This window comes from Pseudopodoces humilis, chromosome 6, assembly GCF_049639895.1.
Source record: "Pseudopodoces humilis isolate 2021_Gansu_Grassland_sample_001 chromosome 6, ASM4963989v1, whole genome shotgun sequence".
Lineage (NCBI taxonomy): Eukaryota > Metazoa > Chordata > Aves > Passeriformes > Paridae > Pseudopodoces > Pseudopodoces humilis.
Genome location: NC_142205.1, coordinates 66,614,074 through 66,686,162, shown reverse-complemented (window position 1 = coordinate 66,686,162; position 72,089 = coordinate 66,614,074).

The window sequence follows — 72,089 nt, the reverse complement described above, 5'->3', positions numbered from 1 at the left end:
TAGATGCCTTTAAGGAGAGTCAATAGCTAAATGTCTGTTTCCAAGGAATTTTAGACTTGTCTGTGTTTTCTCTTGCACTGTATTCACAGCATTAAATTCAGTGGAAGAGGATTAAGTATTTTACTACTAATTCAGCATCTTATTACTGGAGGTAATAGCATTCATGTGTATCAACAGCTTTATAATCCTATTGACATAAACCAAAGTCAGATGTGAGCAGTACACAGGGATGGAAGTTGTCCAAGCAAGGCTCCATCCTCCCATCAATATTTTCTTTCACTAGTTTCACACTTGCATTTTTCTCCTTGTTTGAGCCTGGGCTGATTATGTTCATCAGTGTTTTGCCTTCCCAGCAGAGGTTACCACCACTAAATCCCCGAGCAGCTCGTTAAGGAGCTTGCGTGATTCTTCCAAACCTTCCTCGAGATCCACCCACGCCATGAAAACTAATCCCCTCCCAGTGAAATCAAATTATACTTAATCTGGAAATTTAATTATGCCATGGCAATAGGTATTTCTTGAGTGCTATAGATTAGGCGGATTAATCAGATGTGTGGGAGGTAGGCGGTTGGTATTAATAAGGCAAAATTTGTTTGCACTATATGTAAAGACAGTTCTGAAACTGTCAGCCAAAGCAGAAAGAAAGGATTTGCCTTGGTGCTGTTAATGAGAAGTAGATTAGTCGAAGCCGTGGAGTTAAAACAAAACTAAACCAGCCACCACTTTAAGCCAAGCAGAGGAGTGCAGAAACAGTGTTCATTTTTAATAAATACACGTCACTGGCTGCTGACTGACAGCTTCAATGTTATCTCACTATAAATGTATAATAATTAGTTGGGTAATTTGGCTTTGTGAGGAACATTATTAACTCTATTAGAATTACAATCAACTCAGGAAATCAGATTCCTAAATACTCGGAATCCAATGCCTGCTTTTATACACAGCTTTTGGGCGGGAGTAGGGATGACGAGCACAAGCAGAGTTAGGAAAATGTAACACTAGTGTTTCAGAAACCCAGACTTTTCCTTAGCTTATGGCCGAACAGGAAGTGTTTCCAGCTCCAGGATGGGACAAAACCCCAGTATAAACTCATTCCCTGTCCGGGAAGCGGCATGAAGCGGGAGCTGGCTCCAGGCGCCGCAGGGAGAGCGCAGCGGCAGCAGCCCTCGTGGGTACGGAGTCAGAGCTGTGTGTGTGTGTATATAATTACATTCATGTTCTGATTATGGAGCCAGATGACTCCAACACGTGTTGCTGCTGTTCCTGGGAGCACAGAAAATTTGGACCACACCAGTTGCCACAAAAATATGTAGTGGCTGTCATCACGCTGGTTTGTAAGCAAGGCACATTGTCACCTCTAGGAAAACCTACTTCATTAATAATAACATCAATGTGACATTTCCATTTAATCCTAATGACTTCATAATTATTAATTACTGTCACTACAGAAGCAAAATCCCAGGGAAAGTGGGATCTCAGTCATATCATTCTTCACAGTTGCCAGGTATTTTTTGGATTACTTTATTCAGGAAGAAAAAAAAGAAAAAAGATTCAGTCATTTCTGCTGAGAAACAGTCATCATTAATATAGAAAAACTGAAGGAGTCACTGAAGATTCTTCTGCCAGCCTTAAAAAAATAGAATTATAAACACAATTTCCTTTAAAAAATGTTATGACTGTTCAGTTTGTTCAGATCACACCTTGAAGTTGTCAGTGTGTTGAGCACACACATCAGATAATGTTGTTCAACTTTGGACTAAATCCTGCTGAGATAATAATTAGGCATGATCCTCATTGTCAGTGATTTGCAAATTTATATTCTATTACTAATAGCATCTATGCTAATTTAAATCTGCGTTCTCCTATTTAGGCTTTTGGTACTTCAAATATTTCATTTAAATTAGTGAAATGAAACCAATTTTTTGTTTTAATCAAGTGTTTTTTCTCAGATTATTTGAACTGTGCTCGTTGCAATTAGGAAAAGTCCCATTTAGCAAGTCAAGGGAGAAAAATCCAAATAGTCTTCCACATAGTATAATTTTTTAGAGTTAGTTTTTCAAAATTATGGGATACCTTGAGAGGAAGGATTTCTGATGCATTTCAAATGTGTCAATATTTGCATCCATTATTGGCTTTGCTCTTTTTGCTGCATTAAACAGATTCTGTATTTAGAGGAGAAGGTGAAGCAGACTGACTCCCTGTATTTTTCCCCACACTGAAGAAATGAGCCAATTACAGAGGACAAAGATAAAAGTGGATGAAAAATGGATTAAACTACACATATTGTACTCAGTGAATGAACCTGGTGATATATAAATGCCATAAATGCTATTTTTTAATAAAGGTTTCATATTAAAATTGTTTTTTTTCAGACCTCTTTATGGAGGTGGCTTGGAAGAACAGCAACATTAGCCTGAGGTAACCTTCACCTAAGTCTCAAACTTCCACTGATGTATTTTAGATGTACCTTTGTGCCAGAGGAAGGCGTCTAAATACAGACATTTAGCACATGCTTATCTACCCCACAGAGGTCTGTCTGCCTCTGAGAACCCAAGTTTTTCAAGGAAGAATATCATGGATTACTTGGACACCTATTAAAAATTTGATCCTTAAAGCTGAATTGCTTTCCTTTAGGTATTCAGTGCGTGCAACCATTCAGATTTATACATAATAAATATATTCATGTGGAAAACCCACTTTAAGTCTTCATTGAAATGTAGAGCTCTTTAAAGCATCACTCAATATCAAATTTGTTTTGTCATGGTCTATTTATAACACAAATAGGTGAACTTTATAAACTGCTTGGTAAAGAAAAAAAGATTACTAACCAGCAAATCTTTGGATAAGAATGAGCACCCCTTCATATACCCACATCAGCTTTTTAAAATTGAGAAATGTTTCTGCAGCAGCACTCAGCAGCGAACCTTTGTTAAACAGGTGCTGATAAATGCATTTACCTGTGGAAAATGCTATGGGTATGCCCTGCAGCAAGGCAGGACACGGCAGTGCAGCGTTAAAAACAAGGACTTCTGCAAGAAACACGAGACTAGAAATGCTGTGACTGCTGTTGAGGGTCTAGAGAAGCGTTTTGAGGAGCTACAGAGACCCAGAAGCACAGGAACATCTGGAAAGATGGGGTTTATGGCCATAAAACCACAAGCATGTCACACACGTCCAGCCAAGAGCAGTGTGCCAAGGCTACAGATGTATTGAGGCTCTTCAGAGTCAGAAAATTGTCAGGGGAGAAAAGTTAGGAAGCCTTGATAGGGAAAGCTGAAGTCTATGCTCTAGGACATGAGCAGAATAGGAAAACTTTGCTCTAAAGGTGAAAACCCAGTGGTTAGTAGTAAAAAACCAAGTCCCAGAATGGAAGAATTTAATCACAATGCCAACTGTACGCTCTGTAGAGTTCTGGGAGGTGGAAGACAGTTTAGCAAAAAGGAGGGCAGTGTAGGCTTTAATTAAACACAGAACACAGAGCTGGCCCTCTAAATCAATCATTATTTCTTGGAGGTAAGGACAAGTGCAGAGCAGTGTAAACGTGTGAAGAGAATTTTGGGTAACAGCCCTGCAGATTTCTCAGAGGAAAATGCTCTGACAGATGCCGAGTGGGACTACTTCTCCTTATGCTGAACCCAAAGGCAACAAAAAAATTAAAATTACTTCATGGCATCCGAGGAAAGTGTAAAAGAAATCTTGATGTGTAAGGCTTGGAGTTTATTTTTGCCCCAGGTTTCGAGGTATTGGAAAGAAAACAGACTGATAAGTCTGATTCAGGTAAAATCGAAGACATCACTTTGCATGGAGAGGAAACCATTCTGAATTCCTCAAAGACTGATTCTCTTGGTCATCTTGCACAGCACTTAACCACAATTAAAACACTGGTCCAGCTCTTGATACGGTTCAACCATGCCAGCATCCATAAACATGAGCAGGAACATGCTTCCTGGACTTCAGGCAAGGATCTTAGTCCAGTGCCTTTAGAGGGAAGTGGTCTGGAACACTAATCTGCCAGAGGATGAGAAAGTCTGCTTACCATCCTTATGCAAGAATCATGTCTGAGCAGAGTTTCTGGTCATCAACCAGCACTGGGGCTTTGCAAGAGAGCTGACAGCAAGCATTTATTTTTATTTTTAAACTCTGAGACAGCAGGTTCTTGGCCATGACATCTGTAAATATCTGTCATTTAAATGGTGGGAAGGGGAGCACCATGAAGGCTTTTTACTTGCCAGTCAAGGCTTTTGCATCTCCCTGTCTTTTGGAGTTACATTTCCAGTCAGTGCTTGCGTGAACCTTGTCCTAGCATAATGTGACAACACCACAATCAGAAGCAGCCAGCGGCCCGGAACTTGAGGACACCAACCGTGACAGGAACAGGCTTTGGGTGGGGAGGCAGATGAGACTGAGACATGACAAAATAGTTCTGCTGATGACAGCAGGAGACTGGACGGATCCTGTGAGATAACCACACAGCTCTTAGATTTAGGATTTGTGAGAGGCTGTAGAAATGAGAATGACACTGACCTTCAGTGAATCCAACAGAAGTAGGCCAAAAACGTTCAAGATTTCAAATCCACTGTGACAGGAACACCATCTTTGTACCTCCTTCTAGGTCTTGTGAAGGAACAGCTCCACCTGTGAACACTTGCAGCATGAGCTCTCTCAGACAGTTCTCTCTGTCCCTCTAGCATTAAAGTTGACTGCTGCTTTCTGAACAGATCAGAGGAAATCAGAGGGACAAAACTGCTATTTATCCACACCCATATTTCAGTCAGGAAAGGTTACAAAAATGTGTCCATTTAAAATCTTGCCAGCTCTGCGCAAATTTATGGTCACTTGTGAACATGAAGTACTCTAAGCACGTAAAGTGCTCAGACACATTCTTAAAAAATGGATCTGTTTGTAGTAAAATGAGCCTTTTGTTTCTCACTGACATGAGTCCCATCCCATTCAAGTAGCTGTGTCCAAGAAAAAAAAGAGAAAATTTACCTTTTTATCTGTAGGTAAGAAGGTATCTTCTATATTTAGGGTTTTCTATGTACCATCTGACATGGGATAGTTGTATGGCAATATTTGATCACAATTTCTTTGGTGGCTTGTGTGTCTGCTTGGCTGCTCAGTGTTGATGTGCATATTTTGTTTTTGGAAAGAAGGAATTATTTGACTGGACATAGATCTAGGTTTGGAAGACTCCACATTTTCCAACAAAGCATTCTACAACCATTTAATGGAGGAAAAAAATATTTGGGAAACCAGTCAGCTACTTCTAGGACATGCTAAAGTCTTTTTACTGAGGGAAAAGACCTTGAGTCAAACATCTGGAAACAAATCACTGACAACATTCCTGCAGCTTTGAAGCAAAATGTGTGTTCAGGATGGAAGGCAGGGGAGAAAAACGAAACCTCAGGATGAGTTTCCCTCTTGCAGTCATCAAAACCTCGTGCATTTAATTTGTCCCAGTTGCTTTGGCCTGCCCCAGCAGTGAGAGAAGCCCACGCTGAGGAATCCCCCACGACTGGAGACAGCCCCAGATAACATCACATCTCAGTTACAATGACAGATCTGCCAGGTCTGCATTTCTACTCATCTGATGGCACAGATATTCTCTGCCACAAACATTTTCCGTTCTCTTGGATGAAGTATTCTCTTTCAAGCCTGTTTTCACTGTAGGGAACAGAGCTGGAATGCAAAGACACCACCTCTGGCTTTGAGCTGTAGCTGGGATGTGTTTGGTTGCTCTGAAGAAGCACAGACCTACTTGTCTTTAGCAAATGTGGAGTTTAAATACTTTTCTAAACACAGTTCTTTTCAAGACAAGTAGCAAACATGGACAGTCTCCAGTCCCAATGTAAATAAAAAGCAAAACATACTTCCCAGTTTCACTGTAAATAAAGTAACTGAAGCTAAAACTAAAGACAGAGAATTCTGGAATATCAAACCATCATCCATAGAAGACCAATAGAAATATTTAAAAGAGCATTAGTTCAGGAATTGCTTCTTTTTCTCCATTTGAAAATGAAAATGCAAGATAACCCATCTACTATGAAATAATGTGTTAATGTGACTTACTGCCTTATCAGGGCTTCTTAAGATAAATATCCTTAGATCTTGACCTTTCCACGATTTGAAGACCATACTTCTGATTACTTTTCTCCTCCAGAGGAACTGAATCCCCTTGCTATGGTGTAGCATGTGAATTAAGCCTCTCTTATAACTATTACATTTCTAAACCCATCATTAGACATGGCAGATTTTTTTTTCCAAATAAAATTGCAAAACTTTAATTCTAAGAAGTGTGTCATCATGTGAAATGCAGTGGTGAGATGAGCTTGCTAAATCATTTTATATATGTCAGCTGCCATAAATATGTCAGGCTTTACTGGTGTGGCCATACCCAGCAGTTTTTAAGGTGTAAAGGATGGGTAAAGACTAATTTCTGCCAAGGAAAAGCTCCTTTCTTCCTAAGGAAAAACCCTAACTGAGTAGGAATTCATAGAAACAATTACACCTGTCTGCTTTTACCCTCAAGTAACATGGGACAAAAGAGTATTTTACAGAAATTTTGTTACATTTAACTGTATAGTTTTAAATACCTTTCCTTTCCATTTATTTTAATGTCTACAACCTTCATTTTTAACAGCCTGGGTTTTATGAGTTAACGTGCAGGGACAGGTGATTTAATGCTATTATATGGTACAAATCCCTTTTCCAGGATGAAAGGAATCCCCAGAGAATAATGGAAAATTCCCTTCTTCCTTTCCATTTGTCCTGTCTGTCCCTGCAACAAGATAAAATTTCATTTTTCAAAAGCATCTCTGAGAATACCTATGAACACGCAAGAAATTAATTAGTATTGCACACTGATACATGCTTTAAGAATTAGATATTTTCAGTGTTGGACTGCTTTTATAGCTTCCTGTGGCATACTAGAAGGCCCACTGGAAAAGCAATTCAGGGAAAGTGTTTTGGGATTCAAAAAACCCCCCCAGAGAATGGATTTCCTTCTCTATCTACCAAAACAAGTCTGGAACATGACTAAGGCACTTAAAGTTTGATTTTTAATAATCTTTCTGGCAATAAATTGCATTATATTCTACAGGTGGTTCCATTAAAGTGCAGTAAGTATTTTATAGTCAGTTGTAAGAATGAGTTGTTAGGCCTTATCCCTACCTCAAACTTAAGAGTAAATGGAGAAAAAGGATATTAAATATGAGAATTTGAAGGGTCACAAGAAATACAAAAGTAACCAAAAAGTTTGGTTTTTTCACTGACACATATATAATAATAATTAATATAACAAAAATTAAGATATACCAGTTTGGATGGCTCACGTGAAAGGACCAAATTAAACATCTGTTACAATATACTTCTCACATTTGGTCAGTTAATATGCCAAACAAAATGTTCATATTTCTAAACTCAGAATTTTAAAGAAGTTCTTATTTTACCAGTTGAAATTTTGATGTCACTAATAAATTAAGAGCGACTCAATGTTTCAAGCTGTGCTGTGGTAATCTGCAGGAGCACATCAAAAGTGCAGTGAAGATACTTAAATGTTTCTTTTTAAACAACAGTACAAGGGAAAAAAACTAAAAAAACAAAACCCAAAATCCTCCCCCCAAAAAACCTCCAAAAACAAAAACATGCCAAAAAAAGAGAAAAAATCCAGAAAGAGCTAAATGGTTTGCATTTTTGCATCCTGTTGAGAAACTGCCTGACAAATCACATTCCCAATCCATTTTCAAATAATCCCTAGAAGGGTTAGAAGGGTTAATCCATAGAAGTTGTATCCTGTACATGATATAAACCAGATGCAGGTATATTACTGACTTATTTCAAAAGAATTGGCTTAGCTAACATTTTCTAAACATTAAATAGAATTTAAAAGATATGACTGAATCTGAAGTACAACTGGTAAAAATTCCTTTACTTTTTAATTACCTGCTTGGTCTGGTGTTTCTGTGAGTTCCAACAGATAATTTGTGCTCTTCCATTTTCAGAACTGCCTGGCTGAAATATCAATGATTAGGCTCTTTTTAAGCAAATATTTGCTCTGTAGCAAAGTTACTATCTTCAGAACACAAGGAATATTCCTCACTGAAATTACTACCTTTTGATTTAAAAAAAAATTTGCTCACGTACCTCCAAAAAACAAAACAAAACAAAGAAAAACAAAAACACCAAAACCAAATCCCCAAAACCCTCATGAAGAATTGTCACAGTAATTTTTCAAAAGCCTTCTTCGGAAGGTTGAAGGGTCCTTAAACCCCCGATGTGCTCTGCCAGATCCTGGGAAGGACAAGGAGCCCTTGGGCTGCTGCAGTTCCTCCTGCTCAAAGGAGAGCCAGCCCTTCCCTGAAAGCATCGAGTCCCCTCTTTCCTGACAGGAATATTCCCAGCAGGAAGCCATGCCATCAGCTGAAGACAGGCTGGTTTGGTAGGTCCTCCGTGTCCAAGCATCTCAGAGCTCGTTTCTCGCTCTCCCAGTTTCCCCCCTTCCCCTGGTCTCCCCTATCTTCCTGCAGCATTTTTTGGTGTTTTTTTGGGTGCGGAGGAGTGCAGGGACAGCTTTTGGGTGCCTGGGTGCTGGTGGGAGGCACAGCTGGCTCCATAACTGTGCCTACATCACAGGAGTCACCTCCTGTGTACTCTCTGCGCTTCCAGATTCCTTTGATTTGCTTTCCTCGGATTCAAATTGGAAGCAGCGTTCTGGCATACCAGGCAGGAGGGAAGATCTTCCCGGGTAAGGACTGGTGGCAAAGTGCAGTCATTCTATCCAAAACATGTGAGGAATGAGGTAATATGGGCTATTCCTCCCACTCCCCGCTGGATTTCAACAGAACTGCAGCCAGCTGAAGGCATTGATCTCAAGCTGCAGTCCTCTTGGAAGGTACTCCAAAGAGCGGGAAGTTCATTTACAGAAGAATTAAAGCCTGCTTCAAACCTCAGCGCTTTCTAGTCCAAGCTCTTTTGGCAGCTTTTTCTTCCTAGAGTCACACAACCAAAATACTTTTCCCTGAAGGATGCAGAGGGAGACGCTAATTACATATTTTCTCCTTTAGTTTTACCATCTATTGAAACACAATGATTTACCACAGGCATGGGTGCACTAGAAAGCAAATAAAATTGGTGTCCACTGGTTCACCTCCTGAGGAAGAGGGAACAAGCCAAGCCATGACTGAAAGTTTTATGGCAGGAATACACAGTTTTGGCATTCCACTTATTAGAAAATCCAGGTCAGTGACAAATGATCACTCGTCACCCTGCTTCACCATTTACAGCAAGCAATAGGGCAGCTTTCAAAGTCTTGTTTTAAATACTGAGCATCCCCTATGTGCCTTTTAGTCCGTGTGACATGATTATAGAATCATGGTTTGGGTTGGAAGGCACCCTAAAGCCCGTCTCATTCCAATCCCCTGCCATGGGCAGGGACACCTTGCACTAGACCAGGTTGCTCAGAGTCCCATCCAACCTGGCCTTGAAAACTTCCAGGGATGGGGCAGCCACATCTTTTCTGTGCCAGGCCCTCACACCCTCACAGGGAAGAATTTCTCCCTAATCTCTAAACTAACCTTACCCTCTTCATTTTAAGGCCATTCCCTCTAGTCCTATCAATCCATGCCCTGGTAAGAAGTCCCTCTCCTGCTCTCTTGAAGCCCCTTCAGGTATGGGAAGGTGCCCTAAGGTCACCTGAAAGCCATCTCCTGTCCAGGTGAACACTGCCATCTCTCCCAGCCTGTCCTCACACAGGAGGTGCTGCACGCCCCGTCACCTTCAGGGTCTGCTCTGGACCCCCTCCAACGAATCCAAAACTGCTCTTCATTTCTCCACTTCAGAGGGGACAAGCATTGCCAGGAGGGTTAAATAGGTGCTTTCACTCAAGTGTAGAACCCCAAGAAATGCTGAGTGTTGAGCAGCAGGACTGCTGCAGCAGTGAGTGTGCAGCACAGCAACCCAGCCTCTAAAGCTCTTTTTGATCACATCCACACCCTCTCTTACCCCTGTACAGCACTGAATCCGCTCCCCTGCATGAAAGAGTTCAGCCTCTGTTTACAGAAACAGCGTCCCAAAATTTTATGAGATCCAGCTTTAATACTTGTGCTTTCAAAACCACAAAATATTTTAATTTCTAAATCTTTGTGGCTCCTTTTCAGAAAGTGTTCCTGATGATGTCCCATTGATAGTGTTTCATGTTAGGAACATCTTGAAAGAAAACAGAATTTGCCATAGACTTTCTGCATGCATTTGTCTTTGTACTAATCAACCATCTGCACCCACAATCTAGATATTTTCTCTCTCAAATTCTTTTATCATGTCTTATGGTCTATTCAGATGAGCAAATGATGACATTCACCTCTGAATCTTGCTTCTTTTCTAGGAGACCTAACAAAGCATTTTACCTACATAAGGTTTTAAATAATTCTTGGTTTGATTCACCAGTTCATGACATCCGTAGATCATTACTTCATAAAGCAATTTATGGCAATAAGATGTTCTCCATTAGCAAGCACAAGTCAAAGGAAAACAAAACACACACAGAATGAAAAGGATCTTAAAGCTACATGTTTTCCAGATAGAAGATGGGAAGATCTCCAGTGGAATCTTGATTTAATTCAAGCACCAGAGACTGCATGACTTGGGCTGCTATTTCTCCCTTTCCTACAAAGTAAAGCCTTTAACCTGACCTTGGGAAAAAAAACCAAAAACATCTAAAGAGGCTTTTGTCCCGTAGAACACAAAAACCAATATTTCCTATGCTGTGATTATTTTTCTCATTAGTCAGTCTTGCCTTTAAAAATAATAAACAAAGCCATAACTTTTCCTTTGATGCTTTGGAGTGAGAAAAGTAATGGTATCAACAACAATTTGATAATGTACTAGTCAACATTAGTCTTTATGTGGCTTGAATTTGCCTTCAGCACACTCCACGTTGCAAAGAGTCACTACAAGGAACTTCAGAGTTCATGCAGTGTATGGATTCCAGAAGGCTCTTCCTCATGCCAGTAAAAAAATGGAATTTTTTCCAAAGAAGCAAGTGGCAAATGGCTATTCCCTTAGAAGACCTGTAGGGTTTCAAGTGGAAAGGTTGGACTGTAGGATTTATCACTGTGAACATCAGGGGAACTTTGTTCTGATACGAGCTTGTTTAAAAGGTCTTTTTTAAGAAGTTACCCAAATTTAGGAAGTCAGGCATGAGATCCTCATAAAACCATCAGAAAATAAGCTGTAATGGTACTCTTTGAGCTGAAATTGTGTATGGAATAAGCAAAGCCGTATTAAAACTATTCAGAGACAGCAACTTACACAGTCAGCATGTAGGACTCCTCTGCTATCCACATAACATTTAATTTTGTCATATCTTCAGCCATCCTATCTGGAATCCTTAACCTGTGAAGCTTTGCAAGCTGATTGTGTGCAAGTAGAAGAAAGGAAGATAAATTCTGTGTGCTTCAGATGTGTTGCCCTTCTAAGTCTGAAAGACCTCTCAGTATTACAGTGGGAGTGCATCAGGACCTGGAATTAGCCTGGATTTATGGAATATCAGGTCTTCGATCCAAACACAAAGTACCACCACTTCCCCAGCCAATTTCAACCTGTTTTTCCTTGTGCTATGGCTTTTTGCTCTCTCCTGTGTGTCTGCTCTGGCCTATCCAGGAGGAAAACCTGAGAAACAAACCAAATTTCCACTGAGCTGCTCATCAGCCCCAAGTGTGTGGGGAGCCACAGAAAGGAGGGCAAAAAACTGCACCTGTAATGTGGATTGGGTGTTCCCAGCCTCTTTTGTGCCACACAGTTTCTCCAAGACAGTCCCATGCATTCTTTTTTTTTGCCTCTTCAAAATGATTCTGGGCTTTTCTGACTGTTTTCTTCCAGAGAGTGGCTTGACCCATAGCAAAGGTGTTCTGTGATCTTGAAAGGTGTGAGGCAGTTCAACATGGAAGAGATTACTTTATTTATTGTTATTTGTTTATTTATCACCAGTCTCTAGAAAAGCCTCTGTGTGGTGCTGTGGCTTGAGTGGAGGTACTCTTTGCCTTTGGCAGAATGTGTAAGGAAATTCCCTTTCAAACTTGCCACAGGTCTAAGTATCCCTCTTAAAACTGTCAGTAATTGAATTTTATTGCACAGCAGAAATGCTCTCATTCTCTGTCTGTTTACTGTATTGTAATTAAACTTCATGAAAGATACCAAGAAATGGCAAGCTTGAATTTAAGTGGAATAAATGATGGATGTATTTACACAAAACCTCCAAACTTGTACATTTTCTTAAACAAGATGCTTGCTGTCGCTATAATCTTTGGGGGTTTTTTTGCTTCTTGTTTTGGTAGTGGCTGTTTATGTAGCAACGCTAACAGACACTTGATCATTCTTCTGATTTTAATTACTCCTGACATATTTTGTTTAAAATTCCACACTGCTGTTGTAAGACAGTTTTACTGTAGACACTGCTTAGTGATATTTCTCCCTGATGAAAACATCACAGTTAGGGGGCCCTTAAGGTCAAATATTTCCTGCTGCAGCTCTGGAAGTTCAGGAACTTCCCACCACATTTATTAGTGTTTTATTTTCAGATAAACTTCCCACAGAAGAAAAAAAATACAGGCCTTAAAATTTAACTCATGATATGTCATCAAACAAATCTTAAGGGATACTTTAATTAGGAAACTTGGCAGTTTCATCTTATAATTTTCTTACTTGCTAGTGGAAGGCGTATTCTTTTTTAGGTTAATTTATTTCCATAGCCCAATTTCCTTTCTGACTTCAGAGGACCACAGGATAAAATAGCCTGCAGCTGGAAAAGGCGACGTGAGTTATTGAATCCGGTATTCTATTACAAATAATCCCATCATTGGGATCTTCCATCCCCTTAGGTGTGTTTGTGGGCAGATGCTAGGAAGCAGAAAGGGACAGTTTTGTCCCTTTGTTGGGTCTACAGTGTGAAATATTTCAAGTTTCTCAGTGTTCTCAAACGTCTTGAGGATACCTGGGACCTTCCATTTCATCTCAAGGTCCTCTGAGGATGCTTTGCTGTATTTATAATACAGGAAAAACTTTCCTGTTAAAGGAGCTCATTGCTTCTGCTTTCTGAGGCAAATCTGTTTTCTTTTCACTTTTCACATTCTGCATTATATATATTAGTTTATGTTTTGTAGATATCCACCACAGTCACTGAGACACAGCTTAGAGTGTGAGGTGAGGAACATTCTTTATTCTTCAGCTTGGAGGAAGAAGAAAATAGTGGGGCAGACGATGGGGAACTGAAGGCTGAAGGCACACACACATCTGGAGGAGAAAAAGGCTGGAGTCTGGTCTCTGCTTCCAATATGCCTTTTACATTAAAAAATAAAAAAAATATGCCTTTTACATTAAAAAATAAAATAAAAATTAAATAAAAATAAAATTTACTTCGAGGGATACGTATTTTTGGATAGATAAGACAGATAGTTATCCTATCTCACAGCTATTTCATCCTTATAGTCTGTCATTGAGAATGATATTTGTTCCCCTGGATCTTCATCCCCTTGAAAGGCAGGTCCCTCAGCCAAGCCAGTCGTTTAGGACCTGTCTAAAGCTGTTTGAAGTCCCTATGTAAAGAGAAATGTCCAGGGGACATGCATTTCACTGAGGATAGACAATTATCTTTGCATGGGAAGAAAATCCTTCGGAGGCACTTCCCCCTGCATGGCTTTTTGTTTGCTGTGAGCTCGGAAAAGCGAGACGTCAGTCGGGATTTCAGTGCCATCTGATGGGTCACCTCTCTGGGGACTGATGGAATCTCAGCTGTTCCTCTGCACTTCCCTTTTAGAAGTTCTCGTTTTCCTTTCTTTTATCAATTTCCCTGCCTCTCAGGACGTATTTCAAAGCAATTTCCTAGCAGCATGACATCTTTTATGGAATGTACGGTGATCTTCAGCAGGTTCCTGCTACACTCAGAAGAGGCTGACACATCTCAGCTGGATTTGCAGCTTGGCCTAGATAATGATATTCTGTATAAAAATATGTTTTCTCGTGGCTCATTTGTCTGTTCACGTTTGGGTAAGCAAGGTTATTTTCAGCTGAGGTTATGCAAAAAATATTGTGATGAGAAATGCAATTTAGAAACAATGTCTTCACACTGGTGGCATTATCTATTAGAAGTCCACTCTGAATCCCATTTTTCTTGAGTATACTCAGATGATTCGAATAATTAAAAAGCTAAGCATAACTTGAACTGCATAGAAGCAGTGTTTTATGGTGAAAGTTATAATTTTGAATAAATATAGCAAAGCATCGTTTGGATATTCATTAATCAATATTAGAAGCATAGCTTTATGCAGAAACAAAAGAGTTTTTAATAAAACAATAGGAATAATGATGATGATGATAATAATGAGTCCAATACTAAGGGACTTCCATTTGCTAGCGTAATTGCAGTACTTACGTTTACACACAATAATTTGAGAATGCAAAATTCTCACAGAAAACTTCAGAGGACAATTTAGTGGTGGTAGGGCTAGTTCCTAGAAAAATATTGGACACAGTTACCAAGAGAGAATTATAAAGGCAGAAGTTGCAACAGTGTCATCAGTACTTAATGACTTCTGAACACATGGTACCAAATCAGAAGGTCCCAGGATTTTGGGTTGGCTCGCTATGGCAAGAAATAATTGGATGAAGCTAGAGAAAGAATGAGTCAGAACAGAGAGTAAGAAAAGCTTACCAATAGTAAAGTTTTGGAAGCACTGAAATAGGTGGTCTGGGGAGAAAGGTAGTTCCTGCCACTCAGTGTCTTGAAGATGAGGTTGCACAAACATCCAGTGTAATGAATGTGAACCTAATTAAGCTTCCTCAGGGGAACAGAGTGGCCTGAGAAACCCCTCTCACTCCTAAAATGGAGTTGCTCTCTACCTGTAATGTTTATCTCCAGAGCTGAATCCAGATTTGCACCGTGGTTTAAAGATGTTCAGACATATTAGGACAGGCGTCACCTGTGAGAAAGACAGGATTTTCCATGTAAGGGTCTGAATTTAGGTAGCTCTAAATTCTGGCCTGACCATCAGCAATCTCGGTTTCAGTATTAAAAGAGAAAATGTCTATTAAGTTGGTTAAAACTCGCTTGAATTAGTTTGCATTTGAGGTTCTCTGTTCTACTCACTCTCATGAGCTGATCAAAGGTACATGTTGCTTTGAATTTACCCATGAAATATGAGTCCTCAACTGGAAAGTTTGGAATTAGCCAAAATACGTGTGGTTGAAGGCACCTTTGAGTTCAGTTCAAAGCGAAAATTCAAGGAAAGGCCAGGTGATTTCTGACATGAGTTGGTAAGCTCCAGCTGCAAAGTGAAGTGGAAAGGAATCTAGGTGTGAAACCCAGTGTTCAGGCAGAAATCCCAGTGGGTTGAGCAGGAGTACTGCTGCAGAGTGTGCGTGCAGAGAATAAGGCTCCCTAACTTCCCTTTTGGTATTCCTCCCATGGCCAGAAAACACACACACAATACATGCAGGTGATTAATGAGTTGAAACTAATTAAAAAGTGCCTGAATTTCCACCCAAGCAGCATGCCCACTTCTCTATTCCAGAGAGAGAAGTCATCCAACTAGCTAACTTCAAACTTGCTAAAGCTCCCCACTTGTTAGAAAGTGAGATTTGGGGTCTTTTCTTAGTTAATAAACTGTGGAGGCTACAGCAGGGGTAACTATTGCTGAAATCTGCTGAATTCTCTCCCAAAGGGGAGTGGTAAATTATGTGTAGTAAAGCAAACAAAGGATAGATAGACTGCTGTGGAAGCAGCAGCCATCCCTGGGTGGGGTGGATTTCCCAAAACAGCTCCGAGGTGGAGCGGGAGCGGAGCGCGGGTGGATCGCCAGCCCACCGCAGTTACCCACCCAGCTCCGTGACCTGCTGCACCTCACCTAATTGTGTTTTTGATAACAAGCTGGAGATATCATTAGAAGTGTAAGAGCAATGAAAGAGATTGTAGGTTTGTTTCACACCTTCTGATAAATGGGAAAATAATTAGATCCAGGATACTGTCGCGTAGCATGCTGTGTGGCTGATTCCAGAATCATGGCTTTAGAGGGAAGTGGGACTGTCTGAATGACTCTGGAAAATTGTGTTCAATCCCCAGGCACTTGGAAACATAATTTCATTTTTATGTAAGAAATTTTAGCAATAACTGTGCAGAATTTTTACCCATTTGGGGAATTATGCCATTTCTACTTGGTGGAGAAATATGAGTGCTTTGGTATGTTTAAAGGAAAAAATAGTGGGCTGCAAAAAATGTCAGTAGCTTTGGTCATTCTGATGTTATAAAAAGGCAAGTCTTAAATATTCAAATCAATGAATATTTGTTGAGTTTTCAAAGTGAAGAGTCACACCAAATACCTGTCTGAAAATATCTTGGAGAACAGTTCTTATGGACTGATCCTGATTTTGCTGTTGCATTTGACTGCGCTTCACTACACAGCAGGGTAGCTTTGTGGGTCAAACAAATCTACAGCTTAGAGACTTGTTACTTAAATCTACAGACTGGGAATGAGCTGCCATTTCTCCTGGGAGAAGGAGACTGGCAAAGATATTTCACTTTTTTTTTTTTTTTTCTTTCCTAGCTAAAGGCTGCTCATGATAGCTTTGGAGATCACTGTCACCTTGGTCACAATGGGTCTGGCTGTGAAAATACCTGTGAAATTACTCCCTGAAATTTGGAGGTAATGGTTGCTTGTGCAGCGGTCCTGTGATGGAAAAAATAAATAAGGGGGAAAAAAAAAAGAGAAGAGAAAGTAAAACATTTGCTAAGCCCACGCATCCCTAGCTATGAACACCCTGCTGCAAAGTCAGGGTGACTTGTCCAGGGACTGTGGCAATTTGCAGAATTAGAATATCCAGTCCCTGATCAGCTGAATTATACTGACAAAAGCTGCCTAGATACCGATATGCAATAATCCTTTTCAGCATGGAGATTTAACCAGAAATGACAGCTTTCAAATGCTTATAGCATCATTATCTGTGCCCAGAAATAATCTTGGGGAAAATAACACATGAATCTCTACCAGAGGCAGTTGGAAGCAAGAAACTTGAAAAGCAATTTCACATTGCTAAATTCTACAGAAAAATGCTTTGCCATAGATTGTGCACTGTGCATGACCTGCACATGTTGCATATGCAGCAGATACACTGGTCACAAGCAAACCTCCTCCTGTTTCCTGCTACATCAATAAAAGAGATGGGAAGAACAGACAGGCTACTATAAACAAGCATTCTCTCAGGGAGCCTAAGAATGACTTATATGATGGAAGACTACCATAGAATCTATCATTTAATATAAATTATGACTCAAATGTGGTTTTTTGTCTTGTTCAGTTCAATCCCATTCCATTTTTGTACATTTTACTGGGTCTCTGATCGTCTCTAGCAGAATGTGATCACGTGGCATGATAAAATTAAGGGCAACAAATCTGCTGTGCCTTATAGCATCTTATGTATGGTATTGACAAATTCATCCACCTCAGAAATGAATAATTTATCATCATTTGTACTTTTCTGTGCTTCATCATAGCATTCAAAAGGATCAGGGACCAGGCAGAGGTGTCAGGATTGCTCTTGGTGCTGAGCAGGACAGACCCCAGCTGACAGAAAGTCTGTGCACAGCACCAGTCCTCTCCTTGCTCCCTGCAGTGTCTGAGATAATTCCCTGTGTGCCAGCAGGGATTTCCAGGATGGAGCCTGGAAGTGGCTAAGCCATACAGCAGAGTGATGGGCAGAAAGAGAGGGGGAAGAAAAGAGTTCTTTTGGGAAAAAGCTTCAAAGGGTAAAGCTATTGACCCTCAACTGGGTGTTGCACCTACTTCTTGAACTCTTCTGCCACACTGGGAGTTTACTCCATGCCACTGTAGACACAGCCTCGCCATCATGAGCTTATGCAATTTTTTGCACATTCAGAATTGCTCATAGAACCCTCAGAGCTCTTTCTGTGACCAGACAGGGATAGATTTGACTATGGTGGCTCTATGGATGGCAGCGAGACATGGAAACTTGCAATAGCCAAGAGTCTACTCCAAAAATCATGTATTAACTCTTCTAGCTGTGTTTTCAGCTCATATGCTCTTTCCACCTCTTTATTTTTACGGGATATCCGCAGTACAGCTCTTATCTCCAAAGAGGGGGTTAGCAGGCAGGCTTACACAGTTTAAACCTTGCACTCAGCAATTCTTTAGGATCACTTCTCTAGTGAAATATGAGCACAGGTTCCCTTTTCTTTTTATGTTGCTGGCTTCTGTGGGAAGGTATAGCATTTTACTGGGGAGATTAATGCCTCAGGACACTGTATACAGGAACTCAGGCTGACAGATATTTAAATACATTAACAGGAAAATAGGTTCAAAAATACTGCCAACATAGGCTTTGTTCTATAATACCCCTGCATTGCATATATTATTTTTATTATGTTCCTGGCCTGAATTCCAGAAGAGTCCTGCTCCTTGAGTTACATTAACACTCTGTACCTCCATCTATACCTTTTCATCCATCGATCCTTTATGACCATGATCCAAAGAGCAATCAGGAAACCAGTGATTTGATGAGATCACTCATCCCAGCCCTAAAATTCCTAACAGATCTAAATATAGGACCAGTATTTGTACAAAAGAAACCAAATGAGCAATATTTCCTGCTCTCCCTATCAATTATGCTGCACATTTCTGGATGCCTGCCATAAATATTTCATGTTGGCTTCTGATTTCCAATCCTGTTCTCACCTGGCAGAGCCAAAAAATAAGTGCCCATAACTAAATATATATTATACATTTATAAAAGCATTTTTATCAAGGTTAATAAACTGGCTGAATATATTAGAAAATGCCTCCCCATGTCCCTTGAGTGAAGCTGATGTCATCTTATTTTAGTAGCTGGGCTTAAATTTGACACTTAGTGTCTTGGAAGAGGCTTTTTTTTATTGTTTTCATTCACTAATGGCAATAGATAATTTAGGAACAGAGAGGCTGCCATGCAGAATCAGCACATCAAACTGCAGCCAGATACTTGAGAATGTGGAGAAAACATCTCAGAGGGATCATGAGTGTCTGAGAGGCTCTTGTCTTAGTCATTTTGCTATTTGGAGATGGCCATAAACTTTGAAGTACTTATCTTTTTTTGCAAAAATGCTGTTTAAAAAAAACCAAAACAACCTCCCGAAATAACTCCGGTATCAAATATTCCAATATTTGTTTAACTTATGTTCCTATGAATTCACCTTACCAGATTCGACTTTCCAATATCTTTTTTTTATGAAATCTGAATTCTCTGCTTTCCATTTTCATAAATCATCATGACTTTGAATAATCACAGAAAGAAAAAAAAAGTAGAAGTTTCTCATATGCTTCTTTACTTATGACTCCTTACTTCAAATATTTCTATTATTGTATCCAGTGTTGTGAAACTTTTTTAGGGAAATAGCCCCAATATTTTAAAGTCATTTAAAATGAGAGGTTTTTCCATCCCATTGACCATTCTTATTACCCCTCTCTCAGCATCTTTCATCTGCAATATATTTTCTGAAACAAACTAATGAATATCCTACGCAATTTTTGTAGCTGAAGCCATACCCTGAATCCTGATACTATTTTTCCCTGTGTACTTTGTCATCTGATCCACTTGTTAAATTAATTCACTTTTGGATGGTATATAGGAAGAAAGGGATATTACTGCATCATTAAACACAGCTGCAGGGTTATTGCCAGGTCCCGTTCTTAAACTGAGGCTTTTGGACCTCAGCAAGTAAACAGTTCCCTCTGGCACTGAAATTTGTCACTTCTCATGTCATAACTTTCCATCATCAGTGAGCAGCCTTGCTCTGCTGCTCACTTTCCTTTCAGGTGATTAGGAAATACATTAAGCATTTAATCTAACACAGAGCCTTGTAGTACTTTTAAAAAGTAAACCTAAACCACTACTCAATTTCCTACCTTGCTTCTGAGTCATCAGAATGTTCTGACTTTAGTGTGGTAAATGCTCCAGGACAAGAATTCCTTGGTAAGCCCATGCCTATAGAGTCATCCAGGCTTTGTTTTATGAATTACTTGATTTTTCCAGTTTGAATCTTCTGATAAAAAGTGAGCTGACTTTTTCCTTGCAAAGGCCATTGTGTTAACTCACTTCTGCTACAATACCAGACAACTCCATATTCTGATTATAAGTAATATTTTGACCAGATTTTCAAATGTACAGGGGTCAGGGTATCAGGTGTCCCATGCTAATTCTTTTGCCGACCTCTCAATCGTTGTTTTAAACATCAGCTGTCCACAAGTCCTCCAAACCTGGGGTTGTTTTTAATGAGAGATCACGTATCTTTGCAAGCAGCTCACCATTTTTGTTTCTGAACTCCTTCAGGAGTCATGAATGTATGACATCTGGGTATCCAGAGTGATAGCAGGAGACAGCTTAGGAAAATAAAAATGAGCCTTGTCTGTAAATCAGCCTGGCAAGGTGCCACCATGGCAGTAGTTCTTGGAAGGCTTCTGGAAACCTTGCAGTTCGAATTTTTCTTACCCCAGCCAGGCAGTCATAGCTGCTAAACTGGGCTTTATTCTATAATCTGATAATATGTGCATTATTAAAATCTAAATTTTGGGAATATTCATTATCGGATCTATGAACAGGCACATATGTAAAGAAAAAGAGAAAATAAGGGGAAGAACATATTTTATACATTTTTACATCTCCATTTCTTTAATAGTGGTTTTTGTTTGTTTTTTTTTTTCTGAGAACTAATGTGTGGTTTTTTATCCTTGAAGTAGAAATGAAAATTTTAGCTTTGAATGTTTCTGGGAGGAAGATTTTATTCTTCAAGAAGAAGAAAAGGACAAAAAGTCCCTGTCAAACAGCTCATCTTAGTAGTGCTAGATGCTCAGTTTGAGAAAGTCTTTCTGTTTAGACACATTTTTTTTTAAACAGAGGGTAGTTATAAGATCACAACACAAACACAACAGTGCCCTGTGCATTGTTTTGCACATTAGCAACAAAGCAAGAATTTTTTCCCCATTCATTAAAGACACATGGTTGATTTTTCTCCCCCCAAGATTTCTTGTATTCAGCTCCAGAGTTTCAAAGAGCTGAAGCTGTTTTTATCTCTTTTCTCCTCCTGCTTCATTGCAGGCTGTGGGGTGTGGGATGACTGAGGAACCTCCTGGTCCTGGCTGGGGGCAGATTTGAAGTGAGGAGTAGCAGTGCCATTTCCTCAGCGAGCTCCTGATAACACTTTTAGCCCAGAAGTACTGTGGTTTTGTGGCTCTCTGTGCACCTCAGGGCTCCCTGCGTGCCTTTTGAAGCTCCCAGAGGACTCTGAGTGATATCAGGAGCCCAGAAGACCCAAAAGGGGATAGTCAGAGGGCAAGCCTATGAGAAATCTAGATGCTGGCAGTGTGTGTTTAAAAATAAAGAAAAAATAGACAAGAATAGTATGTGCATGGAAAGCACGGTGAAAAATCACCCAGGGCTGCAGAAGTGTGCCTAAAGAAAAGCTATGGGTGTCCCATCCCTGGGAATGTTCAAGGCTGGATGTGGCTCTGAGTAACCTGGGATAGTGAAAGGTGTCCCTGCCCATGGCAGGGCGGTGGAACTAAATGATCTTTGATGTCCCTTCCAACCCAAACCATCCTGTGCTTCTGTGATAAAGATACACTCTGTACAAGGCAGTTCAAACATTAAAAGCAATTCCTGAATGAACGGGTTACAATTTTTCACATTTTTTTTTCCTAGTGGAAAATGATATTCCCATTTGAAATTTCCATTATTTTTATCAAACTACCATTTTATTCTCAGAACTAATGCCAGATAGAAACTGGATACTCACTTGGAGTGCCCTCCGTGCTAAATGAAAGAAGAGAGATCATTGTTTCAGCTGCCTTGTTCTTCAGGACAAATGAAACATTGAAATATTAAAATTTCCTGAGGCTAACAAGTTTTAATTTCACCCTTTTTACACAGGAAGCAGATAGATGTGGTCAAGCAGATGTCTGCAGGCACGCATGGTGTGATCATGTGGTGATTAGAAAGTCATATTTTTCTCCTGTTTCCAGGGCTGAATTTCACACATTCAGAGCTCCAAGAGCTCCCAGTTTAATACAGGATTATAAAATCATGGAATGGCCTGGATTGGAAAGGACCTTAAGGACCATCTTCCTCCAATCCTCCTGCCATGGGGGAAAACCTTCCACTAGATCAGCTTGCTCAAACACCCATTCAAGCCTGGCCTTGATTATCCCACAGATTATTTATCCTGTAGATTATTTCATGGTTGCTATTCCTCTTGAGACAAGGGATTGAGTCCCAAGTAAACCATTGCAATGGTTCCTTCAGAGGGAGTTTTTGGCCAAGCATCTGCACTTGATCTGGAAATTCTCAGTCTTTGGCTGAGGACATCTGATGGGATGCATTCAGGGGATGCGTTTGGAAAGATGGAATGCGGCACACAATGAGGACCAGGCTGCAGCCTGAGGCTTTGGTGTCAAAAAATATTGCAGTTTGTACAGCAAGGTCAGTTCAAGGCTGAGTTTGAGTGCTCTCTACACTCAGATATTTAATTTAAACAAAGCTGCTCTAAACCCCTGTGTTTCAGAACAGAAATCAAAGGTTAGGAGATGAAGACCTTTGGGGTTTTGGCGCTCTGCAATAAAGGCTGTGGAGTGTTTAGACAGAGGATTTTTTTTTACCAGAGTCCAAGAAACTAAATCATGGATAACAGATTGAAATGGGCAGGGAGATCTGCTGTCCTTACCTATTCTGAATTAGAACTAATATTAATGATTGCAATTAATTACCCCTAAGAAAATTGGCTTTATTTCTGCTAAAGCTTGAACTGGGTGAGTTATAAGAGACTCTCCCAACACCTCCTGAAATGCTATTCTTCTTGAGTGACCACAGAGCTTGTTTCTGCCTGTCACACTGAGAAAAATCCAAGGTGTTCCTGTTCTTTTCTTTAAACCACCCATCCCATACCCACTCTGGGCTCAGGTGCACAGTATTTTTCAGAGTAAAATCACTAAAAAAGACAAGCAAAATGGATGATTTTGATGCTGGGACACTTTGGTGGCATTGCAAATCCCTCGGGTGGGATTTGAGAGCTTGGTAGCAAGCAGTATATGCAGGCTTGTTAAATGGGAGTTGCAGCTAAGCAGGCAAAAAATAAAAGTGAAAGAAAGATGAAAAGATGGGGAAAAGAATGGGAGATTTCTCCCAGTACAGAGAAGCAATTGACCCCAAGGAAGATTTGCCACGATTTTCAGAAAGCACGAAGGAATGTGAGGGGGAAATCTGCACTGCCCTGACTGGAGACAAAGGGACCTTATTTTTGGGGATGCTGATTCCCCATGTTTCCCAGAAAATCAACACCCATTAAATTGTCTCTGACTGAACAAGCTCCTCTTGAGGAAGCTGAAATGATTTCTTACTTGGGATAGCCTTGTCCTGAGTAATTTTCTCATGGAACACAAACTCCTTGCGATGTTCATCTGAGCTGAGCTTTCATCCCCTAAGCCTGCAGCCAGTTCCTTAACCATGGACTGTCCTTCCTGCCCACCATGAAGCAGTTCACTGCAGGAAATCAAAGCCAAGTTCAGTTCTTTCCCCCTTTAATTCCAGAGTGCCCAAAGTGTTGCTACACAGCTGCATAAAACTTAAATTTGACCCTCGGCTGCTTTTCTTCTGTCACCACGGAGCCACAAGATTGAAGACTTCCTTCTCAACTCAGCCATAGCATAGTGGAAACCAAAGAATGAACAAATGTGGGGATGCTTTAAATAGGGTGTGCTTGCATTTTTAGGGATGGGTTCTCTCCTGGTAAGAGCAAACAGAATCTCTGGACATCATTACTTTCTGTTTGTCTTGCCTGTGATGCCCTGGAGCTACCTATAAAGTTTTCAGTTTTGAAATTAAATTGGTGCTTAAAGTGATGTGAAAAGACATGAGTCATAAAAGGATGGATGTGTCTGCAGAAAAAGAGTCTTTCCAGAGTATTTAATCATTTCTGTGGAGTGGCTCCCCAGTATCCATTGGACTGGGGAGTTCTGCAGGAGGGAGCTGACAAAAATCTGTTAATGACTTTTGCACTGAAGCTGGGGCACCGAGCTGTGAAACCAAGGAGCAGGATCAGAAATCTCTGTGAAGTAAAGTGAGGGTGTTCCACATTTCACATCTTCTCAGGATTGCTCACTGGAAAGGAAGTAAGGAAATATGAAAAGGTCCTGGCAAAAGGAGCTTGTCCCTTGAGTTTACCCTGTAAAAACAAAACCAGGGATTATATTTCATCATTATCACTTTTACTTAATCAAAATATTTCAACAGAAAACATTGAATCCTTTTGATAAAATAATAACTATTAACTGTTTAAGGAGAGGTTTGATTTTTGCTGAGCTGGGGGTACAAGCCTGAGGTGATGGATGCACGTCCTTGTTGCGAGGGGTGTTTGCTTTTTGTTCCTGGAGCTGTTCTGCAGTTGTTAGCAGTTAACAAGTCCATTAGAGGTGCCTTGGAGAGTGCAGTCAACAGACACTTCTGTGGGGTTATGAATGCATGCAGTGTCTGAACATGCTCCTTGGCTCCTACATAATAAACCTGAGGAAAAATAAAAGCCCTGTGTTGCTATAGTAACCTATATTGATATAAAAAAAGTGTGGATAGTTTCCTTTGTGGGTGACAGATGCAGGACACTGGTAGCTTAGCCTTTGTCACAGCGCCTGGCTGTGCGTGTGTCACACTGTGTGTTTCTGTCAGCAGTACTTCACATTTAAAAACCAAATATTCTAGTGCAACATGGCTGGATTCTGCTTTTTTTTAGGGTTTTTGAGTTCACATAACTCAAAGCACTGTTTGGGAAAAAAAAAAAAAAGGAAACAAAACACAGTTTAGACTTACCCATGGCAACTGAAGCTGGCATAAATATATGTCTATTTTTAAATCACAATACTATGCAGCTCTGCAACATATGCTCATCTGCTTGGACACAGTAATAACCATCCAGGCATTGCAACTGTCCTTTAACTCCTCCTTAGCCAAATAATCCATGAGGGGGTGTACAGTTTCCCCATGAGGCTGTAGAAATGAGAGGGACAGCAGGAGAGGGAGCTGCACCTGCTCCATCAAAATATTAAATAAAAGCACTGAAAAGGGGAGTTTAGAGGTGATCCACGAGAGGGAAGATGCTGTGAGCACAAGTCCTTCGCTACATTCACTGCTTGGAGTGGTGCCTCAGAGCCAGTGCTTGGTTTCTTTGCTGCTTTCAGGTCAACATGCTCCATCCAATGCTTAGGACACCACTGAGCTCCTGGAAAAATAACCATTTTGAACTGCACCAAAATATGAGTTTGGGGTGCTTTTTTTTTTTTTTTTGCATGGTGAGGTGGGATGAAGGAAAGAAAGAGAGTGATTAAACCCATTGCTCTGGGAGCTTTATCTTCCTGGGCCAACAACATTTTTCAGAAGCAGTGAGAAAGTGGAGTGTAATGCTAAAATTTGCTTTGTCACTGGTCAGCAGTCACTGTGGCAGGCAACAACTGATGCTGTGTTGTGCAGGATAGAGGTCTAACCATGTTTAACTGTGGAAGAAGTGGAGGATAAAAGGAAAGTAAATCTCCAGAAACCTTGAAATGTGTGTGAGAGGAAGCCCAGTAATTCAGCCAGAGTAGTTAGTGCCACAAATGGTGTCAAAGTAATCAGCTGGAATTAGGGGAGGCAGAAATGTTCAGTAATGTGAGATATGACTTGATTGTAGCTTCCAGCTATCCTCCAGCTCATGGCATTCCTTCCTGCTGTCACAGCATCCTTGTTTCCAGGTAAGGATCCTGAGCAGAGTTCCCTTTACTGATATGAAGCAAACAACAGAGGTGCTTGGCTTTTTCAAATTAACTTTATGGATAAGCTGTGCTGCGTTTGTGTTCTTGGTGTTCTTGGTTTTTTGGTGTTTATTTTTTTTTTTTTTTTTGACAGTCAAAACTCAAGAAGAAAAAAATAAAGGAAGGGAGTTCAGAGAGAAAACCACAATAGAAGGAAAAGGTAAATAAATAAGAGTTCTGCTTAATTTAAGGCCCTGACTTTGTATTATTGTGACATAACACACCCAGTATTCCACATCAGAGAGCTTTTTATGGACCTTTTTTCTGGGGTAGCTGCTGCAGTGAATATAACATGGAGCCAAAGCAAGGTTTTAAACAGGAATTATTTCTTCTTTTTTGTGGCTTTGTTTTGAAATCTCTTTTGATTTTAACACATTTTTCCTACTTATATTGTTTTCTGCTTTGCTTTTCCAGCAAATAGCACAAGACACCTTCTTGTCACAGCAAAGACATTGGATGCATTTTCTTTTCAAAGCATAAAAATAAAAGAGGAAAGAAACGTGTAGAACTGAATTATAATCAAACAGCATCCTCTTTAACTAGCATGTTAGGTCATAATACAGATATTATTTTAAGTAATTAAAATTCCTGCCATTTCCAATGTCAGATTCAATTAAACTCAGAGGAACACAGAAAGTACAACTTTGTTATGCTATAGCATAGACATTTGCGTTACAAATTTTGCTTTATAGTCAAGCACACACGACAAAAATTATTACTGTTGTTTATATATGCTATGAAAAACAGTAATCCTCTTTTTCAAACACTTTGGAATTGTTTCTCCCCTTAAAGGGACACAATGAAGTCTTAGTGCTCTGTATTTAAGACAGCCCAGGCAAAAATAAGACCTTGTTCTTATAAATTCATGAATGTTTAGCTTGGTGTACATGAGCATACCCATAGAGTCTGAAGAAACTACTCATGAATGTAAAAATAACCATGGGTGGATGAGTTTATAGGACAGGTCCTTGCCATTAAGATAAATTAAGTAATAAAAAAAGGTCAAAGAAGTTCTTGTTAAAATCTCCTCAATCCAAATGAAAGCAGTGGGAATGAAATTAAAAATAGATTATATTTTTAAAGAAGAATAAAGAATTGACTATTATACTCATGGAAATATATGTGAGTGAACATATAACTATAGATTTCATTCTAACCTAAGTCAAGTAAATGACTGTATAATAAAAAGTGTAACACTAAAAAAGTTCAGAATTAATATTGACCGTATACCTATGCTATGAAAACCCCAAAACTAGAGTAGAATTCATTCTGTATAGTTAAGAAGGCAAAATATAGTTTGTCTTCACAGGTGCTGAAGCAGCAGTCTGTTTTATATACCAATACAAAGAAAATTGATAGAAGGAGGGGGAAGCATTGCTTTTATATCACAATCATTTTCAATAATTGCTGTAATTTTCTGGCTGCCTTGCAAATGCCAATTGAAATCTGTACAGCACATGAAACATAATGGAAGATAATTGGAAATGCACTGCATATCATAATCATTGTTCAAGTTATAAAATTACACGGACAAGTCTATATTTCACTGTAGCGTGTAATCTATCAAATGGCAGACAGGCTGCATAATGCAGGTGACTGCGACTCTTTTTGGGGAATTGTTGAATAACTGAGTGGTTCTGTACAGCAGCAGCCTTTTCACAGCACCCTTCATTGCTGCTGTGGCTGAAGGGTTTCATGCATTGCAGAAAATTTGCTGAGCATTTTGAATCCCAGGGAGCACAAGGTAGGTCTGAATGACCCTGATGAACAGGTTAATATGTGGCTTATTCCCAGCTCTTATGTAAGAGCTCTTACTTGAGCAAACTCCCAGAATAATCTGACTTTTATTTCCTGAGCCAGGCAGTGAACTGCATCTCACTCATCGCTCCAGTGTAGCCAGTGGTATTTCCCCTTTGTTTAAATGTCTTGCTGCTCTGAATAAATGAAACTTTGCCATGCTTACTGTTTCCCATCAAATATAGAAAAAAATAATATTAAAAAAAAATACATATATATAATGGATTCTGAATTGTCTATTCTATATTCTAATCCTCTATTGTTAAGTGACTGTGAAACTTGGTATGTGGTAAAGGCAACCACCTGCACATCATGGAAAGCCAAGGTATGGATGCCCAACATGAAACTGCAATTTTTGGCAATGCCTGCTATTTTTGGTGCTCATATCAAAATTTAGATGACAAATGAGACAAAATTCCCTCATTCACAGGCAAAAATATTAAGCCCTGCCACACGAAATGTCATGCTTTGGGCCGTTCCCAAACACCAAGCTTGTAAAAAATTCTTCTCAGGTAGTTTAAAGTTACTGTGGGGTAGTGGGTTTCTGAAAAATGAGGATTTTTAATACTCAAAAGAGCGGAATTTGCTGAGTCATTGTCTCTAAAAGCTGTAGGGATTTTTTTTTTTCCAATTGCCATTTTTGGCAGCCTGTTTTTGCTACAGACATCATAATTGCCTGAAATGGAGTGCCAAAAAAGAGGCTGATGGGAGAATCTCAAGACAGCAAATAATTAGCTCAAAACAAGGCAAGAGTTCCCACACCAATAAAAGTTGCTCATTCTGTTGGAATTACAGAAAACCGTATCATTTTCTTGCTGTTGGTGAATCAATGGTGCTATTAATTGTTGTGCTGTTAATTGAACAACTGTAATTGTACAGTCACTGCTGCAGTTTCTTCCCACACAAATTAGTTTTAAAACAGTTTGCCTTGAGGTGAACTCACTGGTACCACTTCATTTTATTCAGCTGGACATGGAAACCATAATTTTGGCTGGCATCTGGTGAAATTTGAAGCCTCCATGGTTTCATTAGTTTCTCAAAAAGATAAAGCTAATGAAAAGCATATTTTCCAGCAGTCCAAACTCTGTCAGGAATTAGAAAAAAACGCTACTGGGAGCTTTGCCTTTTCATATTTTAGAAGCTAAAAAATGCCCTTGACTTTAAAACCAAATAGGAGTCGTTACTTTATGAGGTTATGGGGCAGGCTCACACAACTGAATTGAGCAGAAACAGAAATCATCTGGCAGAGAAGGTTTAGGCTTCCCTGTCTGTAATTCCTGAGCAGCAGCCTGAAATGAGGGCAGCCCCAGGGATGTGCTGGATTGGTGTGGATGTGGTGCCTGGGGACGTGGCTCAGCGCTGGGCTTGGCACTGCTGGGTTATCAGCTGGACTCCACCCTAGAGATCTTCTCCAACCTAAATGGTTCCATGATGCCATATCAAGCAAAGACAAGAGCATCCTCCCCACAGTGTCCCCCCAGTGTTCCCTGATGTTTTCTGCACTGATGTGAGTGGTTGCTGTGCTGCCAGATGCCCTGCAACATCTCCTGACAGGAAAGAGAGCACGGCAATTCCCGAACTCCTGGGGCACAGAAATTAATTTGGACTCATTGAATCACATCTTGCTCGAGCGTTTGTCCATCCAGGAGGTGAGTCTTGCCTCTTCCACAATCCCTAATGACAAAACAGAAGCCATCTATTGATTTCAGCAGGGGCCAAAAGACATGTTCATTTTCAGAATCCCTCTTTAATACGAGGATTGTCCTTGGTGTCAAATCAAAGGGAGTGGTGCCTGTGAAGCAGCTTCCTCCTGTGGACTGACAATGGATAAACCTGCCCAGACCAATTGTTGAGTGAGATCTTACCCAGCCTGATACTCTGAGGAATCCCCGGTGCAGCAGCTAGCAATTCATCCTGCTCACAAAGAAGCAGATGTTTAGCAAAATAATTTGTGGTAAGGCTTGTTTTAGCACAGAGGCAAAGAACCCAGAGGCAAAGGGCTTTGGTAGGAGAGCCAATGCTCTTTCAGTGTGTTGGAGCAGCATCTGGAACATCCTCTGGTGTATCTGGTCTTTGTGGAAGGTGCCAGGCTGGTAAAATTTAATCTGTATGGCTTTATAAAAATTCGTACAGGCTGAGCAATTCCTTCAGCTCTGAGCTGCAGCCCTGAACAGACAGGCATCTTCAGGGTGACAAAACTGCTCAGTGCCACCGCTTTCTTTCTCCCCTGGAAATGTTCCTTATTAACATTTTCCATTTCTGGGTGGATTTTTTTATTTTTTAAAAATTTATTATGCCATTGTGGATACAGAGAGACACCTTTTCTGGATGCATAACAAGAGACAGCAAGGCCAAATGATAGCAGAATGTCATTGCATGTGATGAAGCAGTGGTACAGAATCTTGCAGACAGCATTAAAATTTCAGTCATGTCCTGTCACTGGAAAAAAAAAAGAGAAGAATTTAAACAGATCCAGAAATGAACATGATTAAAGACACAGGGGTCTTCTATGTTAGAAGCAATTTAAAATATTAATATTAATTACATTTGGAGAAGAGAAGAAATATAAACCAAAGGATGATATCAAAAAAGTGAGTCATGAACTCCTATTTTGCTTAATAGAAAACAATTAAATTTAAGAATTAATTTAGAAGAGATATGGGAAGTATTTCTTTTTAGCATTTCAGACTGTAACGTATCACTCCAATGTATGTAAATATCCTAGCAGAGTTAAATGAATTATCTTTGATTTGATGCAGAATGAATGTTGTTTTTACATTAGCTGGGTTAAAAAAATATTCCTCAAGTCACCAATCACCATCTTTCACACACAGAGATTGTTTTCCAAAGTAAAAAAAAAAAATAAATAAAATACAAACCACCAGAAAAAAAAAAGGCAATGATAAATAAGCCCAGCAAACACCTCCTAACTCCCTCCTTGCAAAGTTCTTCTATTTTTATGGCTTGGGATGACACTGAGGAGTTGGTATATTCCAGGTGGAAGAGTAAAATTGGTGTATTCATTTCAGTGCCTTAACCTTGCAGTGAAACCTGCATTCTAGGGAACCAGTTCTGACCAGGATGAGACAAATGAGAGTTTTACCTGGGCATAAGGGAAAGGAGTAAGACCCAGTTGGGAACCGTGTGTAAAATACAAAATAACCCCCATATATTGCCTCTTGTTGGCAGCTGCCAGCCATGGTCACAGGGAAAGCCAGAGAAGGTGAACGGGCATTTTCTTTTTTAGCCAGTTTAGGTGTTGGGTTAGAAAACACACTGGCATGCCGTTTGTAGGAAAACTAGCTCAATGACACGTTCCATAATAAAAAAAGATTTTCTTCCCCTTGATTCTAAAAATCAAATGCAGAAACTGAATTTATTTTGCAGCAACGTCTCTAAGGAGTGTCTTTATAGCTGCATATAGGCCACGCAAAACTTAGGGAGTGGAATACTCCAGATAGTGCAGTGGAATATATTTAGGGCTAGCAAACTGAATTTTCCCCAATTTATCTGTGCAGAAAAGAGCATTTCCTATTGGGAAACTTTAGTTGATCACAGAAAGTGCCCAGAAGGGATTGTGCCTTGGAGAGGCTTAAAATGGGCACAAACAGAAAATAAAAAGGCACTGAGAGAACAACAGGCACAACCCTCCAGTGCTGGGGCACGGAGTCCACAAGCTAAAAGTTCTGTTCTGCCTCACATTGCCTTGAATTATTCTCTGCAGTGTTTTTTGCCTTGCTTTTGCCTTGTGCTGAGCTCCATTTTCATCAACTGCCTTCTATGAGAGGAATTTTTAACTACAAACTACTGGGATTGTCACGGGGTTTCTTCTTTTTAGGGGCCTATTACTCCGTGTCATTTTGAAATGACCAACTTTTTCATCCCCCTGAATCCTCTTCCTTCTCTGACTCCCATTCATTTCTGCATCTTTTATGACCTCATTACTATTTATATTTCAAAGCATATTAAATCTAGATCCCACATGAGAAAAAATTAGAAAAGACAAGTCACCCTTAAGTCTGTCCAGATGAAGAAATTCACAGAAACTAATACTACATAGAAATGGTTTGTTGCTTAGGAATCAGTGCTCTGTCCTTACTGATTTCTTTGATGTTATTCATAGCCTTGTTAGGAATCAGGATTTTAAACAAAAACACAGTTATGGTTTGTTTTCACTTCAGTGTTTCCCATTTATGGGATCATTGCTTCAGGACTTAGAGTGCTTCCATAGGAATAATTAAACTCCTCCTGAGCAAAAAGGGAGAGGTGTCTGATGGCCACCTACTTGCTTTTCTCACATCAGGAGTGTCTGGAGTCTGGGATGGCCTCTGGGGTAATTCTGGACTTATTTTAAGAGTAGTAATGGTAGAGGTTGAGCTGTAATCTCTTCTCTCTGGCTGCTTCCCTCCACTGGAGCAGAGCTGAGATAATGTAGGAAGGGCTCATCTGTCCAGGGGATTCCTCCTTGTTGGTCATTTCCTTAGGAAACTGGAGTCTGCTGGAGTTTCAGGTTTACAAAGCTATGTAAGGAAAAAAAAAATATCAGCTATTGAAACCTGAGCATACTTTAGCTGAAAAATAATAACTCTTCTCTGCAAGAGATTTAAGTAGTTTCCTTTCTTTTATTTCGGAATAAAAATTAGAAATTTTCTTCCTTTCAAGTAGATATGCTTGTGCTCTTCAAGAGACTGAAGTGCCTCATCCAGGAGAAATGGAGATAATCCTTAAAATCCATGCTGAAACTTTGTTTTTCTTGTCAAGGTCTGTTTTAATCCAGACCAGTTTCCTGCTCTAACTGAGTGGCCACCACAAATGCATGTGCTAATAAATGCTAATTCGCCTCAGAAATGAGAGCCAGGGGGAGGGACTACTTCATTCAGAAGCATTTGTTTTGCTCTTATTTTAAAAGTGCTGTATTTATAAGGCATTGTGGTTTTCATGCCGTACACCACTGGTTGGTAATTTTTACAGTGGAGTGGCCTGAAATTAGGAAGTTGTCTGTACAACTGTTTTGTTTGACAGTAAGAACAGGAATTACTAGAGATGAGCAAGTAATTCAGGAGATAAGCATCTTTAATTAGTCTTGTCTGTGTGTTCACAGATAATCTGTAAATTAATATTCTCAGTTGTCTATCACGATCTTTTCATCAATAGATGGCTCGTGAACAAATCTACTGTGAGTATTTGCTTCTTTACAGCCTGGCTAATACTTGAGTTATGTAATTGTGATAATCTAAAACTAGACTTTTTCCTGTGGTCTAGTCTGGATATTAATTAAATCTTTTATCATAAGTGTTTGGGAAGAAAAGCCCGTTGGGAGGATAATCTCTCGGGAGCGGTAGCTGGAAAGAAAGGAATAGCAGATGCTTCTGTTATCAAATGCTGTTTTATGACAGATAGGAAGATGGATGAATAGGTTGATGGATCAACTTTGATTGAACTCAGAGAAATACACAGCTTCTAGTGGAAATTTTTAGGAAACGCTTACACCACCAGTAAATTTTGGATTCTCCTCTGTCTTACTCCTTTCCACAAGAAAGTTGTTAAATTGCATGATAGAAAGCACACAAAGCAGGGAAAGGGACACCATTTATGTCTTAACTTCTCTGGGTGAATTGCTTGCCAGACTCCAGTTGGTAGCATTTTCCAGGGACATCTGGGGCTTTGAAATTATGTTCAGATGACATGATCCTGGTTACGTTTTTCGTCTCTCCACACACACGGAAAGTAAACATAAGCAGGTGGTTTTGATGCCACTTATTCAAATTAGCATCTGAATTTTTGAACAGCCTCTTTATCAGAGTTTGAAGATGTGGGGAGTCGTGTTCTCTTTTTATTCTCTGCAAACATTTTGTAAAGCATCTTTGATACTGCGAGTTGTCATCCCAATCAGTGGTATGAAGTAAATGAGTCTGTTTTGGAGCTGAGAAATAAATGCTCTGTGGCTTGTCTTTCTTAGTAAACCACCTCTTCTTCTTGGAAATGTTTATGCTCTTGTAGAACTGAACTGAAGAGTTCTGTTCTAAGAGTTCTGTAACTAAGAGACTGAAATGTGAAGTACAGGAATTTCTGTTATTTGTATTAAATCAAGATTTTATTCACAGTCTCACAATAATATTCTTTTATATATAATTGGGGCTGTGGTTTTCTTAGTAAGACATCTGTCCTCGCCTTCATTTTGTGTTATTCTTGATATGACATCTCTCATTAGATATTATTTTACTGGCATTAAAGAGAACACTACTCTGAATTCTGAAGCCGCTCCCTTTGTCACAGTCCCTCTTGTAATATTAATGGCAGTTAAAAATAACTGGCTCTGGTTTTTTTTTCTCTGTTTCCTCTGCCTTGCCTCCTGTGTGTTCTGGCTGTGTTTTTATTTGTGTCTCTGACAGGCTGTATAGGTCTCCTATAGCGATGAATTCACCAACCAAATCTTCCTCTCTTTCAGATAAAAACAGTTCACTGCTGAGTGCGTGGTGGAGATTTTGCTTTCATTATTTATGAAAACAATCATGCTGGTGTTTTTCACTGTCTTCTCTCTGGTAAAAGGGCAATTTTGTACTTACAAGCTCAGGATAAGATTTAGTAAATTGAGGTTGAGGCAGAGCAAGTCTCCTTTGCTTAGTTAGGAAATCTGGGCAGTGGAGATTTTCTAGTGGCCAGAGAATGATGTCCCAGACTATCTACACAAGCATTTCTAGATCTCAGACTGAGCATAGGATGTGTCAGAAATGTCCTCCTGTCCAGACTGGGATTATGACCCAAAAAAGTTGTCATTCCCTGTCATGTGTTGGGAACCAACATAAAATTCCACAGCTTCTCCTGAGCAGTCAGAGTTCAGCAGGGATTGCTGGAGACAGACATTTCTCCGAGTCACCTCCAGGAATACTTCCATAACTGCCAGGGTGCCAGCTAGTGACAGATAAACAAACTGACAGCAAGACTCTGCCTCACAAACCTTACAGTTCACAGAATACTAGCAGTGTCCCCAGAGGATGTATGAAATACATGTGAATGAGGGGTGTGAGGCACTGGAACAGGCTGCCCAGAGAAGCTCAGGATGCTCCATCCCTGGAAGTGTTCAAGGCCAGGTTGGATGTGGCTTTGAACAACCTGGTCCAGTGGAAGGTGTCCCTGCCCATGGCAGGGGGGGTGGAATGAGAAGGTCTTTAAGGTCCCTTCCAACCCAAACCATTCCATGGTTCCATAATGTGTTTCTGAATACAGAAATGAAATGCTGAAATCACTGTTGCAGGCCTAGCTATAAAATGCCACTCTCCAGGAGTTTTTGGGAAGGAGGACATGTATCAGCTATGGACAGAGCTGTATTGTGACAGGACCGGTGCAGTTCATCAGCTTTCGGCTGCTTGAACTCCAGAGCAGCTCAAATAATAGCCAGAGGATTCACTATTCCAATTTGCACAATGCCCTTGGAGTCCTTCTGCTGTTCCTATTTCTAAAACCTCATCATTTTTTTTTTTTGTGGCTATGCATTACTGAAAGAAGATAATATATTTAGAAACGACGTCGACTTCATTCCGCTGCTTCAGCCGATACCGGATGGCCTTGGTGCGCATCCCTAATCGACAGCTGCAGATATCTGCAAAACTACTTGTCTATTTCATTTTGCTCCTCCAGACCAAAGCCTGGAGCCGTATATTCCCCTCAGATATTTCCCTTCCTCACTTAAAACACCCTTCCTATGATTTTTCTGCAGCGGGAATGTTTTAATTGATCTCCTGGAGCCCTCGCTTCCCGCCGCAGCAAAGGCAGCCCTCGGTGGCACGGGCAGTTCATTAAGCCCTTTAATTCTGCCTGCTCTCGTGCTGCCTCACACAGCCTCACACTGCCATTTTTAATGGCAATAATCAGCACTGAGGTAACCTGAAAGGGGAGGGGGAAGGGCAAGCTAAGGTCTGACACCGGCGACAGAAGACAAGATCGAATATAAATAGACGTGAACCACAGTTGTGGCATCACGATCAGAGAGAGAAGCGAGTAATCTTTTGTTGTTGTTGCAGAAGAAGATCCATCTGCACACATGGAGTGAATTCATAGTAGGTACAAACCCCCTTCTGGACAGGAAGAAAAAAAAAAAAGAAAAGAAAAAAGCTGTTTATTGTCCAGGTGTGGTCTTCATATCAGTTATAAATAATATGAATACTGCATACATCTGTATGTGTGTATGCAGCTATAAATGCAAATATATATATATAAACTCATACAACACACAGATTTACATAGTATAAATTCCTTCATGTGTATAAACTCATTAATATATATAAACTCCTTAATATATATAAACCTCCTAATCCTATGCACTACAGAAAATTTATGTCACTTGGAGATGGAAACACCCAAACCCTTCTGGCGACACAGACAGCAGCTGGAAAAGACCATGCTGCAATTAAAATGGGGTGGTCTCCTAAAGGGAAACTTTATTAATCTTCTGCAGAGGCTGAATGTATAAACATTAAGCAGAGAGAGGGAAAATGCTCTGCGTGCTGAAGTAGCTCAAGTTTATATGAGAAATTTTAATTAGACAGCAAATCCAATGTTTCAGTAGGCTGCAATTGCAGTTTTAGAATTATCTTGCTTCAGCAATTCCAAATTTAGCCCTCAAGACATCCACTTTCTCTATAATAAGCCAATGTTGAAAGTTAACAATGAATACATGTAGTAAAGCCACAGAGCATCTAGGAATAGAGCTGTTAGTGTTCCACCTAGGCACTCCAAACCTTTCTTGCATTCTCCTCAATTTCCTCCATCCCCATGGTGTAGCTGGGAGGAGTGGGGGCACAGGGGAGGGCTGAGGAACCACCATTTGGGCAATCTGTGTATTACAGAGCTGAGAGCCCTTCAGCAAGGGCAGCTCTGACTGCTTGAACATCGATGTTTTAATGCACTGCTATAAATTCTTACGCCTTGAACTCCAGAAGAGCCCTTGTTACTGCACACAAAATAAACCCCAAGCACGTGCAGAGCCACAGAAATTATGTTCTACCAACAGCAAGAGATCAGGTCTGTGTGAGCTCGTAGCTAACCCCACCTGCAGCCCCATGGAGCCTACTCTGCACACCTGGGCAGCACCAAGACGCTGCAGGAGCTCTGCCAGGGCCAGCTGAGTCTCTCTCTGACAAGGGGATGAATCCACAGGAGGCTCTGAGCCAGCCTCTGCATCCATCCTCCCTTCTTCATGGAAAGGTGCAGAAGCAAAGGACGTAGATGAAGCTTCTGTGTAGCCCCATAAGCCTTGGTCATATTTTTTTCTTTGGGAATCGGTGTTTTTGGCATAATTTAAGGCAGCCCAGCTATATTTTGAAGGGCAATAAAGTGCTAAGCCAGCTCACAGCCTGCTCCTGCCTCTGTATCCTGAGATATTGATTCTGGGGGATGAGACAATGGGGCTTGGGGAGGTGTTCTCATTCCCAGTTTCCCCAGAAGCTCTGTTCAAAAAAAGAAGCATATTTGCCAAAAGATAGGTTATGCAAAATTGGCAAGATGTTTGTAATTTTGTAAAGTTGCAAATGTAATTAGTCACTCATTTTCATAAGAGGTGATTTACAGCAAAGACATGATGCTACATCAAAAGTCTTTGAAGGTTTCACTTTTGTGCATTTCTAAAAAAGTGCACTTGTGTCTGATGAGTCCCCTTTTCAAGAGCAGATGACAAGTGAGGACTTTAACAGCAAAGTTTATGCCTAAATGCTTTTTTTGGGGGGCCATAATTAGCATTACTCCTTCAGTCTGGATCTCCTGTGGATGGATGGATGGATGGATGGATGGATGGATGGATGGATGGATGGATGGATGGATGGATGGATGGAGGAGACTACTCCTAGTCTGGCTCCTTGGTTGTGCAGAGAAAAGGACTGATCCCTCTGGAATGCTCAGTAGCAGACTGGGCACAGCCCCTCCAGTGTGGTGGACTAGGCCTGGTAAAGGATGTGAGGAAAAGGAAAAAGAGCCAGACAGGTGTTCTAGAAGCTGTTTGATAATTTGGGTTTGTTAACACTGTGATGCCACAGGTCCCTTGCTTTTTCCAGGGTCATGCCCAGCTGTCTGTGCTAGATGGGATAACTCCTACACACCTGCACCTACCAGGGGCTGGAGGAGAAAGAGTGTACCAAGGAGACAACATCTTTCACGCAGCTATCACACTGCTACTGCACCTTTCTGCCTCTTTTCAGGACAATAAATGTTCCTGCAGCAGCAGTCTGCCTTTCTCCTTACCCACATCAATGCCACATTTAACTTACATTGCTCTCAATGTGGTGTTTCGTCTTAATGAGCTCTTCTCCCTCCTAGCCTCTCTTTTATGCTTTAGGGGAGAAGTGGTTTTGAACCATTTCCATTTTCTGCCCATGACCACGGGCTGTCAGTGTCTGTTGTAGCTCAGGTGAGGTGGGACAAGGTGGGTTTAAAGCCAGCCCAGCTGTCATGGGACATTTCAGCCTCAAAGTCACCTGGAGGATGCAGAGCAGCAGAGCAACAGGCAGTGTGTACAAGAGGAATGAAGGAAGAACCAAGCTAAAAACAGCACATGCCTTGTGAAACCATGAAGTGTGATCACACCTAGGACACCCTGCTCTCATGGGCACCAACTCTGCTCATGGGGGTGAGGGGTTTAAAACACGCCATTGACCAGGATGCTGTGTGGCTTCTGCAACATCTTGGCTGTCACTTTATAGACTGTACATTGCATGCTGATTGCATTTCGATGTGATGTGCTGAGCTCTGTGGGGCTTTCTCTCATCTAAACCTGCAGAAGATCAGGATAACCCAGCAATGTACACACTGGTGTGTTATTTTTGAGGAGGACCATGATTTGTGCTATCCATCTCCTCACCCCAGACGAAGGACTAGGAAAGGCTAACACAGCAGTGTGAATGTATGGCAAGGAAATAATTTTAATGCTTTAGTTGCACAGAATGAGAATGATGGATGAATTCTGGTTAAACAGGATTGCCTTTTCATCTCGAATGGCACGAGCAGTGTTCTATGTAGTTTGAAACAGTTCAATTGTGGCTTTTTTTCCTCTTTGACTCAAAGCACATCTGAACTAAAATAATAGTAATAAAAAAGAGCTGAATGAAATTTTAAAAGCTTGCTTAATGAGACAATTCCTGTCAGAGGCTCCCCAAGCCTTCATCTTCTCCCCTGTGTATGAGCTGGAGTGCTAATATTTCTGTAACCTTGCCCCTGGTTGCTGAGGCTCCGGTGCAGCTTTGAATTCACTGCAGCGAAATGAATGTGCTTACCGGGATGTAAAAAGCCATTAATACCCAGCCAGGTCAGTAGGGTATTTACACACTGCACTCAGTTTTACTTTGGAGACCATCCAGGAAAGGTTTTGGGCTGAAGAAGTATCTGTGTGGGTAAGGAAGTGCAGAGGAGCAGGGCATGGTCCTGTCTCAGGATAACGCTGCAGTGCAGCTCTGCGGAGCTCCCTGTAAGCTCCTCTTTGGCCATGCACTCCTTATCCCATCACAGTGCACATATGCAAGAGGCACAGGCAGGGACATGCCCTGGTACTCTCCTAAATTTAGAGTTTGGCAGATGTTTAAACTCTCTTCTGCACACTGAACTATATTTAGAAGGTGTGGCTCTGATAGCAAATAATTTTCCCTCTTTTTTCCTGCGTTTAGACCTTTTGAGACATATTTATACTTTGGTCTGTACTACCTATTGCCTAAACACAAGGAGATATACTGCTTTTATGGTGTTTTTTTATAGCAAACTAAATCTTCAGATATGGAACTGCAACTGCTGTTGTAGCTTAGATTTATCACCGAGATTTTCTCTTGGTGTTTGATCCATTAATCCATCGCTAAGACCCAACAGCTTTTGACTTTGAATTTCCTGGTAATGTAGCTTAGGTAGAAGTTGTTTTTCTCCATACTGCTCCTCATGGGCTAATAGCACACAAGGTTTCACAGCCAAAGCCCATCCCTGATCCATGCTTTCCTTGAGTGCCAAAGGTTTTTTTTACTTGACCAGGTTACAGCAGGCAGTGTTTAGGTCACTGACCATCCTCAAGTCATTCCCAGCAACAGATTCTGGTGCCTCTTGTTGCAAGTCCAGTCCTCTCTTGGAATCACAGAATTGTTGAGGTCAGAAAAGAATTCTAAGATCATTGACTGCGATTCTTAAACCATCACTTCCAAGTCCACAACATGCTTTTTCCTTCCCCATAGCCTGAGCGGTTTCTTCTGCTTAAATATGAAGGCTGAAACCTGATGCTTCAGCAGGTTTTGAATAAAGTATTGCATGATGATGATGATGATGATGATGATGATGATGATGATGATGATAATAACAAAGTAACCACAGATGTATTTTGTGGGTATATTAAAACAGTGTTTTGTTTAGTTTCATTGTTTAGGCTGAGTTGGAGGGCCACCTTTACATCTTTAACCTCACTTAAAGGCCATCAGGGAAACTTGGCTCACATCTAGCACCCTGGTACTCCTTATAAGATCTGCTCTTCTTATGAAGACAGGTTTCCACAACCAGTGGGAAAGTCTGTGCATGCCAGAGGAGTGCTGGGCATGGTTCTGAGGAGCTCCGACCCCACACACTGGGAAGGAGATCTCCAGATCCCCTCCATAAACCAGGGGAGCCTGCTCAGCCAGGCTCTGATTCTTCCTCTAAGCTCCAGGAGAATGAGCTGGGGTGGTTCTGCCTGGTGTGGAAATTCTCCTTTGCCTCTCTCTTCTCTCTGGGATTATCTCATCAGGAATAACAAAGAGGAGAGTGCCAGGAGGCTGCTGTTCCATGGTTCGGGCATGTCGCGCAGTCTTGTGCCTCGGGTACCTGCAAAGGGTGCCAAGCCCTTGCTAATGTTCATCTCAGATCGAGTGCTGTTGGCATAAAATAGCTGATTAAAATGATTCCTCATTTCTTCCTCCTCCAGCATTTCATTCCCTGAGGAAAGGAGTCTGTATTGATACATGACTCAATGGGAAAAGCGACTATTCTTTTCCACAGGTATCTAAAAACGTTTGGTTCATTTTTCTCCTCCCATTTTCCTTCTCCTCCAAGCTCCCAGGCTGTGTGGAGCCATGCACCAGCTGGAAATCTTATCAGCTTCCATGGGGATCCAGATGCCCTTTAAACAGAGGTTGGATTATTCACAACTCACAGCAGAGGAGGGAAATTTAATACAGCAAACAGATCAGGCTGGAAATCTGTGGAAAGCTGATTTGTCTTCCTTTTTCCCCGGCTGTCACTAGTCCATCTTCCTCCCTTGCTTTCTGTTGCTCACAGAAAGATGGCCACATGGGAGGTGCCTGTTTTGGAGGATGTTATGGAAAAGTTCTGGAGGATAAATACCAGGCAGAGATATAATCTTACAGCACTGTGTTTTGAGCTTGGGCAAAGCCTCAGTCATTTGCATGGGAGAAAATGCTTCTGTGGGCTCTGTCAGAGCATTTTCTTGTGCCTAGGAGTGCCCAAAGTGTTCTGGTCCCAGTCTGGACCCAAGCTGCAGCTGAGGGTGGTCCAGAGGGCAGCCTCACATGTTCCAGGGAGGCAATGAAGGATTTATTTCCTTCTGTATCTAGCTCAGAATTTTCATAACTAATAAATTAAATGAATACTTCCAAAAATAAAAAAAAAAAAAAAAAAAAAAAAATTGAAAAAAATCTCTGGCTCACAGGGCTCTGAAAAAGAATCACATAATCTTTCAAATTTTTTTTCCCCTAGTCAGTTATTCAGATAGCACCCAATAAAAAATGCAAAGCTGGATTGGTATGAGAGGTGGGAAAAGTTTTAGCTTAGAATAACAGAATTAAACAATCAAAACACAGTAAAAGATACATTCCTGGAGTGCAATTACATTATGGCAAATGCAGACATGGTCATATATATTTGACACCTACAGCAGTTTGGAATTGTCTGATCCTGTAATATTTCTGAGATGATTAACTGCAGCTCAGTTTTGTGCACTGCACAGCAACCTGAGCCCAATAGCTAGCCATGAACTCCTAGGTGCCAGCTGTGTGTTTATTTTCACAAGGAATGTACAACTGAATAATCAAAGTGGTCAAGGAAAATCTGAAGATAGAAAAGGTCACCAGAATTCCAATTTAAGTCAACAATAAAGTTGTCATCTTTAAGGTCTTTTCTCCTTAAAATAAAGGAGAAAGGGAAAAGAAAAATAGGTAGGATAGTTTATACCTTGCAGATTTACTTTTACAGGGTGTTTCCAAATTCAGGGGGGAAAACCTCCAAACCCTGCATGGGTTTTCAGTTCTTCAAAGACTTAAGTCCTGATACCACAAAACAGATAGACCTTGGACAGAAATGAAACTAAATGAAATTAAATACCCATGTATACTAAATGAAATGAATTAATAACTCTGCATTTTACTTAGATTCAAAACCTGAAATCCTGAAACTTATCTAACATGGTTTTAAAAAGTTGGTCTGTATAAATTTTGTTGTGTGCCTTTTCAGTGTTGTTTCAGACTTTTTTGTGTGTGTGTTCAGTCTTTGCTTTACTAGGTTCAGAGAACATTGCTTGAAGCAATGGTTTGTACTTTCAAATTCTGTGCTAAAATTGTTCCTCCAGTATTAGATGTTGTCTCAACGTGCTTATATTTGTGTTCTGTATATTGAGAGATTGTACCTCTAGATACACTCAAATGTGACTCCCCAAAAACAATGTATTTCCCTGGAAAGTGCCTGTCATGAAATGATTTCCCAAAAGTGGCTGCTTTCCATGCAAAAGACTTATGCAGGCTGATAACCTGTTTGACACAGGCTGTCAGAGTCCTACCAAATGTTTAGTTACTACCGAGCTCTGCTGAGATGGATGCTGTGAGCTGGAGGCAAAAGCTCCTTTGCAATCATCCCTGTCTTCCAGGAGACAGGCAAAAGGCACAGAGGGCTCTGGAATGGGCCAGGAAATATTCTTCTGTTAAAAATATTTCTCAGGAAACGTGGAGATGACGCCATCATTTCTGCAGGAACGCCTCTTATCCTGTGAGAACACATCTTATGCTGACGCTTCCCAAAACTTTTCCACAGAGCTCCTGTTTGGGAAGTGGAGGTGAATGAGAGTGAGAAGTAAGGAGTCTGCTGACAGATGGAAGCAGTAACTACCTAGCAGAGCTACCCAGGTTTGGGCTGTGGGAGCAGAAGGGTGGTGTCTCCTTCTGCTTTTTAGCCTGTAGACATTTATCGCCCTTCGGTCAGATTTCCATGCTCCGCCTCACAAGGGTGGGACTCCATCGGCTTTCCTTAAGTTATTACTGGTTTAGACGTTGTTATGTTTTTGGAGACCCTCCAAATTCAGCCTAAACCACTGAGTTTTACATGGCTTCCACTCAAACCCATTAATTGGCATTGGTTCAGCTGAAACTTGGTCAAAGCTTGACATCAGCTTAGCATATATTTGTGAATTTTCAAAATGATGAGTGCTGGGTGACACATGTCCTCATCCTTTCCATTACTTCCTAATGGTAGGTCTGCAACAAGCCAAATCTGATGTGTCTAAGATAAAATAAATTCATTAAGCCAATTTTTATTTGCATTTTGTCAGACTGTGATATTGATCTCCATGCATTTTAAGACACAAGAACATTGTGCCTATGTCCTGGGAGTGTTTATTGACCAAATACAGGTCAGCAGATGCTTAGCAAGCAGCTTTTGCCTTTTGTAATTTTTTTTTTTCCCAATGAAAAAGGTTCAATCATTTACAGTATTACAGAAATAATGTCAGTAAGCTATACATGAGACTTCAGAGCTCCACAGGACGAGAACATTTGACAAAAAGAAAGAAAAATGTGCCCATTTAAAAAAAATGGAAGTGAAGCAGCTGGAAAGTACCTGAGGAGTTTGCATTCTTGATTCCTCTTGGACTATTTGTCTCAACATCAAATATCATACCCATCATGAAATGTATAACATGAAGAAATGCAACGGCAGATCAACATCCCTGGATATTTGGAGGATTCCACTGTATTGGTCATTCAGTGTGTTGCAAATCTACAAAGGAAATTAATCTATTCAACCTATTATTAACCTTTTCCTTCCCCTCTTCCTTTTTCCCCCCAGATCTAGCATCAAAGACAGGTCAAGAATTTTGCAGGTGGGGTTATAAACTTAATGTGAAACTTTAATCTAGAATGTAAGGTGTGGAAACATGCTTTTAATATGTGTGTGTGGAGACTGTTTTTATCAGGGGAAGTATTCCTCTGCCCTCGGGTTTTTGTTTGTTGCTTCAGCTGAAGAAAACGAGGCTGTTAATTTTGAAAGCTTTAAATGACAGCCCAAGTTGATGAGGAAAAACTTGCTGCTGCTAACCATTCACCCACAGAATTTAATAATGCAAATAATTACAGAAATAATACAAAGTGCAAGCAGGCAGCTGCATCTTTGTCAGCTGTTTTTATAAAGAAGCCAGAAACCTTTGAAAGGAGAGCAGCAGAGAGGAGAACAGGCACACTGAGATAGGGACCTGCTCTGTACCAGCAAGGGATTTAAGGGTTGCTTTTCATCAGTTCATGCCAGCAGCAAGTTTCATCTCCAAAAGCCAAAAATTTGGTTTTCATGCATTTAACTTCTAGCTAGTTGGGGCCTTTAATAGGAGCCTTGTCCCCTTCATGGAGGCTCTGGAGCTTTGAAAAGTTAAGCTTTTGCCATGCCTAATGCTGCTCTGCTTTTATGCTAAACTGAATAAACACAGTCTGTTTTAACGCTCACTTTCCTTCTGCTTAGTGCTTGGCACCCAGTATTAATAAAAGTTTGTTTTGTACAGCTGTGTTTCCCTGGACCCACGAGGGACCACGTGGCCTCTGCGTGCTCTGCTTTACTGTCAAGAGACATGGCTGGAGGGGATTTGGACATTATACTCAGCGTATACTAAGTTCAAGTACACTGCTCTTTTCCCATGCTTAGCCAAATAGTTTTCCGTGTAAGAGCTTGGCTTGTGGCTTGGGGAGGATGTGCCTGGCATGCTGGGGGGTGCTGGGGGACAGCTGAGAAACATATGGCTTCAAACCATGATTTTTTGCTTTCCTTACCCCCCAGAATTGCAGGAACTGTGAGTTTAGAGCACCCCTCCAGGGCTTCTTTAAATTGCATCCAGCTGCAGTGGCCTCTGATGGGAATAGTCCATCACAGCGGTCAGCAGCGTCAACACCGCTCCCAGCCGCAGCTCCCAAACCCGTGGGCTGGGCTGTGGCCATGCCCAGGGGCTGGAGGCATCATTACTTCTCCAAACATATTGCTGGACCTTGTGCTAGCCCAATAAAAACGCAGACAGAGTGCTAGGAGAGCCCCAGATGAGTGAATCCTGCCAGGTGACACGACAGTGACAGACTGGACCGTGACAGCAGTGCTGTGAGGGGACCTGGCTCCACAAAGGGACTTTAACAGTGTTTACAGCACACTTCAGAATGTGTTCTTAATGGGATTAAGGTCACCCAAGTGACATGGGTATGACAGGAGGCAACAAGAAAATCTATGGCCTGGTATGTCAACAGCAGTGAAATAGCATGGGGATTATGCAATTATTTTCAAGAGCAAGTTAACAATCAGAGAGCAGCCACGCATTAAACCATTTATAGACTGGAAATAACAGCTTCTTAACCTACTGTAAACACTGATTTTTTTTTTGTTGTTTTTTTTTTTTGCTAAACTGTTGTAAAACACGAACAGTAACATGCACATTATATGATAGCTCAGGGAAGACATAATAAATGCTAATTTAAACTGAAACAGAGCAAATTGGGCAGGCTTGGGCTGTGGAAGCACCACCATCTAAATCAAGCACAGGGCTTGAACTAAAGATGTTAACAGGCTGAAAGGTCAAACCATCCAACAGCTTCTTACAAGGCTTGTTCTTTATGGAATACGAATTCTCTTATGGAATCTTTTTCCCCTCAGTCCCTTCCTCCCCCAAATCCTGGGAATATTAAGAAATGCACAAACCAGATGACCTCTGTAGAAAGATGAATGAAGCTATTATAAAGAGATGAGTGTCTGCAGATGGGGAACAGCCATCCTTTTTGTTGCTTCCCTCTCACTGTAAAGTCTAGGAATGGGATCATGGTCCCATTAGTGTCAGAGTGAAAGTAGCCGGAGAAATGATGGGTCAGGGGATTCACCACTGTCTTATGTGTACCAAAACATGAGAATCTCACTTGGCAAACCCAAGTGGGTCTTTACATTTTTGTTATTCCTGAGCTTGTAGAGGCTCCCATAGCATTTCTCTTCACTGCCCACATCCTTGATGGCAGCTGTTCACAGCAGACCCTGGGCCTGCCCCTGTAATCCCATTCCCTGTTGGTGTGAAGAGTCGAGTCCCTTTTCCCTCAGTCCATGTAGGGCTCTGCTGAAATGCTCATCTCGGGGTTGTGATAGCAGTGGGAGAGACAGACAAATGACCAACATATTGGGAAGAATATCTGATAAGCAATCTCATGGAATTGCACCTGTCTCCCCACTCCAGACAGCTTCCCATCCATGCTCTGCCCAACTTGGAAGGTGCACTTCAAATTTGGCTTCCTGTATCTTAAGGCAAATCCCTGCATTAATCAAAAGGGGAGTGGCTCACTGACTTTCAGGCTCTCCTTCTGCCACTCTCATTTCTTCATAGGATGCTTTTGAAAGTAAATAAATACAAAATAAAGCAAAATGTGAAATTAAGAAAACACTTATGTTTCCCCCAAACACTATGTTTCCAGCACAATACTCAAGGATGAGAGCATGCAGCTGATGGGAAATAGATGAATGCATGTATTTTCTTTGATCTGCATGTTTCTGTGCCCTTTTTGTGTTTATCTTTCTCCAGCAAATGGGGTTGGGAACATTCTGACTGTTGGGTTTGGGTTGTTTGTTGGTTTTTGTTTGTTTTTGGTTTTTTTTTTTAATATTTACACTGCAAACATAACATGAAAGCATTTAGTTTGACACTAGTCATTCCAGGAATGCCAAATTCAGCTTGGTGCACCTAAATTGCAGGCTTTAAACCTGATGGGCATGAGAAGCTCAGATTAAACCATATTCTTCAATGGCAAACTGAAGTGAAAGTGGACTTTAACCCTCTTTTTTGAAATTGATTATGATTTCAAATACTCTTCCAGAAGAACTTCAAAGTTCTATTTTTGCTGATCAGCCTCATTTTGTGGTGTTTTCCAGAAAATGAAATGAAACTCAGCAATGGTTTCAGAAGAGCCAGACATAGTCTGATTGAAGGTTACTCATGTTGTTTTCTTTCCTTTCCTTGGTTTCTAACTTACCTTGTTTAAAACTTTTTTCTAGACAATGACCAGCTTTGTGATCCATTGATTCCTGTATCCCTCCCAGCAGTGTTTCAGGGCTCAGGAGGTCTGATCAGTCCTTGCACTTCTCCTTTGGGTGGATCTAGCAGCACACTCAGTGCCATCACACCCTCAGTTTTTGTCTGTGCCTGGCAAATCTTCCCACTTCTGAAATACCTCCTTGTGAAAAGGCCAGGACCTGCCAGATTTATGGAGAATCCTGTCTTCCAACTAAAGTTAAAGAGCTGAGGAGGAGTGTCCCAAAACAGAACTCAGGCCAGGACTTGCAGACATTTGTGTTTTCACTCAGCTGGGTGATTTCATCACTGGAATACAAAAGAGTGGGAAGTCTCAGGGATTTTACAAGTGAAAGAACTGAGGCAGGCTGGTAGATGAGTGTGAGGGAGATGTACAGTCCGTCCACACTGACACCACATTCCTGTTTAAAACCCAGAGTAAAGCTGAGGAGAAAGCAACAAAAGCGAAGACCAAGGACAAGACTCAGCACCTCTGTAATGGGTGTGAAGGGTACCACGGGTGGAGGGACTGTTCACAAGGTCATACAGTGATAGGGCAAGGGGTGGAAGAAAATATTTCCTGTGAGGATGATGAGCACAGGTTGCCAAGAAAAACTGAGGATGTCCCACCTTTGGAAGTGTTCAAGGCCAGGTAGGACATGCTTGGAGCAGCTGGTCTAGTGGAAGGTGTTCCTGCCCTTGGCAGGTGGGTTGGAACAAGATGGTCTTAAGGTCCTTTCCAACCCAAATTGTTCTGTGCATCTACGGCTCTGTTCTATTATTGCAGAAATGAAAAGTCACAGAAGGACCAAAGTTTAGATTCTGTCCAGAGAAAGCATCTTTTCTCTCAGAAAGATGCTCCAAAAACGAAAGTATTCCATAAGAACACTCAGAGATTGGAAGCACATGTTCCTTGAAATGAAGAAAGTCACTGGCTGCCTTGACAAGGCTTCCCAGGGAGAAGGTGAAGGAAATGAAAGAGGAAATGCTATTTTAATGCCCCAATTTCGTTTCTATATCCAGTACAAGAATCAGTCACTTGCGTTGTTAAATGTGCTAAAAGTTTCGCTTCTTTTTCCTCGAAAAGGTGACTCATGGAGTTGTGCTCTGCCAAGACAAACTCGTTTATTCCCCTTCACTGAGCATTTTACTTTTCCTGCAGTGTACCCTGCAGGAAACCTGAGAGTTATTGGGACTGTCAGGATTTGTCTGTTAGGACCAATCCATTTCTATTACTTTTTTCTGTAAATTTTAATTGTTACTCCCTTTCCTGTATTACTTGAATAGCATGAGCTGTATAGAAATAAAGAGCACAACACTCAGGAAGGAAACAGACATGCAGTGAAACAAGAATAAGAGTACCAAGTGATAAAATAAAAAAAAATATGCTGTAAGATGAGTTTTCAGATCAATGAAATGCTTGTACAGGATGTTGAATTTCATGTTAGAGCATCAGCTAAGTCTTCTCAATCAATAGAAATTTATTTTTCGTTGGGTTAAAAGATATAGCAGAGAAAGGATGGAGTGGTATGAGGTGCAAGTGATAACCAGGCTACTTCATGTAGAAATGTGGCATGCCAGGATGATCATCCATAATTGCCTAACTGGCCATTTCCTGAGGATTATAAACCCAGACTACTGCTTAAATAATGTCCCGGTTTCAGCAAAAGAACTGACAGAAATAATAAAATTTATCTCTCCCAGGTAAGTATGATGAATGTCCTCTAGAGAAGGGCTGAGCCTTGTGAAGCTGGTGGGTGTGTGGATTTCCATGTTTTTTTATGATGCCACGGCTGGCTGTTCAATCACCTCCTACGGAACCTGTCGTGCGAGAGGATAAAGAGACTGACAGGAAATAAAGTGGAGCTTGTGGTCTGCTCCAATTTTAGAAATAAGAACGCTGTATCTATTGGATGGTGAATTCTCACATCTGGATCATCGACCCTCACAGTCCAAGCTGGGATCAGTGCTCTGCTTTATAAACTATTATTAGACATTCCCTGGGCTAGGAACAACGATCTCCTTTCTGCCATACCAGACGAGTGCTCTAATTGCTGGCCCTCGGGCCAGTCACTTGCTTGCCCACTTTGACCCTTGCTGGGGCTTTGCTAAAATGGTTAAATATTCAATAGGTGTAAAGGAGGCAGCCCACAGCCTGACCAGCCAGGTAGTCATGGGAGAGGATGGGGAAAGGATCAGGGCTGGAAGGGTAAGGAAGTGAGCGTGGGTTTTCCCCTGTTTTTTTACAAAAACACAAACTTTGAGAGCTGACTGCGTTCCAACCCTGCCTGGAATTCTCTAAGCAAGAAAGCCCCCACAAAATCCCCTTACTTCTCTGCTAATCAAGTGAGTGCCCAAAGCACTTCTCTGCCTGACTTAGGGCAGCCTGCAGGTCCTGATAGATACCTGGTCTGGTTTGGTGTTCTCCTTGTACAGAAATTCCCTGCTGGGCATGAGAAATCTGTCATAAAATGTCTGTTTCTGCAAAAATAATTGAAATTGCTGTTGCCCACCTTCCCTGAAGATGTACAGGGCATCTTCAATTAACCTTTGTGAATTCTTTACTAATATTTTGTTATGATATAAATATAAGGGGAAGGGGAATGGCATGACTGGATTTCTGTCCTTTTTTTTTGAGAGTAAATTATTCCAATACACCTGTGTATAGCATGATGCATCGGGCTGCAATTTTTTAGGCTTATAAACATCTATAAATTGGCATGCAGCTATTTACAGCATTTCTGCATGTCCTTTTCCACATTATGTTTTGTTCCAGATTACAGACTGCTGTCTAGTGTCTCTAAGCATATAATTTGTAGCAACAAACACTCAGACATGCATTTATAATAGATGCTGGGAAGAAGCTGGCTTGCTAATCCTACACTAAAAGCCTTAGTTATTTTGTCCAGGATTTCACCCTCAGCAGTGGCTCTCACAATTTCTGCTCCTATCTCAGCTGCTAGCTGCTGGATAATATTTTCTTTGTCCTAGTCAGGCTAATATGCATTTAAACCTTTTCAGCAGAGTTTTCTGTGGCCAAGTTGTGTACAGACGCCATTCTCAAGTTTCTATAACGTTGAAACCCAGAGGAATTTATAGCCAAAGCAGTAATGCTGTTTTTGCATCCATAGCAAACTGCTGGGGATGCTGGCATATATAAATCTGGTTTGTACAGCAAAAAGGACCTGCCACAGCAATGCCACAGCATTTCTTTCCTGACCAGAAAAAAAAATAGTGCTTTAACCTCTGGAATCTATCTCCAGGTAGCAGCAGTGGAGGAAAACCTGGATATTGTCATCCCTGAGTCTGGATTTGGGGTCTCAGATTAGCGAGTATTTAAACCAGCCATGTTTCAGGGATAACGAGGAATGCCATTTATAATTAGCATTTCACTCCACAGGAAGTGATGAGCAACGCACCCAATATTCCCAGGGTTCTGAGGAACTCATACATTTCAGCCTGGCAAGTCGATATCTCCAACAGATTAAGGAAAAAAAACATGCCAGCTGGCAATTAGGCTCTGAGCCCTGGTCACAGAAACATCTGCTCTCCTTATCGTGTGCTTCAGTTCTTATGTAACCATGCATGGCTTTCTCTCTGTTCAGAAACCATTCGAGCATATAATAAATAAAAATCAGTGTATTGAAACCTCCTGCATGGCCTGACACCTCCTCAAGAATTTATTGAGTCACTTCAAGTCACTGAAAACTCCTGTGAGATTTAGGAGAAAATAGTGCTTGCGATGCTGTAGGTGGGGATAAAATGACAGCTGATCAAAGCACTAATCCTCTTTTTCATTTAGAATATAATTATCCAAACAGGCAGGGTTGATAAGGGAAAAAAAAAAAAAAAAGATAAGGGAAACAGAAAATAACTATTTCCAAGTTATACAGTAAAACTGCAATGGGTCTGACTCTGACTTCTGACTCTGTCCAGACTCACCACCCAGCTCTATTCTCCTCCAGCTGAGGATATTTGTTTTCTGTGGAAAAGAACTTCAGGATTACAAGAGCACAAGGACATTTAGCAAGTTTCTTGATCAGGGTGTTTGAACACCCAGACCGTGGAACAAAACTCTTGACTTATCCATTGCAGCCCACATAGACATGGCTGATAATATAATACAACATATTTCCTGTAAATGTTCTTATGCACAACCTTGTAAAACTGTCTGAATAACTTGTTCTTCTACGGACAAAATGAAAAATCTTTTTTTTAAACACAGTTAAGCTGAAATAAAAAAATATTTTTCATGGTTTCTTGTGGGCCTGAAAAAAAAAATTTGTTTTACTCAACTCCCAAAAATTAGATTAAGTTATTGTCTTAAGTTTCTACTAATACAATTAGTAAGAAATGTATCAGTATGAAAAGTGATGGATGTAATATATGGGTGGATATAAAATAATATTTTACTTCACATAGGCTATGTCAAGGTTAAATCCCTTGATTTTGCTGCTTCATTTCCTCCCTCAAGGTAAATCAGGAGTTTGTAATCTCAGGTATTGGCACTGCAGAAAGCAGCATTCCTTTTGGAGCAACTTCCTAGGCAAGCCTTAAAGAACTGGTTCTACCCCTTTTTTGACTGCACCAATCTGGTTGTTCTGTCTCCTCCACCATAGAAATTCCATAATCACTTTGCTTCTTTTAGACTTTTTTTTTTTTTTTTCCTCCCCCCAGCAGTTTCATTATTAGGGCAGGAATAACCAGAAATGAGTAAGACTGTGGAAACAGGCTGCTCTTGTTGTTTTCACACATGTCCCACAGCCCTCCCTCTCATGGAGGCTGAGCAGCCTTATCATGAGATAGTTGTTAAATGGAGTTAGCAAATCTGACCTAAAACACTCAAAGAAAAAAAATTGATTTATTATTGTTGTCCAGCAGGGCAGTAATTGCAATTTTTCATCATTTACACAAGCGCCTGTGAGATCACTCCTAATGGTTTTAGGGTAGCACTTAGGCAGAGTGTAAGCTGTGGGATAAGGATATGGATAACAGCGGAATTTTGGGGAAGATTTAAACAAACCCTTCATGTGGGCTTACAGTTCTATGGCCTTCGAGGATTTTACCTTCTGCTGACCTCAAACTCATCATCCCAAACTGCAGAGATGTCAGGACATCATCAGTTCTGGTGGCATCAGACTTTTACAAGTACACTCATTGCTAATCACTGAGGGATTTAGTAATTCAGTCAATTCACCCTTGTCCTTGATTTCCATTGGTAATGGATTGAGGCTTTATGGCAATATATGTCTGTCAAAATCAAAAAATAGTTTAAGTTGGTATTAGGGTTTTAGGCAGACAGAGAAAACAGGAGGAAAATGAACCCCTGGAAACTGCAAACCTTGTGCTTCACATATTCATATTGTATGAAGTTGTAACTTCATCACCAGAGGCAAAGTGGTATCTCTGTGTGTATGTGTGTGCGTGCTCCATCTGTGTGACCCACAATTAAGTTAATCAATGTAATAGAAATAGCATCAAACAAGTAGAAAAATGCTAAGAATGTCTTTAGTGCTGTGCTGCACTCTTGACTGTTTTCACAATGGCAGAACTCTCATTAATTCTCATTATGTGAGACGAGTTAATGTAATTAACAGTAATGTTGTTGTGTCATGATACCCTAAGGATATATGGAGGCAGTTTGAAAGGAGAGGTGAGAGAATATTTTGAATGAAGTGATACAGCTGCAAAAACCAGGGAAGCTTTTTTGGCACCTTTCCTCAGGACTGAGGAGAAACATCAGCAAAATTGGTCCATTTTTTCCAACCTCCAGAAAGGCTCCTGTGCCCAGAAGTTCTTCTGGGTTTTTTTAAAGCTGCTTTAGCTGGCCTGATGAAAGTTTTTACCTTTCCTAAAAGCTTCACCTGACTACACCTGGGCACAACAGATATTGCTGATACACAAGAATAATAAAATAAATATTTCCTGCTCTGAAATCCCCCTTCCTCTATCTTCGCCGTCAGGTATGAGCTGCACCACAACTCCCACCTTATTAAGGAGAGGGGGTTGTAGTAGAAAGAGAACAGACTCGAGTTTCTATCTGCAAAAGCCCACTCATTTAGATGATGCTGCAGCAGATGTAGCAAATACCTCACGGTAAAAATATTTCCAAACAAGAGATTATCTTTCCTGCCTGTCCATCCTTATGGATATGCGTTCCTTATCTCCTGCTCAGCTGCGAGAGCCTCCTGTGAAAAACAGTTTATGCATTATTCAGGCTTAGTCTACTGATAGAGCAGATTGACCTTGTCTCCTGTGAAAAGAAGCAACTTTTTTCCTTTGTGGTGGCTTGCAGAAGAATAATGGCTGTGATGATAATGAATAGCTTATTCATATTTCAGAAGTGGAATACCGACAGCATGCTAACTAGAGAAGGTCAGGGCACACGGGAATACAGTGCCAACCTCTTAACCTTGAAGAATGATTAAGGAACTTTTGCTTTTGTTAGGAAACTCTAATCAGCCTTGTAATGGAACGCTTGATGTTCTCTTCCTCACGCCATCCCCCTTAGCCTTTCCTAGGTCACAGCTACTTCCAAGCCTCTCTGCAGCGCAGCTGGCTCCAAGGGCCACGCGCGCTCTCTGGTGATGCAAGAGCACCCGCCAGACAGCTTAAATATTTGGGAAAGTGAACCAGCCCTAAGAGGGAATAACTGGGTGGCCCTGGGAAGAGAGAACATCAATAGGAACAGCCAATAAAAGCTCCTGGCGTGCTGGGCACCAGTTCTGGATTTCCCAGCATCTCCTTCATCCCTCTTTGTGTGGGCAAGCCCAACCCAGAACCCTTTCCCACCTGTGGAGGACAAGATAATGTGTTACCTCTGGCAACTTTCCCCTCCTGAGAGGGATGGACAGCCAGAACCAGTCTCTCTCCAGGATACAACTCTGATTTGCAGCCATCAGGGCAGAAATACTGAGATCCATTCAGAGGGAAAACAAAAAGCAATCCAGATCATGACAGAAAAGAGCGATAACAGTGCTTTGGGTTGTTTATTAACTATGACCGCCACAAAAAGTTATTTTCCCTGATATGTGCCAGCAGGTATTACCTTAGTGGCTTATTTAGCTATTTTCACTGAAAGATGTACAAAAATTCATAGAGGACTTTTATTCAACAGAGTCCCATATCTGACTATCTACATAACAATTTCATATTTCCAGTCTGTGGCTGTATCGCTTTCCAAAGCTGAAACAAATCTTCTATTTTGGAACCATCTGAGCATGAAAACTGTAATTTTTACACTCTGGGAGGTCTGATCCTACCTCCATTAGAACTGACTGGAAAATTCTGATTTATTTTAGTGTGGGCTGGACTGGGTGCCCGCAAAATGTCTCTGATGCCCTTTTGCATTTTGATGGCTGAAAGTACAATAATGTGGCATGGATTTGAGAGACGATGAAAGATTTCTAACACCCAGTCTTCATTCAGTAAAGGAAAGGGACCAGTTTGGAAGTTGTTAGCATGTAAAACCAGGAGCTACAAGCTTGTGAGGGAGAAGTGATTAAGGTACCCATTTCCTACCCTCTGTATGTGTCCTGCCTCTAAATCAGGTGGTGGGAAGGGGGTTATTGTTGGGGTTTATGATGGGAGTGAGAGCTGGTTAATTCTGTCAATAAGTGAAATAAGTTACCTGTTGGTTGCTGAAAGTGCAGAGGTTAATTAAAATTGTAATTGCTGTGGCCTCAGCAGAGAGGTCACAGCTTTCAATCAAGTATGTAGGCTGCGGGCTGGTTGCTGATGTCCCTGCTGCTGGCTGGTGTGAACAGGGCACAGAAATTCCTCCCTGGTGGGTCCCTGCAGGGAGTCTCCTGCACAGAGACATGCTGGCTGTTTGAAGCCAGAATTGGAGAGAATTGGTTTCTGACCCACTGTAAAAGGATTGTCATAAAGGGAATAGAGGGGAGGCAGGTCAGCTGGCAAATGCGGTCTTTGCAGCAGGATGTTTGCTCTAGTCAGTGCAGAAATGATTTCTCCCCTCTTTGAAGACTGGTGGGTGTGTGTCACCTCAACCCTGGACAGAGTAGAGCAGGAGACAAAGGTGGGGGTACCAGAAACATAGAAAGGTTTGGGTTGGGAGGGACCTTGAAGACCATCTTATTCCTACACCCTGCCATGGGAGAGAACACCTACCACTAGAGCAGGTTGCTCAGAGCCCCATCCAGCCTGGCCTTGAACTTAGTGATGAGCTCCCCTTATCACCCAGATCCTGGCTAGATTAGCTGGGTCTTAGGTCTAACTTTCTCAGAAATGAAAATGGTTATGAGAAGTAATCAGACTTCACTGCCACAGAGGTTATCTATCCATAATGGAAATACTTGTGGCAGAATTAAGTGAAGAAGTTCAGGTTTTTCCTTTCTGCAGAAAGAAAAAGAAAAAAATTAAAATTTGAGAATCATTTAAAAAGGACAAAAGGGCATTTAAGGAGAAAGGGGAGCTTTTGAGCTGCAGTTTCAAAGTGGCCTGACCCAGGAATAGAGGTTGTTGATTATTGTTACTCATGGACAGAAGAAAAAAAAAACTCAGGAGGATACAAAACATTGATTTTCACTTGAAGGGTACAAGGTCGTGCGCAAAGGTTTGGTGAAAAAAAGAAAAGTCTATAATTTAAGGTGCACAGAAAGCAGCAACCCCTGCAAGTGAATGTGAGAGTGCAAGTACCAAAAAAGAAGGAAGCATTTTGTAAACTTTAGGTTTGGAAGCAGGGAAATACCACATTAACCTGTGTGACAAGTATAAGCTGGAGTATGTTTTCAATTAAAATTCTGGTTTATGTTAAAAAATAAGTTGCTCTGCTAGTGTTAAAGAATAAAACATATCCAGTAAAACAGCACTTATTATTTATTGCACTTCTGTAAAACTGATTATTGTTAGGTGGTGAAATTCGATAACAGCTTCAACTGTTGTTACTAGCATATTACAGTTATATTTTATAATTCACTTACTGCCCAGCCAGCAATGAAGTATGTTTTTCCTAGAAAAACCCAAAGCTTGGCTGAATGGCTTGGAATGAAACATTCCTCCCTCAATAGGTCGTGAACCTTCCCAAGGTCTAATCACAGCAGAGATTTCCTCAGAAATCCAAGGGGAGAAAGCGGAATCGTGGGACGCAGTTGTGCAACACCCTCCTTCTCTTCCTCCTGCGGAGAGGAAGCAAACCTGGGAGATGCCCACAGGCCTGGTTTGCTGTGCAGATGCTGCAGCACTCACAGGTCACTTATAGCCCCCGAGTGAATGTCAGAGCTTTTGTTTGCATGCAGCGAGCGGCCGGCATCAGCGGAGCTGCCAAAAGCAATCTGTGAGGAGCTGGGGATGCCAGTGACACCCAGCACGGGAGGATCGATACCTGGGCTCTGGTGGCTCCAGGCTCATGGTAGAGACTCCTTCTGAGACTCTCCTGGGCTGGAAACAGGAGCAGGGAACAGTGCATTGTCTTTTGCGAGCTGTATCACAAAACCTTTCGCCCGGGAACGACTAAACGAGTCGATATGTTGCTTTTCCCCCTGCCTGCTGAATGCTGGCTCTTCAATATTTAATAGGCTCCTGGCAGTCGTGCATCTGGTGTCCTCAGCCAGGAGACCGTGACTGGCAGGCTCCCTTTCCCACCCAGGGACCACCAGCAATTCGTTTTGGACAGACCCTTCTTTTCCTGCCTCTCTTTTTTGCTGGCTCCTACCAGAGGAAGGGCACCAGGCTGCTCAGGTGTGACCTTTGCTGGGCAGGTGTTGTGCAGAGGTTTCAATAACCATCCCACAAGGCTGAAATTCCAGCCATGCTCCCTCCCTGTGACAGCTCCAGCAGCCAAAATCTCTTCAGAGGGAATTGCTCCCAAGCCACAGATATTTACCCATAAATGATGGGGTCACGAGTGGAAGTGTGAAGATGGGAGTAAATAGAAATAAAAAAGAGATTCAGAGGAAGAAAAGGATCTTGAGCCAGTTTTACTGCTGAGGTCAATGTCTTGTGCAGCTTCTTGTACTGGGGAAGAGCCTATGGAAAAAAATCCTATGGACATAACTGGCCACACATCAGGTCTTGTGTGTTTGAAGGAAACAAAATACATTTTATGTGATCTTAGTAAATTCCCAAGTACCTGAGTCGTTCCTGTAATATTTTGCTAATAAAACTTCTGTACATATTTCTCAGAAAAATTTAGCATGGATGTTGGCATGTATATCAATTAGCTGTGGACTTGGTCCACCGAAAACATGTTTATGAGAAAGATTTACGGCACGCTTAGGAATTCCCTTAAAGAAATAATGTGCAAGCCCCTCACATATCGCTGCAGTGAAAAGCATAAAAGCTGCAGAGTATGTGTACATGCTGCAGATGTGTTTAATTTTACCAAAATCAATGGAGCAACTGTGGATTTGCTACAGTGCAGCTTAACCACATTCAGTGCACAGGGTTTATAAAATCTGCGAAATTTTCTGGAATATTTCAGAACAAAAGATGTTGAATTATCTTTGTTGCATGGAAAATGTGTGCTTGAAAACTGTTTTTCTAGCGAGCCACAGATCTGATGCAGAATATAAACTACCTGTCTACTTGGAGCTGGATGCTAACCTGAGAGCCATTAGTCACCATAATCCTCTGCTCAGTGACAATATTGGATGTGCATGAGGGTGGATTTATTGCCACTGATGAGATCTCAGCCCAGTCCCCATCGGAATTCAGGCAACAGATGGTTCTCCAAGGAGTTTTCCCTAAGAAAGCAGTGAATATAACAAACAGTGCCTATATGTTTTTGTGTGTTTATTCACAGCATGTGGGTACATGTATCTCATTTAGTGTTGCTCTTTTTTTTCTATTTTTATTTTTTTAATTGTGAAATTTTGCCTTTTTTGGTGTCCAAGCTGGTTTTATAGAGCAACATTTTTCATCAGTTTTCATCATTTGCCATAATTTTCCCACAACTGCTCCAAATTTAAAGCTCTGGCACCAGACTGCTCTAAGAACTTCAACTCCTGTCTCTATCCTTTGTAACATCACCTGTAACCCCATTCATCCTGAATTATTGCTGTCCTAAGTCTCACAGAGCTAATTAGGATATTTCCTCCATAGCTTATAAAAGCAATCCCATACTTTTAACAAGTGCCTGTGTTCTGCTGATTTCATCTGTGGATACAAGCTCTATTTTTAAGTCAATGTATTTTAGTGCCATTAGAAATGCATTAAAATGGCATTAATGACACATTCTGGCTCTTCAGCTCTTGGAACTTTGATGTGTTTGGTGTGGAATTGCTCTGGTCAGGGTTTGCTTCTTTCATGGATCATGCGCTTTTTCTCCTAACCTCATGGACTCTTCTTGTCACTAAAGCGAAGAACCATGGAATCTTTTAAGTTGGGAAAGACCTCTTAGATCATTGATTCCAACCATTAACCCTGCACTGCCAAGCCCACCACCAAACCATGTCCCCAAGAGCCACATCTGCTCATCTTTTTAATGCCTCCAGGGATGGTGACTCCACCCCTTCCCTGGGCAGCCTCTGCCAGCGCTTGGCCACCCTCCCATTCTTTCCTGTGCAATATTCAGTGGGGAACAAGGACAAGAAGGCTGAAGAAAACCCCAGATGAGGTCCTGAATGCCTGATCGGTGTCTCTGTGAGCAGGACAGGGCAGAGCCCCAGCCCAGATGCAGCTCGCTCACGGCAGAGATCGCAGCTCTTCGTGCTGCTCGTGGGCAGGATCCAAGAGCTGGGGTTAAATTACTGCTCTGTTATTTGGTTCTGGACCACTGTTTCTGTAATATAGGAACAGGCTGTGAAGAATTATATGGTTACTGGGTTTTAGAGGTAAATAAAACTGATGGGTGGGTGGTTCAGCAGCAGAAAAAGAAGCTTTTACAAACTTTTCTTCCTACTGGAAAGCAGAGGAGACATTTTGGTCTCTGTAGTGCTGCTCATTAAAATTGGAAGTAGTTGGTCTGGTGAGTTTTCCAGTTATAATGCACCTAATTCTACATTTTAAAAAACTGAAGATATTTCCATATTTTCCTGAGATTTTTCTTTACCAAATATGAATTCTTATGCCCAACCAGCCCTTAAAGGCCCATAAAAGGTCATTTTCTCAGCAGAAGAGCTGCCTAAGACCAACACAAGCTGCCTAGACTCTTTCTGACTGGTCCAGAGATCCTGATAACAAGAGACAATGGGGTAAGAGTAGTTGATATTCTCTCTTAAGTGCTCAGTACTGCAAGGGTTGAGGATTGGTGGAAGCCTGGGTGAGACATTTCCAGCTCAGGGCAGGTGAAGAAATCTGTCTCACGCAGTGGGGAAGGCTGGTACAGCATCCCCAGGAGGCATTTTTATTCTTCAGAAATTCTGCTTGCAATCACAAGCTCCTTCAATAGTGTCTTTTTTTTAAGTTTTGGGCCTGACATTTATTTTGGATATATCCTACTTCAGTGGCATCTCAATATAGAGGAGACAAGAACACCTTGTACTTGTTGGCCCTTTGTTCATAGTGGAAGAAGGCCATGTGATGAGGTGTCAGTGTTACTTCTCTGTTTTCTTAACAGGGGTCACATATGCAGCTTTGCAGAGAGCACACAGAATAACTTTTTTCAGGAGAGCTGATCAAAAATATTACAACACTCAGCTGAGAATTTTAATGGGAAGAAATAATATTATCATTTTTTGACAGAAAAGCGTGGAAGAGGTCATCTGTGCCCTGCATGCTATTACAGAAGTAGCTCTGCATTTCACCATCTAAACACTGCCTGCACCCTTCTAGCCTTGTGGTATATCAAAATCAATATATGACCCTATGCAAAAAGGATGGGGTGGATATGAGGGTGAAAGCCAAGTTCTCCTTGCTTTCCCTGGGGTCAGACTGGCCCAGGGCTTGAGTTGGCCCTGATGCCATCCAGGCAACCCGCGTCATGGCACTGCAGAGCTGGCCACAGATGGTCAAGGGAGCGTCTCAGCCCAAGACCTGAGGGAACATCCTCTGTTCTCACTGGCTCTGACTCACCTGGGATCAGGCCAGACTGGTTCTCAGGTGCAGACCAGACAAACATCGCATTCATTTAATTTTGGCCATAAGTCAGACCTCTGGGCTGTTTGTATTATCTCTCCGTGCTGTCAAAACGCAATGAATCTTTTCCCAAAAGTCTAAAGGCTATATTTTCCAATCTCTTTCCAAGCCTGCTTGTACTGTCTGGTGCATATGTTAAAGGAGTTGAGCAAGAATTCTCACACACAGCAATTACTGCTTGTTTTTTGAAGCCACCAGCCAGGACTGGTCTTGCTTCTGGTGCCTCAGCAGAGGTGGGAGTAAAACGACAAAGCTGAGATGTTGGTGCTACTCTCACCGTGACCCCATTTCATATGTGCAAGGTTGCTGTGCCTGGTGAGTGCCACATCATAGCTCAGAGTCCTGCATTTCCCTCATCCCTGACATTAGGATATCAGTATTTGCTTGATGGAGCAGTGGAAATGGAAAGTGCATCCCTTCTCCGCATAGGTGATGAGACAGACCTTCATTAGAACACAGAATTTCCCAAAGCACTAATTTTGTAATGGCCACGGAGTTATGACTTGGGAGATAAAGGTGCCAATTTGCAACTCCCTTTATTATATTAGTATTTATGGAGCTCTATTAGTTTTGGCTTTTTGGCACTTCCTTGACAGTTTGGAAAGAATTCCCACTGTCTAAGGAGAGACTTTGCATAGGTGCTGACACACAGTGAACAGCTTCTTTTAATCTTGGTCCCTACAAATCATTAAGGGCTTTGGTGCTGAGGCTGTGACAACTGGGAATGTAAAACTGTTTATAATGAAAAATCCCTTTTTCATTTTCAGTCAGCATCACATTGAATAATCACTGTAGTGCAATGATTTTTTGGGACTATTGTTTCTTGTTATAAAGGAAATGTCTGCTGGGTAATCAACACTCTGCTATCATCTCTTTCTTCCTGTGATACTGCAAACCTATTTGTGGTACTGGTGCCACAGCAGCAGGAATGGATGATGTCCATCTGCTGAGTCGTGATCTCCTTTCAATGCTAGGGAACTTTTCCTGCAGCATTTTATTTCCTGCTTTAAATAACTTCCCCATAAGACAGACATTCTTCTGTGAATACACGGATAACAATGTGACCAGCATTCCTGCGAGTCCATCCAAGAGCTGCTCTCAGCCTAAAAAAATATCCTTAAAAGCTCTCACTTGTTATTGACTTAGTGGGAAAGGATTTGGCCCTGAGATGATCCTTGGGTGGGTAGTTTTTGTCCACGTGGCAAAGCATCATAGTGCTTTTGACAGCAGAAAGATTTCCCACAGCGTGGATATTCCAGGGTCTGCCACCCTTGGCAAACAACGTATTTATTAACAAAACAGTGTTTTTTCAGGATAATGTTCAGCACTTTGACCTTTCCCCCTCTCTCTCACACAGTCATTTTTCATCTGCTTCTTGCCATGCTGAAGAGTCTTCCACAGATTTTCTAGTGCTGTGTAACAAGGAACAGAAATTGCAGTCAATGCAGTTCAGGCCTGTGGGAATGTAAAGGCGTCTTTGGGTAAATAAACCAAAAATAAGAGACAATTAATGAGAAGGCTCTACAGGCGGTGGGAATATGAAACTGAGGAGGAATGCTGAGGGGAAGATCTGGGGGGACACACTGTGAAAAGAGCCCATCACTTTTTTTTCCTTCATGCCCACTCCTGTGGTCTAATGTGAACTCACAGATGGAGCCGTGTGATGAGCCGGCACCAAGGAAAACATTTTCTGTACAGAAGAAATCCAGTGATTATCACATGCAATCAATAAAACTCTGCCTATGGATGTTCCAGACAAGACTTTTTTAGGCTGTTTTGTTTGGTTTTCCCCTGGGCTGCCTGTTTCCCCCCCACACCCACACCCACACCCACTGGGAGCCCAGTCCCCAGCTCAGGGACCAGCCAGGCCCAGCTGCTCCTGCACAGGCACAGCTCACAGCCTGCGATCCAGGCTTTGCTCCTGCCAAGAATTCCTTGAGGCTGACCGTATGTGTTGCTGACTCAAATGGCAGAGAACACCCAGAAAAGCCTGGGAGCACATGGATCTCTTCCCAGGAGGGATGAGGAGGCCGTGCCAAGTGCCTATTGAATTCCAGGCATGTGCCATCCTCTGCTGCCGCCCCACTGCTGTTGAGCAGGCAGGATGAAGCCGGATCCAAAGAAGCAGTTGTTGTGGAGTCAGGCTAAGGATTCTCTGGTGGAGGTGGCTGGGATGACAGATGGAAGAGGGGGAAGCATATTTTCTAGACACACTCCAGCTTTTCCACGTCTTTGCTATTTCTAGGATCTGAAGCATGAAATTTCAGCCGTGAAAATATTTCAGCATTGAGTTTACATCTGGGTTTTATCTCACCTGAAATCATGATCTCCTTACTTCGTATCCATCAGCTCTTCTGGATGCTCTTTACCCATTTTTTTTCCCTCTTTTCACTTGCAATAAACCAACTAAGAAATGAACTCACCAGTAAGGAAGGTCACTCTTCAAAGTGCAGCATTATATTTCATTTATAACCACAGTAACATTTAGGGTCTCCATGAGCTAGGAACTAAAAGAAATACATTTTTATAACCAGGTAATAATTATAGTGTATAATAATTCCATTAAATTCACTGGTAATCAGTAGCTACCATTCATTGCTAAAATGTGTATTTTAAGGATGAAATGGATTTTTCAAACATCAAATATAGGAAGAGAAGAATCCTTTAAGATGTTAACTCTGAAAAAAGGTAATGCTAATATGGGATGGAAAAATTACCAATGCAGTTAGGTGAAAGAGAGCATAAAATAATAATAAACAAAATCTTCCTATTGCTCTGATAGTTTCTATATATATATTTTTTTTTTCAATCATGCCTCATGCATGACCATTTTCCAGAGAAACTCATTGTTCATACAGAAGTAAGCCTAGGACAAGCGGTTGTGGTGTTTGGGTCCATTTTCTCATGAGGAGACCAAACTCTCTTTCCTTTCTCTTGTGAAGAAATATCTCTGATAGTGGAAAGAATGATTTATATGGAAACAGCCCTAGAAAAGACATAAACCTGCTTCTTTTCCCATACACTTATAACAAGAGTAATTGCTACATTTTGATGTCAGTGTAGGTAGCAATTTGAGTCTTATGCCTTATAATTTGAGACTGTTATTATAAGGTGGAGAACAGAATTTGGAAAATGTAACTGCTGGCAAAATTAATGCTGATCAATGCTAATATTATTTTATGTGTTTTGGCTCTTCACCATCCTGGGGAGAAAAAAAAAAAAAAAAGGAAGCATATTATGTAGTTATATAAAAAAGTCACTTCTTCATCAGTATAACTCTGTGATGAATAATGTGCACAGGAGCTCAGGAGAGCTCTGGAGAAAATGAAAATAGAACCCAGTGTACCAACTCTTCTGTGCCAATGTCTAGACCAGCAACACCAGCATGTTTTCACTTAAAATAATGTTTTGAGACAAGTACTTAAAAAGGAGGAAGAAGTCATGTGACAACAAGTTAATGGCCAAGAAGGGGAGAAAAATAGTATGTTTGGTCACTTAGTGTGGACTGTTTTTTATATAATTAGTTATACACAATATAAATATAACTATAATATTATAAATATAATTATAATAGTATATATAATTTCTAATATATATATTAAAACCTCCCTAATATTTGCCTACATATCAGAAAAGATAATTTAGGAGCAAAAAACTGAACTGCACAAGCATCAAGTACATTCCTGGTGAGCCAACACCATCCCAGTGGGCCTGGCCAATGGGTATGCATTGATACCCTTCTTTGGGAAACTGCTTGGCCCCACTTCTCTTGAAAAAGCAGTGGTGGATGTAGCCTCAGGAAAGAGCTCTCAGGTGTTCTGGTTTTACCCTGTCTGAGAGTCATGCATGTTGCCTGGGCAGACTTGGCAAAGTGAGGCTTTATGTTGGGCTTTGAGAAATATTTTCAAAAATGCTGCCCAGATGAAGAGTGAGACTCTTCTACACAGGAAAAATGGCTTATCAGTGTTATCATGAGCAGGCATTTTCCAGCATTTGAACTGCACGGCATTAATGAGGTGCTGAGCAGCCAGCTGTAATAGAGCAGCATGTGGGGAGCTGATCCTCAAGATTTATGATGCATCTTTTGGTCTCTCTTTGGTCCATTTCCTTAATCATGATGCTGATTACCGGGGCAATTGTTTTTAGCTCTCATTTCGTTTCACTTTACTTTCCTTGGAAACCGTAATGGACCCTTGTTGAGTTTTTTTTTTATTCCCCTCCAACCTTTAAATCAGCTGCTCTTCTCCCAGGCAGCCGCCGGCACGGAGAACACCTTGCAGGCACTGTTGTGTTAAAGGCACCCAAGTGTGAAGCAAAATAATTAAATGGGGCTGACATGGCTTTCAAAGGGGTTTGCTGATCTATCCGTGGCAATTAGAGGGCCTCCAAGCCTTGCCCAGCCACTTGCAAGCAGGGCAAGTGTATTCTGCAGAGAGGCTTTTAGAACATTATCCAGCATCAGACTCATTTTTGTTGGGTTTTAAGGAGGAAGCAGCTGGCAGAAGTCCAGCCTTTGAGGCTGGCTGGAGAAGGGGCGAAAAAGATCTCACTCAGGAGTCTACTCCCAGTTACTTATTTTTGGTTTTTCACTATAACTCAATCTATTTTTTTGCAGCTAACGGGTATTTTTCACTCCACATAGGAAGTTGGGGCGCATCCATCATGCCAGAGAGAGCCACAGCAGAGCAGGTCAGGGGCAGCATGGAGTAACCCCACTTGGCCCAAAACATCAGCATCCTCTTGTATGCAGCAAATGAAAGACAGAGGAAGAAAGAGTTACTGATAGGGCTAAATAACAAGTGAGGCTGAAAAATAAGGTTATGTGCTATAAATCAAATTAAATACAGCCCTTAAGCAGTGACTATTAATTACATGCTTGAATTGAACTGTATATGTTACTCATCTGTGGGGCCAGTATGATTGCTCATCAGACTCTTACCGAATCCAAACACAAGCTTAACTTTGGGAAATTAAAAACTGAAATATTTTCAGTGAAATTCCTGATACAAAGAATCAGGTGTGAGCATCCAAAAGGGGACAAGGTGCCTGCAATGTCCACTGGGTGGAATTTGATTTCTTTAGTCTAAAACCAAGGGATTTGTGTATTCAGAAGGGGATGGCTTAGGTGCACAGGGAGGGAGAATGCATTTATCCAGTCACAGTCCTATCAACGTGCATGGTATATTGGAAATATACTATACATATACATAGTATATTGGAAATATACTTGGATATATAATTTGCATTTATAATTTATTTAATATTTTATATATTTAATTTATAATAAATTATTATATAAATGTGCATGTAATAATTTCTATCATACTGTGATCAAATCAGCAGCAGTAGCACAATCAAGGCTGAAATGCTGCTGTGGCACAGAGCTGAGAGAGGTTTAAGACAAAGCACTGCATGTGGGATTTCACATCTCCTTAGATGCACCCCAACTTTTGTTGTCAAACTCCAGGCACTCCAGACCATGCATTGGAGCATCTGCTCCTCTTCCTCAGCCTTTCTGAAATGCAATAGTTTGAAGGGCCTAAAAAGTCTGATTAAAAAAAAAAAAAAAAAAAAAAAAAGTGGTGAATTCTAATAATTTAGGAAGATAAAAAAATAACCCAACTTCTAAAATGTTGCATTTTATTTGAAAGGATTCCTTCTTCATTTTAGGCCATGTAATGACTACAGAAATTCTGAAGTCCCAGCTCCACAAATTCTGAAGTGATTTAAGCAAAGCTACAGTACTCTCACTTTCTGACAGGTAACATTCAAACAGTAACACACTGTTGGAAGAGGTGCCTGGTGCATTTGGCAGGAGTTAAGCAGCTAATGTTTTATCAGCTTGGAGTTAATGATATACACACAATTAACGCTTCTGCCTGTGTTCTCACAAGATTTCCAATATATCACCCTGGAAATGTTGTCTGATTTGGTGTTGTGAAGGGACTCTGTTAATTCAAGCGCCAGCAAACTTAACTAAATGTTCTTCCATTATACATGTGTGTTTTAATGACAAGCTGATGGGGCAAGGTAGAGAAAGGCTGAGAAAGGAGAATGCAGGAGTTTGTGGGAAGTGTTTCCTCTGCTCCATCTGCTTTGTGGCACCTTTCCTTGGAGGAAGAGAGAGAGAGAATGGAGATAAGCCTTATCTGACCCTAAACTCTTTTTCCCCAAGTTTCTTCAGATAGGCTGTGGTCATCCCCCCTGTGGGAGTGTCCGTACCCCTGTGAAATTCCACCAGTGTCAGATCACATTCAGAAGTGCCTGGGAATGAGAATGAAGCCTGTGTGGTCTATTGCTGCTTGCTTTATTGCACATGCAAAACTTCCTTTAATGCTGGTGGGACAGCTGCAAAATGCACACATGATCCTGTAGATGTTCCAGTAAAGTTAATCAGGAACAGAGGGCAAGAGAAAAAGTTGACCATTGACAACTTTCCTTGTTATTTTTGTTTTTTTAAGTGAAGTTATCATGTAAGGTTTGTGTTTTAGTTTTGTTTGTGGGAACAAGGTGTAAGTGCACCCAGAAGTCTGGATTCTGGCTGAACCATTTTGGGGCGGCCTTAATGGAATATGTGAATGTGTTCTGCACAAATGTGTTCCTTCCCTACATGATGGATCAGAACTCAAATCTTAATTCACATGCTGAACCCAATTGCAGATCAGGAGGAATGACTGATGAGATTCTGCCCTTATTTACTGAGCTATTTATTCAGCTATCAGGAGCTTGGTATCCAAAATTAACCATGCCACTATAATCTCAAAATCACTTGATAAGACAGTAGGAGCCCTGGGAGTTATTTTTCTTGCTGAATTGCACACTTCTGCAAATTGGTGTTTCTTACGTGCCGTGGCTCTAATTTGACTGGAGTTAAACAGCCACAGTGAACCCCACGTGGTATGAAGGACAACTAGTGAGTGAGTTCAAAATGAACATTTGCTGATATGTTATGCCTGCACCAGCCCAGTGATATGAAAAAACAGCAGATATTATAAGGAATGTGATCCCTTTGCTGGAACCTTTGCAGTGGTAAAGCCTTTCTGCAGTCAGATGATTTTGGGACATGCCTGAAACTCAGGGAATGCAAGTCACGCTCTGCTTGACTCCACAGAGGTTCCCATTAAGTCCTGGGAGAGGGAATGGCAGCATTTAGAAGACATTTGAGATAGAAATGGGATTTCTCTTGGCCTTGAGTCAAGCATATGAAGATTCACATGGAAGCTGCTGATTTTCTGTGCTCTCAAGCTTCTGTACTGGGCAGGCCAAGGACACAGGGACTGCAGTGTTCCCATCCCTCACTTTGTACTTCTCATTTCTGTTCCTTGTTACAGACTTGTGCTACATTTCATGCAGAAGCAAGCACAGACTGCAGGGAGCAATGCATGTTGTTATTGTTTTGTAAGACATCGGCTAATGATTTACTGTGAGCAAGCATGACAGCTTCTTAATCTTCTGGGTGGCATCATAGCTAACTTTCCTGCTCTCAGTGCTTCTCAGTGCTCCATTCACTGCCTGGCAATTAGTGCCTGCTCCTCTGAGCTGCTGGGCAACCACAGACCCCATTTAATTCCGTGGAAATTAAGCGCAGAGCTGCGCGGTTCCTCCGTGTGCCTGTCACAACAGCGGTGCAGAGTGCCACTTTCAGGGCAAAATAAACAAATGGTGATATAATGAATGATACAGTCATGGAGTCATTAAGGTTGGAAAAGACCTCTAAGAGCATAGAATAAAACCATTGGCCATTAATCACTAACATACATTAATAACTCACTAGGCAACGACAGCGCTTGGGAGGAACTTGTGCTGTCAAACCCATCTGGAGGAGCTTGAAGTGAGGTTGCCAGCCAGGACACCCTGAGCAGTTTTTTCCAGGATGAACACCCCAGCTGGCAGGTCACACTGAGCTATTCACTTATGCCAACATTGGTGGCAGGGCCAGGATCAGTGATGCTTGGAGAGGGGCTGCAGTGCTGGGCTCGTGGCCTTGTCCTTCCTAAGCCCACCAAGCTGGGGCAGCTCTTGAAATCAGCCAGCCAAGAGGAGGGAAACCTCGTGGCAGCTGCAGAAAGCTGCTTTTGGAGCACATTAACAAGCCAGAACGTATCTCCATGAGGACATTTCTCCCTGGTCTGTAACAGCGGAGCTATTGTCTCACACTTCGCTGTGCGCTACACATGGCCAACAACTAACACTATTTAAAGAAGCAGGCAATCCTTCCCAGAAGCAGTTGTAACACTGTGAACAAATATCCACAGGGACAAATTTCCTTTCCTGCCTTTTTCCCTCTTCCTTTTTTATTCTAGTCTAATCCGAAGCACTGCAGATTCAGCCATCTATAAAAAGCATGCCCCCGAAAGGAATTAGATTTATTTTTGTGAAATGAATGTGTGACTTTTGTTATGCATGGCAGGTATGGTTGGAATCCAAGTAGGAAAATTGTATTTTACACTACAGGCCCTTGGGTAATGAATTAAATGGTAACACCAACATATCTAACAGTGAAAAATACCACACTGTGGAGACACTTTCAAGAAAGCTGAGTACACAAACTGTGAGAGAAGAGCAGGGAAGCTTTTCTTCTGTTTGTACCTGCATTGTTTAGTGATATTCACTTTTTTTTCCTTTCTTTTAAGGAAGGAGATATCTGTGTTAGAATAGAAGCTGAATTCTGGTCTGCTTTATCTATGTGGCATCCTCAGACACTGCTCCCTTGATTGTCCAGCTCTGGCATCCCCTGACTGCATCCCAGGCACCACAATGTGGAAGGGGAAAAAAATGCAGACTTGGGACTCCCCCTGCAAGATATTCAGAATGAAAGAAGGGTATCCAGACCATGAAATCAATATATAGGAAGGTTTTTTAAGTGGTTCTGCATCTGCTTTATGCCAGCACTTTAATGAAGGTTTGGTTTCTGGTTTGGTTTTTTTTGGTTATGTTTCTTGCTTGGAGAAGGGCCAATACCAAGCCTGGCTGAGCATCCATGCTTTCTCATTTCTAAAACTCAGTAAGCTTGCAACAGCAGTTTGCATTTTGGAGGGTTAATTTTTCATGAAAGAATTTGACTTCAGCAATTGCATCCTGGAGCAAACCAGGCTTATCTTCAATCTGATGGTGGTTCAGAGCACCCAAAGGGCCACTTACCCTGCAACCTTTGGGTGCCTGGTCACTGGAGCAAGGTACCAGAGGACTGCTTTCAGGAAAGCATCTTCACAGTATTTCAGGGATTATTGATAACATGTGTCTGTCTTCCTTGTATACACCCACCAAAGGAAAATCGTCCTCTCCCCCCCCCATCCTTCTCATCTTTCAGGATGGCTGCAGGTTATTATAACTGCTTTATTATAACGGTTTATATTCATATGTCCCTCCATTTGTGAGTCAGTGCTATCCTCCAAAGTGACACTTGGTTATTAAACATTAATAATCTACAGCAGAAAAGCAAAGTTTTAGCACTAGGGTCATACAACAGGTTACTTAATACAGAATCAACAGTGTATTCAGGTAGGTCTTTGTTTCTCTCTCCAGCACTGGGGACTGTGAAGAGGGACAGATGCAGATTAAATAACACTTTCTAAATTGTATCTTTTCATATTAATAAGAAAATTAACTTCAGGAACTGAATAAATAAAGAACAGGTAAGGGATGAGTGATAGAGATGAGACATTGGACTTGAGACTCCCTGTGTAAATAAGTGAATTACTGGCAGAATGCTCCACTTTTCCTCTCATTCCCATAATCTTCACACTCAGGCTGTTACCAAGGAGAGGGGAATGAACCAGGATTTCCCATCATTGCCCTTTTTTATCCACCTACTTTACAGGGAGCTCTGAAAGAAATCATAGGCTGAATTCAACATGCCAGCTGTACCAATCTGTGGGCAATCTTGCCTTCACCAGCCAGCAGCGTGGCCTTAGTGGGAACTTTTGGATTCCCTCTTATTAAAAACAGCAATGGACTTTCCAAACATATCTGCTCTTCCAGGAGTATTAAGAATACATCACAGCCCCAACACTTATTAACTATACAGTGCCTTTCATCCAGGAAGCTCAAAGAGAGAAAATCCTAGCCCACATCCAAGTTTAATGTCTCTCTTCAAATATATGTTTTAACTGTGTTGGCAGTTGGAATACCAATAGAGCTGGACTGATTGGTCTCATTGTTATTTCTATTCAAGTCCAAAGGAATTTTATATTGCAATGAATGTTAAGGGATTTTTTTAAAAAAATAAATGTTCAATGTAAGTTGAAGGGACATTATTGAATGTTAATCTTGACTGCAAGCTCAGTATTTTAAATTTTTACTCTGTTTTCAGTTTTTTTCTGTAGGTGATCAGAGAACCCAACACTATTTAAAAGCAATTTTGTATTTCTACTTTCCAGGGCAATAGTTATGCTTCAGTAAATTCTTTTTCATCTTATTTACCAATTACAGTAAAATATTGCAAGATATCTAATCACAAACAGAGGGGCATTTAAAAAAGCAATATTTAACTTCTCAGAAACCCAAATGCTTTCAGTTATCTCAAAAATAGACTTGGAAAGCTGTGTCAGTATTTTATGGAAAATGAAGAACAGGAGTCTGCTAATTCTTAATTTATTTCGTTTTTAATCCCTGGATTTCTGCCTGGATGTTGTTTCCTGTGAAGCATCCTCATCTCCCCTCTCATTTGGTAGATATTTCAATGCATAAAATGGGAAGTGGCACAGGGATTTCAATGCAAATGGGACAAGAAATATGTGGTGGCATCTCTGCCTCCAAGTTATGGGGTGTGTGCCTGTGTGTGTCCAAAAAATTGTGTGAGGGAAAACGAAAGGGGAGCACTTCTTTTGCACAAAGAAGTTGACTTTCTGGAAAGCCTTCTCACAAAAATATTAATTTTGTCAAGTAGCCAATGTTCTGTCAGAACACTTTGGATCCCATGTCTTTTAATTAGCCCTAGTGCTAATGAAAGTCCAGCTCTGTAATTGGTGTAATGTGAGACAGGGAACAATCCGAGTCCCAGCCTGAGAGTTTGTGACGCTGAGGGGACGTGGTTTCATTTTCTGAACTCAGGACATGAGTTCAACACATTGACAAGCTATTGACAAGAAGAAAACTGCTACTTATAAATGCTTGCAGATTGAAGCTTTAAATCTGAAAATTGAACAGTTTTGATCTGGAAATCATTTGGAAACAATAAATTGCTATTTTCACAGCCATTTCCTAGAAATTATCAAGTCCCAGTGTTTAGAATTTTTAAAAATAATTTCTTATGACCATGGAGAAATGATTACTTGAGTTATGGTGATCTGGGAATGATTTTTTTCTGGAGCTTAAGCCAGAGGCATTAGAAATGAAAGACTGGACAGTGCAGCCATACTCCATGGGAAGATTTTTTAGGACAGGATTTGCTAAGGTCTAAGGTAAACCTTACATAGGAGCACCAACAGACCCACAGAATTTGGCTTGGTAGCTCCACATATTAAGTCCTAGTGTATTATTGCCCATTCATGAGTTGTCCTCTCATCTGTGGAGCAAGAAAGTAGGTAATTTCCTTCATTAATAACACTGGAAAAGATGTAACACTTTTAAAGTCATTTTGCTGAATTCATCCCACATTTTAAATCCACACTTTCAGAGCTTGCAACTGACCTGGCCATTAAGTTCTGCTAACATTTGTTCTTCCCACTGTGCCAGGGGAGGAGCGATTGAGGGCATGGGGATGAGTACAGCGTAATCTATTTTCAGTATTGCCACCAAAGCTTGGAGAAAGGCTTTCCAGATAAATTAATTGCAAAATAAAGCTTTTTTCCCTCCACTTCAGCCACAAAAAGTGGAGGGAAAAAACACATTACACATCATCTCTGATAATCCCGGTATTGTCCTTATGGTTATTTCTTCTTTTCTCCTTGATGAAATCCAAGCTTTATCAGAAGCAAGATCCTGGTTTTGTAAGCAAGGGATGCTATTTTAGGAAGTGTTGGTGAGTCTGCCTCATGTTCAAACAGCTGCCTAATGATTTAGCTTGTCGTCACACACTGAACAAACTCTTAGCGCTGAGCAAATCGTTGTTATCTGATTACCTTCATTGCTTATCTGCATGATAATTTGGGAATAATTTAAATATG